The sequence below is a fragment of the Chenopodium quinoa genome, unplaced genomic scaffold, assembly GCF_001683475.1.
Source record: "Chenopodium quinoa cultivar QQ74 unplaced genomic scaffold, ASM168347v1, whole genome shotgun sequence".
Lineage (NCBI taxonomy): Eukaryota > Viridiplantae > Streptophyta > Magnoliopsida > Caryophyllales > Amaranthaceae > Chenopodium > Chenopodium quinoa.
In genome coordinates, this window is record NW_018742418.1 from 335,673 (window position 1) to 407,553 (window position 71,881).

Consider the following 71,881-nt stretch of genomic DNA (forward strand, 5'->3'; position numbering starts at 1 on the left):
GCTATTTACAAACAAAAGTACAAAAAGTACACTATTATACAAATAAGCGATATGATATCGTATATCTAAATATCCTGCATTATCAAAAGGGATTATATAAATATAACCGTATTTAGCATTCAAACCAAGAAGTTTATTCTAAAATCTTATCAACAATTTGGGCATCGCCGGGGCAAATAGGGGTGAAAGTTCGGATTTCGGTTTGGATTATTGGCCAAATCGAATTTAGATTCAATCCAATCCAATCCAATCCAATCCAAACCCAAATAATTCGGTTTTCATAAACGAATCCAATCCAAACCGAAATTTTTTTGGGCTATCGTTTTGGGCCTAAAAATTGGGCCTGTTATTGGACCTTTCTGTTTTGGCCCTTTTGATGGCCTAATTTTGTACTTGTTCCTGAACAAAAGCATAAATTTTTAAAGGAAAAGCTTAATAATTTTATGAATTACAACACAACAATAAGTTAGCAGTCCATAAAAAGTCTTAAGGCGTAATATTTGCCAAATTTAGGAGATAGCATAATAAAAAAAAAGAGTCCAGCCATTAGAATAAAATTTCCGACATAACAAAAGTCTTAAAAATGCAATAAAAGTCCTCATTATACTAATAAATTCAACACGGAAGCTTCAACAACATTGCAACAGGTCCAACATGATGGCAGTAGCTTCAAGGCCTTCAATAACATGTCAGCTTCAACTCTTCAAACCTTTAATCAACATACTTATAATACATCAAACTTAAAATTCAGAACAACACATAAACACCTCATAACAACATATAATACAATAAAGTTAAAATTCAGAACAACATATAAACATATAATCTAACCGAAATTTCCAAACTTAAAATACAGAACAACCAAACTAAAACAATCAAATTCAAACATAATCTAAAAAACAATCAAATTCGAACATAATCTATAAAACAATCAAATTCGAACATAATCAAATTCAGGTATGATGTATAATCATCTAAAAAACAAGTGGCTAACTAACAAGGGCAACACGATTTGGGATTAATTCGAACATAACAACAGACATAAGAACCAACGCGATTGGGGAAAAAACCAGAAGATAAACAGCCAACATCTATCAATGGAATTACCAATGGAATAGATCTGTTACCTTTGAGTGTTGTATGAGAGAGTGAAAATGACGGAGGTGTTGGTGAGGGAGCACGCACAAGGGAGCCGCAAGGTCTGACGCAATGGAGGTCTTCGCACAAGGTGGTGAGGGAGCCGCAAGGTGGTGAGGGAGGTGCTGACGGCGGTGGTGAGAATTTAGGGAGGTGGTGAGCCGCAAGATCTGAACTCAGAAGAAAGGAAAGAGGAAAGGGAAAAGAGGGAGAAAAAAAAAAGGGTTTAGGTTTATATATGAAGGGGAAATGGGCTAGGATATTTGGGCTTTGTATAATTCGGTTTGAAATTTCGGTGGTCGGTTTTTTGAAGCCCCAAACCAAATCCAAATCGGAATATTTCGGTTTTGGATTTTTGAAACCGATCCAAACCGAAATATTTTGGTTTTAAACCGTATTACTTTCACCCCTAGGGCACAAAACTAGTAATTCCTCCGTTAATGGTTATTTGCAACAACCGTACCGTTCACGGAGGCCAATGCAAAACTTTTAGTGGCTGTTTAGGAGTGGGTAATTGGAAAGAGGGGCATGTGATTAAGCCATTTAAAAAGGAGGGAAAGTGGTCCCTTTTTTTTTGGAGAGAGAATCTGCCAGAAAGTGGTCCGTTTTTTTTAGGGGCCAAATTCCCCCCCCCCCCACAAAAAATTTTACCCTCCTTTTTCAAAAAATTCAGTTTGTACTTAAAGTTCCCCCCCTCGAATTTTTCCCTCCCCTTTAAAAAATTCAGACTGTACCCAAATTTTTCCCTCCCTTTGAATTTTTCATTCAAGGTGGGGGTATTAATAGAACCTGCTAGAATTCATTACAACATTCAAAACAAAAGTTCCTACATTTAATAACACCATTGTTTCTTCCCAAAAGTTAGACCTAAACTAACATCCTACAACTAATTAGTCCTAGGTTAGTTGCAACATCTTCATCCGTTTCCTCTGGTTCAGCAACAACACAACACTAAAAAAAAAGCCACCTCACTTCATTACCAGCCCTGAAATCTGGGGAACTCAGCATTATTAGAATAGGCAACATGGCAGAAAATTTAGATGATGATTTTTTCAGCATTGATCAAATGCTAAACGATGAAAGCAATATGGGACACAGTCAGTCAAGCACCATGGAAGGGACTGAATACAATGATAACAACAACATACATGAAGAAGCAATGTAGCAACCCAAAGGCAGAAAACAACTCACTGTTTCCCAAAAAAGAGAACTTGTTGATGCTTTTCTTTTGAAGCTAGAGGGTGGGGAATTGCCAAGAGGGTATTTATCACAGCAAGCAATCAAGTTCAATGTGCACAGGTCAACAATTCAGAGGCTATTCACAGACATAAAATCCCAAATGGCAGTGGGGAATGTGATAGATGTCAGGAGTAAGAAGCTTGGCAAAACTGGACCCAAACCAACAGAGTACACAGATGAGTTTCTGCAATCAGTCCCACTGTAAAAGAGGCAACTGAGAGAAGCTATTTAGCTGCTCTCAAAATCTCACATGTCACCATCCATAAATTAAAGAAAAAAGGGAGATTCAGAACACATACAAGCACAAATCACCCAGCACTGCATCCAACCACAAGATAGCAAGACTGAAATGGGTTTTAAGTCATCTACTGCCTGCTGTAAAGAATGGGGATCCTAAGTTTATGGATATGCAACAAGTAGTACACATTGATGAAAAATGGTTCTACTTGAACCCAGAAACAAGGAGGTTCTACCTCCTGCCAAATGAGCCTAACCTATATAGGTGCCAACAGTCCAAAAGGTTCAAGGTAAAAGGCATGTTCATGGCAGTCATAGGAAAGCCAATATTTGACACCCATGGAGTAGTACTACATGATGGAAAGTATGGAATATTTCCATTTGTGTATGACATCACAACAAAGAAAAAAAGAAAAAATAGGGAGGCTGGTGCTGTGGAAATAAAGGCAACACAGAATGTGAACAAGGAGGCAATTAGGGCAATGCTTCTGAACAATGTACTTTCAGCCATCAAAAGTAAATGGCCGCCCCATCTGTCCAAGGACATATGATTCAGTGGGATAATGCCAGACCACATCAAATTCCTAAGGATGAGGAATTTATTGCTGCCTGTCAGTCAGATGGGTTCACATTTCAGTTCATTTACCACCCAACACAGTCCCCCGACTTAAATGTGCTAGATCTTGGGTTGTTCAATGTCATACAATCCATACAATACCAGTCATTTCCTAAGGACTTAAAGGAACTCATAGAGAAGGTCAAAGAGGCATATGAATTGTTCAACCCAGTGTTGAATAAGCACTGTTGGATAACACTACAATGTTGCATGGAAGAAATATTGAAGCATCTAGGAGGGAATAACTTTACCCTACCACACAAAGGGAAGAAAAGGCTGGAAAGACTTGGCATGCTACCAGAGCAACTAGAGGTGGACAGGAATGTGGTTCAACAAGCTGTTGATTACCTCAACACTATATTCATATCAACAGGTGAAGGCAATGAAGAAGATGAAGGCATGAAAGTTGATGCAGACTGAACACAAGTCAAACACATGAGCAAGGTGACAGTGAGACTGCCACACATAACCAATGAATAGCAAGGAAGCAACTGGAAACCTAGTAGGTAGTGTTTTCCTTTTTTATTTTGATAATTGTATGATTGTCATTGGTTAGGTGTATTTTGTTTACAGTCATGGTTACTATTATTGTAAGGCAGTCTTAACTAACTTTTTTTTGAACATGTACAAGCTTTTGATAGACTTTGTGACATCAATTGTGGTTGGTTTATTTTCAACAAGTGATTACTAAATTAGAGCAATTGTGATACACAGACACATACATCAATCCATCAGAGGGGTTTTTTTTTTTCACAGAAATTGCATAAGTGGTTCCCTCAACAACAACTCACATATGAAGTTGTTGGAGCAATTCCAACTTATGAATTTTATGTATCAATGAGTCCCTTCATCACTTGGATTTTCCACCCACACACAAAATAGTCAGGGACTCTTAGATCACCTAGGGACAGACATCTCATAAGGGGACTCATACAGGGACAGACATGCAGGCCACAAGTTCATCATCATTGACCATATCAAAAATCCCAATGCCTTTAGTATGCCTAATTTGTTCAACCTCAAGGTCAATCAAAACATAACAGAAACCAGGAATAGCCAACCAATTGACAAAACTCACAAATTGACCCACACAACCAACAGAGAAATGAGTACCCACAAATGAACAAATACAACCCCAGAGACAGAAGTACCAACAACTAGACAACAGTATCCAACAACCATAGCACCCAAATTCCCAATCACATGCAACCAATACTATCAACAAGTCTGAAAATGGAAAACAGAGCCTAATTAGGGCAACCAGCAACCAAATGAGGCTAATAATCACAAATCAGTTCAAACAAGCCACCTATTCACCCAACAACAGCCTACAATTACTGTGCATAAGTCTCAACATAGCAAACAAAGCCTAATTAGGGCAACCAGCATGCAAATGAGGCTAATAATCACAAATCAGTTCAAACAAGCCACCTCTTCACCCAATAACAGCCTACAATTACTGTCTATAAGTCTTAACATAGCAAACAGAGCCTTATTAGGGCAACCAGCATGTAAATGAGGCTAATAATCACAAATCAGTTCAAACAAGCCACCTCTTCACCCAATAACAGCCTACAATTACTGTCTATAAGTCTTAACATAGCAAACAGAGCCTTATTAGGGAAACCAGCATGCAAATGAGGCTATTAATCACAAATCAGTTCAAACAAGCCACCTCTTCACCCAACAACAGCCTACGATTACTATCAACAAGTCTCAAAATAGCAAGCAGAGCCTAATTAGGGCAACCAGCATGCAAATCAGGCTAATAATCATAAATTAGTTCAAACAAGCCACCTCTTCACCCAACAACAGTCAACAATTACTAGCAATAAGTCTCAAAATAGCAAACAGACCCTAATTAGGGCACCCAGCAACCAAATCAGGATAACAATCATAACCAGCAGATAAATCACAAACTGAGAGTACCTGAACTTGATGAATCAATAAATTTAAGGGTAAGAAAAGAGTTACGCTGCAGGATTAGTTGGAGCCAGAGTTGGAAGGGTTGTAATCCCCACCGCTTTCAACAGCCTCGTCAACAAGGAACTCAGATCTCTCCCTTTTTTTGCCAGAGAGAACTTGGGTAGAGCTAGATCTACCCTCATCCACCGCCTCTTGAACGGTTTTCGCCGGCGAACAGGCTGCAAAAGGGGGTTCAACATCCTCGCCCTTCAGAACATTGACATCAGTTCCCTTTTTGGTCGAACCCTCACCCTTGTTGCCTAGATCTGCATCCTTAGCCTCACCACGCTCCTTATCAGAGTCGTATGGAGTAAGCTTTGCACCCTCACCAGACGTACGCCTCATATCCAGGTAAGTAGCCATACGCGTTCCAATCAATCTCATCTTCCCAGTACGTCGTTGGCACTTGTAGGTCGCAACAACGCCCAGATCTGGGTTTTTTTCGTTTGGGGAACTCATTTTTATGGGTTTTTGGAGGAACAAAGTAGAAGAACACCCAGATCTACAGAAATTAGGGCTTCAACCAGGAGAGAGAGTGAGGTAAAAGAGGTCGCTTTTGGGAGAAGAGAGAGAGTGAGGTAGGGCAGATCGAAACAACAGAAGAGAAGAGTGTTGGAATCTGGAAGAGATTCCAGAAGTATAGAGGCGTCATTAATGGAGGTGGTTGAAGGATGCAATGAAGAGGGTGGGTGAGGAGATGAAGAGAATCTGATGAATGGATGGATAATGGGATAAATGAGGGTAATATTTGGTGGGAATCGTTAGGTTAGATGTGATGATTATAGGGTTATTTAATTAGAGTAAAACATTAGGTTAGTATCTAATTAGTTTTTAACAAGGGCAGTATGGTAATTTTGTAGATTAAAAAGTTACTAATTAAGGAAATAAAACAATTTGTTGCAAATGATAGGAAGCACCTACTTTTAGTAAATGTTGTAGATAACCGTTAATGGAGGAAGTATATGCTTTGTATATAAACAGGAGATTTTTTTTTTAATTTATATATATATATATATATCTATATATATATATATATATTTCCAATTCATTAACTTGGCTAGAAACTTCATAATTATGTAATTATCTATTATTATGACCATTGAATTACATTTTTCCAGAGATTTCTATATTTTATTTAGGAAAATTTGATTTTAATAATCCAACCTTTACGCGATCTAATTTTATTAATCCGACCTTTTGATTATTCCACAATAATCCAAACTTTGGGGGGTGTTCTATTCTATTAGGCCAAGCAGGTCACTTAACCTACAATAATAAGTCACTTGCCACGTGTCGCATTTTCATTTGTCTAGAAAATAAAAAAAAATTTCCCTTTTTTTCCCCTATCATCTTCATCTTCTTCCTCCCTTCCACACCTTCATGAATGGTTCCCACTTCCGGCCAGACCTCCGCCCACTACACCTCCACTTCCACCTCCTACAACAATGAACCTCACCCTACCAACCACCACCCTAGTCAAAACCCAGAAACACGACACCCTGAATCCAGAAACCCGACCCTCCGTTGAAACTTGACCTCGAACCCAAAAACCCCCACCCACCATCGAAACTATCACAAATCCCCACCCCACTGCCGATTTTTTTCAAATTCTCTCTCCCCCAAATCCTTCTTCTTCTTTCTTTCTCTCTTTGTTTCAATTTCCCTCCATAGTAGGAAATCATACTATGGGGACTTTCTTTACCTAATGAATGCCTCAAATTGAAGGTTCAATTGCTTGAAACATCAAATCATCTTCTTCGGAAGCCCTTGTTTTCGGGTTTTGCTTGAAACATCAAAGAACAAGCCCTTATTTCTGGGTTTTGATTCGAAATTCTGGGTGTTGATTTGGAATTTTGGGTTTTTGTACGGTGAGGCATGGCTGGAGGGGGGGGGGGGGAGGGATGGACGAAACGGCGGAATGAGAGGGGAATGGGGAGAGGTTGGCCGGGAAAGGGAGGTTGGGGGGAGGGAGTGGCCGGGATTTGAAGTGGTTGCCGGACGGGGATTTAGCTGTTGGAATCAATGGGGGAAAGGAAAAGCTGAATTTTTTTTTTAACTTAAAAAAATGAAAAAAAAAACAATACTTGAAGAACAAGTAACAAGTCACCTTGGCCTAATAGAATAGAATACCCCCAAAGCTTGGATTATTGTGGAATAATCAAAAGGTCAGATTAATAAAAAAAGACTGCGCAAATGTTGGATTATTATAATCAAAATTTTCTTTTATTTACTATTATTTCTAAAAACTAAACATGACTCGAGAATTATCTAATTTGTATCGTATTAACATTGTGAGTTGTGACTCTATTCCAACAAAAAAAAAAAAAAAATTTAAACGTATGGATCATTGAAACTATAGCCCATAGTGTTGGGTCAGTCCTAGAATAATGGCAATGGGCTTTTCAATTTGTAGGTGCAATCAATCATAATGAGAAGTCTATACCGAGTGCCTACTGCCGCCCATCTTAATAATTTTGTTCCGTATCAGCTAACTAACAAATTCAAGATTTGGATGGGTCCCACAAGTTGGCCCGCTTTTACTGCAAGCCATCCGTAAGATTTTTGGATGTTGGATTGTTGGGGACTGAGGGGTTGGTTTTTAGAATGGTAGAATCCCTTCGAGAGGAGATTCCGATTACTTGTTCCGAAATACCAAGTATTTGATTTGCGCCTAAGAGCATCATTATTGGTGAACAAAAAAAAAATGGTTCATGGGTCACTATCACCATTTCTCTCTCATCCACATCAACCCAACAAACCATTTACAATATTCACTCTTAACAATGAACACTAAACAATGGTTCATCATCAATACTCCCTACCCCACCTTATTTTATTTTTGTAAATATAATCTATTTAATTCATAATTATAATTTATTAACTCGATGTCAATGTAATTAATTGACGTATTTAATTTTTTAATCGTGATTACTAATTAAGAAATTATCGCGTTTTTTTATCAGCTTTTTTAAAAACTAATTCTTGTGATCAATATTTTTAAACAACAACGCCGCTAATTTTAATTAACATAATTAAAAAAAAGAGGTACAAATCGTGATTACAGTAATACAACTATAATCAAGTACATTTAAAAAAAAAAAGAACTACTACACATCGTTTTGTAAGATGTCCTTAGGGATAACCATTTGTTGTAAACCTAATTGCGTAAGTTCTCGTTGTTACCAAATTTATTCCATATATGTGCGACCAAGTCGTGTTTTAGCTGCAAATGAGTCTGTTGATCCTCAATCTCTGTTCTACGAGTCAAGTATAAGCCGATATCCACAATACGATCAGTACGGTACTCGGTAGTGTCCTCATTAGCGTTGCCTCCAGCATTCATAAACTCATTGGTATTAACGTTATTTTGATACGTCTCTCGTTCATCTTCAACGATCATATTATGTATTATGATGCAGGCGAGCATGATATTGTGGAGTATGTCGGTATCCCACGCCAAAGACGGCTTTTTAATAATGGCAAAACGAGCTTGAAGGACCCCAAATGCGCGTTCAACGTCTTTCCTTGCAGCTTCCTGGTGTTTTGCGAATAAACGATCCTTACGAGCTTGTGGACTCGTAATGGATTTCACAAAAGTAGCCCATCTAGGGTAGATTCCATCAGTAAGATAATACCCATTCGTATAATGATGACCATTGACTACGAAGTTCACAGCAGGTGTTCGACCCTCTAAGACGTCTTCAAACACAGGGGATCGATGAAGCACATTAATATCGTTGCAGCTACCTGGCATCCCAAAGAACGAATGCCATATCCATAGATCTCTGTCCGCAACTGCCTCCAGTACGAGAGTTGCAACTCCTGCTCTTCCTTGATACTGCCCATTCCATGCGTGTGGACAGTTCTTCCACTCCCAGTGCATACAATCAATGCTGCCTATCATGCCAGGAAATCCACGTTCTTCCCCAATACGTAGCAATCTTTCCATATCTGCGATGTTTGGACGGCGTAGGTACTGATCACCGAACTGGTTGATGACACCTTCTGTAAACTTTTGGAGTGTCAATCGTGAAGTAGCCTCACTTATACGGACACACTCATCACAAGCGTCTGAAGCACACCCGTAAGCTAGTTGTCTAACGGCCGCAGTGCACTTTTGAAGTGGAGACAACCCAAGACGACCTGCCGCATCTCGCCTTTGTTGAAACCAAGGGTCATGTTGGGTCACTGCGTTGAGAAGGCGCTCAAACACATGTTTACGCATTCAAAACCGGCGCCGGAACAAGGAACTTGGATAAACTGGGACTTCCGCGAAATAGTCATTGTATAACCGTGCATGACCTTCTTCGCGTCCCCTATCCTTTCGGGGCTCAGTAGATTTGCGTCGGCGTTGCTGAGTGGCAGCTTGAATAATTGGTGGAATATACTCATGCATTACGTGTTGTATCATAAGACACACTTCATTACGTTGTTGAACTCTAAGCTCCCTTCCCTCATCATCCGAGTTAGATGAAGATGAAGAGGAATCGGTTGAGCTTAAGTTGAAACTGTTTGAATTCATTTTCTACGTAAGAAATGTAAGATAGAGTGAGGTTTTCTAATAATAACTGCAAACGATTTATGTGTTTGTGTGTAAAATAAATGAAAGAATGGTGTTTATTTATAGTGAACTAATTTGTAATTCTTCTTCAGAAATAACTGAATATAAAGAGACAAAGATCACATGGGCTATGACAAACACTGGATTAGAACCACACAGAAATTGAATGGAGAAGAAGGGTTTCATATGGGCTAACAAAGGGGAAATTAAGATACTTACATAATTATATATAAAGAGACAAATTGATATAATTGAATAAAGAGACAAAGATCACATGGGCTATGAAAATGGGATAGTGGAAAAGATCCATTTTACTGATTAATTGATAAAGTACAAATAATTGGAAATGAGTACAAGAGGTTGAACTGGAATTGAAAACTTATCACTACTGAAAATGAAGATTACAATGCCTAAGCATCATTAGTGAAACTTTTAATTTTGTTCTGAAGTATTACTATCATTTCGTCTTCCCACTGTTCTCGGTTTACTTTCTGTTCTAGACGAGCTAGTTGCTCCCAGTGGATCCTATGTTGTTCTAGCTTAATTTTCCGTTGTTTCCTTGCCTCCTTGCGCTCCTGTATTTCAAGCCTCTTCATTTCTGCTTCGTTTGACATATTCATCGAATCCCCAAATAGCTGCAATCGGGTGTTGAATGTTTCTAATTCCTTAAATGCTTCACTTGATGGAGCTTTACCCTTCAACCTCGACTTAGCCTTTTTAATTCCTTCAGAACGAGCTACTCTCTCATCACTGACACCCATGCTGGTCGGTGTGGTAGGTGAGGAATTTTCACCCTCATCCCGTGTCCTCTTCCCACTACTTCCGCTCCCTACAGACTCATCCGTCAGTGGAGTTGAATGTGGACGTCCCACCGAAGGCTTGAATGTTTGTTGGTCCAAGAAAGATCGGAATTTGTCCATTCCTCGTAGAAGGTGAATCGTCCGAACGAGTTCTCATGGATTTTGTGGGCCTCTTGGATAACATCATCTTCGTTATAGCCACTTCCCATTCGCTTCCGGGCCTTATCATAGCTTCCGCACCACTTTAACACGGCTTCAGAGATTCGCATCCACCTTCCCTTCAAACTACTAATAGTTCGTAGGGATATTTCAACTGGATTCGATACCCTGGCAGCATCGTATGCGTCCAAGACTCTGTTCCAAAATTGACCCTTCTTTTGATTTGTGCCGATAATTATGTTGGTGTTGGTGTTCATGTAGGCGGATATAAGAGCCGCAGTTTCTGATCGCGACCAACTTCTATTGTTTGAACAACCAACATGAAATTCCGGAGTTGATTGGAGTGGTTGCTGTAACATTTGAGTGAAGTTTTGATGGGGGGAAGGAGTTTCATTTCCCTCACCATCATCCTCGCATTCTTCATTTGCCTCATCTTCTTCATATAAGACATTGCTCGATTCCCAAATATTGGGATTCAGTTGTTGTGACGAAAAATAACCAGATGCAGCACCATATTCACCGTAACCCATTGGTGTCATGGATGGATGTGGGAAATTTGAACTGCTTTGAGAAAAATTAAAATATTGAGGGAAATTTGGTGGATTATATGGGAAACTTGACTGGGGTCTTTGAGGATAAACACTAGAAAAATTATGGGGAATATTTGTGGGTGTTTGTGAAAAATTAGGGGGATTTGGATAGAAATTGGCTTGATTTGGGATAATATTTTGACCCAAATTTTTTTTCTGCTTTCTATTTGTATTGGGGTTGGTATTAGCATCCATAATTATAATTTATAATTGGAAAAAAAAAATTAATATTAATAGTAGTAGTAGTAATAATAATAATAATAATAATAATAATAATAATAATCTTAATAATCTTAATAAACAGAAAAAATAATAATAATAATAATAATGATAATAATAATAATAATAATCTTAACAATCTTAATAAACAGAAATAATAATAATAATAATAATAATAATAATAATAATAATAACGATAATAATAATAATAACAATAATAATAATAATAATAATAATAATAACGATAATAATAATAATAATAGTAACGATAATAATAATATTAATGATAATAAATAAAAATAATAATAACAATAATAATATTAATATTGGTAAAAATAATAATAATATTGGTAATTAGTGAGGGGATTTTTGAAGAGAAAAATATAGTAGAAAAGAAAATGGATTTTTAAAGTTGAAGAAAGTATATCAATATGGGTGTCTATTTATAGAGGGGAAAAAAAGAAAGCCGTTGGTAATTTTTTTTTTTTTTTTTTGGATTTGTATTTTGTAAATTTGCTTTTAGTTGAGTGGAAAAATTGGGTGGGGCCCACAACGAATTTGTTCCTCTGACTGATTGCAGCAACAATCGAACTTGCAATCACTCAAGATGAACAAACTTAGAATTTGCCATTAAGCCAACCATTTTATTGTTCACTCATTGTGAACCATTTAATTGTTCACCCTTAAGGGTGCTCTAAACTCGACCTTGCTATATCACAATATATAACTATTTGATTATTATGAAGTTGTTTGAGAATAGAGACATATTATATGAATTCAAATAGAATTAAAGAAAAAAAAATACTTAAGGATAATTCATCACCTGAATATGACCTGATCTAAATTGAATTGACATAAATCCAATTTAAATGACTCATTTGTCTCCTTAAATCTTGATCAAAGCTTTGTTTTTACTTTTTTTTTTCTTCACATGTTTAGAAGTTAACTTCATTGATATGTGATGATCGTCCCTTAAAGATTAAAGTGTACAATAGTCCTAATTGCTAGCCATGAATTGTGTTTCAACGATTCAAAGTTGTAATCAGTTTGGCTCTCAATCTCTCTCCCTCTTTTTAGGTTTGTTTCATATTTCAACATCTTAAACATAAATAAACTCACTATCCTAAAAATTACTTAATTAATTCCATACACATTTTGAAGGCTAATAAGTATTATGTACTTTGTTAGGTACTTAGCTAATTAAAGCATGTTCCAATCCCCCATCACTCTCAACTATTATCAATCTAACCATCAATTCAGTCACAATTGAAGCAATTTACCATCCAATAATTCAAATATCATCATCATCATCATAGTACATGATGCATAATTAATGTTCACCCATAATCTATATAGGACCAACACCAAATTAAATAACACCACCAAAAAGAGTGGGACAATTAATTATATGTAAATTTAAATGTTATAAAGCAGTTGAACTACTAGCTAGCCAGCCTCTAAATTTAAAGCCACTCCAAAAAAATTGCTTATATAAACTCATTTCATGTGACATTAAGTTTGTATCATTTCATAATATCATATCATATCTTTTTATATTATAATTAGAGAGAAAAAACAATGGCTTCTATTGGAAAGCTTGAGGTAGATGTAGAAGTGAAGAGTAATCCAGAGAAGTTCTGGAACAGCATTAGGGAATCAGACAAGCTCTTTCCTAAGGCATTCCCTGAGTTATACAAGAGCATTGAGGTCCTTGAAGGTGATGGCAAGGATGTCGGATCGGTTCGCCTCGTCAAATTTGCTGAAGGTACACTACAATTTTACCATGATCACAACATATAACATACTTAGCTTATATATACGTGTATATTATGGCTGTCCAATTAGTTAATCGGGTTGGTTTCGGGTTGTACTGTAAATTCGGATTTGGGACATATTGATATTGGGTTTAAATTTTTTTATGCACTAGTTATTAAAGTTGCAAAAAAACGTGTACTTTACTAGCTAAGCTAGTAAAATTACATTCATACACAATGTAGATATAAGATATGTTTCATGTTTATACAACAATAAATGCTATTTAATTAATATGGCACACACATCATGGAATGACTACATGATGTTATGTAACAAAATTTATATCCTCAAATTTGTCTACATTATACTCTAATCATAATTGCTAATCCACCTTACAATATAATTTTATAGGAATTCCCCTGATTACTATGTCAAAGGAGAAGGTCGACGTGGTAGACGAAGCAAAGAAGACAGTAGGATACTCTGTAGTTGAAGGCGACATACTTACCTTCTACAAGAGTTTCAAGGCACAACTCGCAGTCGAACCGAAAGATGAAGGAAGCTTGGTGAAATGGTCATGTGAATTCGAGAAGGCCAAAGATGATGCCCCTGACCCTGAAATCATTTTCAAGGCTTTTGCTGTCAAAACTTTCCAAGACCTCGATGCTTATCTTCTTAAGGCCTGATTAATCTAACAACTCTATATAATGCTTATGCATTTGGTTCATTTGGTACTACTATTATGTGAAGTATTATACAAAGTAGTAAAATGTGCGAAGTTTCAAACTTTCTAGAGAATAAAAGTCCAGTGTAACCTTAATTTGCAATATCAATTAAGCCTTGTTGTAATGCTAGGCTATATGTAAACATCAAGTTTTATTATTGATCCATGTTAGTTGTACGTATTTTTATTTCGCCTTAATTTTGTTAACATAGTAAGAATTTCTACATACACGTACTGCGGTACTGATTAATTCATGGACAATGTTACTAAAGATTTGCTGTATTATATAAAAAAAAAAAAAAAGAAATTGCTGTAAAAGTTTTTGAGACAGGGATCCCATTGTAATTATTATTTGAACCAGGTTAGCAAAAATAAATACTCCGTAATATTATATTAAAAGGAAATAAGAATAGAATTAATTAAAGTAATAAAAAACTACACTTATTATCATTCAACATTACTCAATAGAGTCATAGTCAATAGTCTCAATACAAAGAATTGAATGAAGGGGAACTAACACTATATTAATTAAAGAAATTCATTAAACATATACTCTAGTACTCTAGTACAATGGAGGAATTCTCAGGCTCTAGGAACTTTGGTCCAATAGGACTCTAGGGAAGTGTGGGCCTCACTTTTGTCTTTTTAACAATTAAAAAGCTTTTTAAACAAAGGGAATGTTAAAAACAAAAAAGAAGACAGTATTGTGGATCCTGTGTGTCACAATTTGTCCCAAATGTATTGTTATTTCCGCCAAAATTAATTGATAGCGGGAATTTTCTCATTCTTCCTCCCAATTCACAAAATTTTTAGTTCTCAAAATTTTTTATTTTTTGCAAACAATAAAAATCAGCAAAATAATTAGGTTTCCCATTGAATTCCATTTAATTCATTATTACGAGTTTTGTAAATTAATGAGATATTAGGGACCTAATATCCAGCTCATTTTTGTTGTTACCCAGGTATTACATCAACTACCATTCATATAATTTGGGTTCACTTGTTGGTATTACTTACTGTTTTTGCAACTGTATATGTTAGTATAACTATCTATGTTAATAATACGACTATATTTATTAATATTTACGTTGGTATGGGTTTACTTACTGCTGGTATATCTATCTCTGTTAATAATACCAATAAACAAATTAATGTGTACGTTAGTATGAGTTTACTTAAACGGTTCATTCAATTGGTATGGGTTTACTTACTGTTGGTATATCCATCTCTATTAATAATACCAATAAACAAATTAACATGTACGTTGGTATGGGTCGGGTTTACTTAAATGGTTCATTCAATTGGTATCATCTAATGTTAAACCTTCGTGTATTCTATGCAGCCACGTTGTGCATATCTTGGAATATTTGGAGAATGGAAACCTTTGATTATCCACCCTTTGGCATTTGACTACTTGTAATGGACTGTAATAGTTAATTAAATTCTATGCTTTCGGAATTATTGTGTAAGACTTTTTATGCTCTCTTGATTATGTTATTGTTTAAGACTTATTATGTAAGAATTATTATGTTATTGTGCAAGACTTATTATGTTATTGTATAACATTTGTTATGCTGTCTTGATTTTTATAAGAATTATTGTAATGGTTTACACTAATCATGTTAATAAATTGTACTACCTCGTCCCTGGTGGTATGGTATCAAAACCTATCTGATTGGTATGGTATCATGTCCCTGTTGGTATATATTCCAACTTGCATGGTAGGTAAGACATACCAATGGAAAGTACTGCCCGAATTATAAAAACATTTATCAATGCAGGGTGTAGGTGTACTTTTTCGTTCTGACGTAAATGAATTGATACTCCAGCCGACAATATTCAGGAGGGGGAGTCCATCACTTTTCTCTTTCTCTTCAATTTTAATTTCGACAATTTGCTCCACCAGACAAAGATCTGAACAAGGGGTCCACCACTTAACTTTTTCTCTTCAATAAAAAAGACAAATACAATTATGCCCTTCCCTAGAGCCCTTGTGGACTAAAGTTCCTAGACCCTAAAAAATTCTCAGTACAATGTACGTATAAACACGGATTGAATCTCGTCGACATCATTACTCAGGCTTGAAGCCGTATACATTAAAATAACTAATTTAACTGCGCTGCGGAAGTGGAAATATCAGACATCATAAGATAACCATTATCATTACTATAAGACTGCACGGCCAGCAAATTATCATCAACAAACCCAGACACTTGATCACAATACATCGGACGGTCCATCATAGGAAAACTTTGATTATCAACAAATCCTGACTCTTCTTGATTACAGTAAGTGGGACCCATCGTCGGAAAGCCGCATTGCAGAGGAACACCATCAGTAAATCTCGGCCCTTGATCACCCATCATAAGAAGCGATTGTAGAGGACAATTATCAATAAATCCTGACGGTTGATCGACATCATAGTAACTAGAATTGGAACCCATCATAGGAAGCGATTGTAGAAGAGAATTATCAACAAATCCTGACCGTTGATCCATATTGTAAAACCTTGTATGATCCTCTACGTAAGGCTCCAAAAGTTCCTCAAGCAACCCATCGTAATCTGACTGCGAAAATATGTCATCGAGCAAGAGTGGATTTTTTTGTTGATCAATTTCAACACCCTTAATCACGTCCATTCTACGTGTCACAGAATCTAATTTGTTGTCCAAATTACCAAGTAATTGAATTAGTTGATCTTGCGTAAAATCAGAAAGATTTGTATTTTCAGACCATATATTATACTTCAAATCTTGATCGTCTGCCCTAATTAAATTCTTCTCTTCATTAACATCTCCTAACACATCACTTAAGTTACTTGACCTTTTCTTGTAACTATCATCCTTAGGGCATGCAATGTAACGATTAATTTTCGTATGAGTCAACTCCGAGTTCGTTGCATTTTGGGTTTCTTGGTGTTGTTCTTCTCCGTAGTAGGAAATAACTTCGGGTTCTACGGATTTCGCATTATCTTCTTTAGGAGGAAAGACGATAACACACGTTGGGACATCGCACAAGATCGATAGCTCACGAGCTTTCTTGAACAAAGTTTGTTTTTTAAGACGGAAACATGAGCTTCTTTTACTTTTCTTCTCTATGAAACTGTTTGATGATTTTGCTCTACCCATATTTGCAAATATTTTGATCGGAAATTAAGACGAGAGAATTGGGTATATCTAAATGAAAATAAGGTATTTATAAAAATAAGTGGAAGAAATAGGGTTTTCTATCAGCGTTGCGTGCAAGTCAAGGATCGTATCCTCTTGGCTACAAAAAATTAACTATTTTTTTCTATTTTTTTTTATTTAAAAAAGAAAGCTCTTTACATTTTTACACTTTTAAAAAGAAAACTAGATTTCGAATACTCCCTAAATTCACAGAAGTTCTTCCCCATTTCATGCATAGCTTGTCTTCCAATGTTCGTGTTTGAACATTAATTTATTTAATTAGTTTTATTTATATTAATAACAATAATTATGAAAATTTACAATGAAATGTATATATATAAAAAATAAAGCGCATGTGATAATTTATTTTAACATCCAATGCTTACCATATAAAACTTTAATCGATAGATAATACTTATACAGTACTTTATAATTATTGCGGATATATTTTCGGATATATTAGGAAATATTTGGTAGCATCTTTTTGGTAGTTATTGATATCTTTTGATTGTTTCCTAATCCTATCACTTAAGGGTTAGCTTGTATTATATATGCTTGCAAAGTCATTAATGAGATTAAGCCAATTCATTCATCAATTATTCATGGTATCAAGAGCAGGTTGAATTTTTTTTTTAACCCATAAAAATGGCTGGAGATGATACACCTCCACCGCCACCCCCTCCTACACAAATAGAACCGAATTCACCATTCTACCTTGGGTCTAAGCGAAAATTTGGGTTTTTGGATTGTACCATCACGACACCTATCCCACCGTGCACTCAGTCCGATTGGACGGCTATCAACGCAATGTTGATTTCTTGGATTTCTAATACCATTGATCCAGAGGTGTGTCTTCGCTTTCTAAATGTCGTGAAGCTCGATTGTTTTGGGAGTATCTTAGGAAACGATTTGCTAAAACTAATGGCCCTAGAATTCAACAATTAAAATCATCGCTTGCTAAATGTGAGCAAACTCGTTCTATGCCTGTTTCGGTTTATAATTATGGAAAATTACATGCTTTATGGCAAGAATTAGATCATCATGAGCCATTAATTTCGTGTACTTGTTGTTCGAAGTGTATGGCTAGTCAGTTACATGAGGCTAGGCGAGAATAAAGTAAATTGCATGATTTTTTGATGGGGTTATATACTGATTTTTATGCATCATTGCGCACTAACATATTATCTCAAGATCCTCTCCCAAGCCTAGACTGTGCTTATCAGTTAGTTGTGCAAGACGAACGAGTTCGTACGGCAAAGCAAGAGCATGACCAAAAGCCTGCAGAGGCTCTTGGTTTTGTTGTCCGTACAAGTGCTGTGCATGTGTCAAATGCAAGAAAGTTGGCAACGAGACATCAAGTTGTTGGTCTGAAAAAGTGTGTAATCATTGCAAGAAAAGGGGCCATATTAAGAGCAAGTGTTTTGAGCTTCATGGATGCCCACCTAGCATGGGTGACGGCGGCCAGGGGGGAAGTCCACAGGAGGTCGTGGTCAAGGTTCAGTGCGTGCAAATGCAGTCTTGTATTCGAGTGCTCCTACCACAAGTGCTCCTTCTCAAGGCCAGGTGTTTTCAAGCGAACAATGGAAGGCAATTACGGGTTTGTTTGGTAATACCAATGTCTCCGAAAATCGCTTGAATGGTAAGTTCGATGTTTCTTCTTGAATTATTGACACAGGGGCAACACATCATGTTACCGGAGAAAAAGCTTGGTTGTTTGATGCACAGAATTTTGAATATCCTGTTGGTTTACCTAACGGGGACACTGTGGTGGCTTCTTTAATTGGTTCTGTTCATTTATCGGACAAGATTACTCTCACTGGGGTTCTTTATGCTCCGCATTTGAGTTGTAATTTGCTTTCAGTATCACAACTCTCTGATGATCTTAATTGTATTGTCCAATTTAACCCTTATATGTGTGCTATACAGGACCAAACGAAGGAGCTGGTTGGAATGGGAGCTAGGAAAGACGGTTAGCAATTCGGATTCGGTGAATCATGTTGGCACAGTTGAAGCAACCTCAAGCTTGGAGTTGTGGCATCGTCGAATGAGTCATCCTTCCAAGAAAGTAGTTAAATTTCTTCCTCATGTTAGTAGCAATAAAGATAGTCTTGATAAGGGGTGTGGAGTATGTATGCGTGCTAAACATCCTAGAGATAAATTTCCATTAAGTGATAGTAGGGCTTCTAGGATTTTTGAGAAAATACATTGTGATTTGTGGGGTCCATATCGGCATGTTTAATCATGTGGAGCTCGTTATTTTTTTACTATTGTGGATGATTATTCTCGAGCAGTTTGGATTTATTTGTTGGTTGATAAAACTGAAGTTTTCCGAATGTTTTTGGCATTTGTTGCAATGGTTGATAGGCAATTTTCTCAAACCATTAAAGTTGTGTAAAGTGATAATGGTACTGAATTTAATTGCTTGCTTGATTATTTTAGTGCTACTGGCATTATTTTTCAAACCACTTGTGTGGGAACTCCACAACAAAATGGGAGGGTTGAGAGAAAACACAAACACGTTCTTGAAGTTGGGAGAGCTTTGAGGTTTCAAGCCAAATTGCCTATCTATTTTTGGGGGGAGTGTGTTCTTGCTACTGCTCATCTAATTAATCGAACACCCACTCCCTTGTTACAAAACAAAACACCATTCAAAATTTTGTTCAATAAAACATCCTTATTTGATGCAATTCTTACTTTTGGATGTCTTTGTTTTGCTCATAATCAGAAAAAAAATGGGGACAAATTTACTAGTCGGAATAAAAAATGTGTTTTTGTGGGATACCCCTTTGGAAAGAAGGGGTGTAAATTGTATGATCTTGATTCAAAAGTTTTTTTTGTCTCTCGTGATGTCAAGTTGGTAGAGGGTGTATTTCCTTTTGGTAGCCCGGAAGATGCATGTGAATATAGTGCCCACGGTTTTTGATCAAAATAATGATGTTCATGAGGATTTTTTTGAGTATGAAGTGTTCGATGATAATAAGGTGATTATTGGCGATGAGAATGTGGTTTTAGTGAATGAAGAGCAGGCTGCCCCGAGCATTGAGCATATAGCCCCACACACGGAGCAACCTCCGGGAACAGAAGAACCTACGACTGGCAGATTACTCGCACAACTCCTGCTTCACTCGCGGGAAATCCCGCGGGCGCAGGTTCAACGTCGCAGCAGCAGGGCTTCGTTCTTGCCTCACCTGTACAGCACAACAGGTTTCCTTGAGCAGCACAGCAGCATCACAGATGCCGAGTGCAGCACCAGTACAGTAGCACCTCATTAGGCCTCCACCTAGCAACAACCGAGTGTCGAACCCATGGGTAGGGGATTTCGTGAAAAGGTTTTGTCGGTCAAGCTCCATGATTATATGAAGCATTCCATTTTTGCTAATAGTCCGTCTTCGTCCTCTCTGTCTCCTATCACTCTTTCAGGTACGCCTTATCCTTTAGAACATTATATAAATTGTGACAAGTTTTCTGTAAATTATCCCAAGTTTCTTGCAGCAGTTGTTCAGGAAAAATCTCCAAAATCCTTCAAAGAAGCCATGAAATTTAAAGGTTGGCGACGGTCTATGAAAGAGGAAATAATAGCTCTAGAAGACAACGGGACATGGACCTTAGAGCATCTTCCCCCTGGTAAGAATGAAAACTCTAGGGAGTCAATGGGTGTATAAGACGATTTTTTTTTTCTAATGGTGTCGTTTAGCGCCTCAAGTCTCGTTTAGTTGTCTTTGGAAATAATCAGCAGGAAGGCATAGATTAAAGTGAAACATTTGCTCCAGTTGAAAAAATGACTACAGTTCGGGCATTCCTTGCAATTACAGCTTCTAAAAATTAGGAAATTCAACAGTTTAACGTTCATAATTCCTTTCTACATGGTGATCTGGATGAGGAGGTGTACATGAAATTACCTCCCGGTTTTGAAAGCTCGGATCTAACTTTGGTGTGTCGTTTGAGGAAGTCTTTGTATGGGTTGAAACAGGCTCCGAAATGTTGGTTTGCAAAGTTAGTTACGGCTTTAAAAGGGTATGGTTTTCTCCAATCTTACTCTGATTAATCTCTTTTCACATATACTAACGGTAATATTCAGATTAATGTATTGGTGTATGTCGCGTGTTATTATTTCTGGAAATGAGTCCGCTAGGTCGGTTGTGTTCAAAGCTTATCTCCGTGATTGTTTTAAAATGAAGGACCTTGGTCCTTTGAAGTATTTTTTGGGCATAGAAGTTGCTCGTTGTCCATCTGGTTTGTTTTTGTGTCGACGAAAGTACACTTTGTATATTATTTCGGAAGCTGGTTTGTTGGGGTCTAAGTCATGTGGTTTTCCGATTGAGCAAAATCACAAGCTTAGTCTTGTTGATGGTGAGTTCATGGCTGATCCTGAGTCCTATCGAAGGCTAGTAGGATGGTTGATTTATCTGTTGGTCACACGACCGGATCTGGCTTATTCTGTGCATGTTCTTTGGGTCAAGGTATTTTGTTGAGTGCAGACATTGATCTAACTCTGCAGGGTTGGTGTGATTCAAATTGGGTGGCGTGTCCTCTTAGTCGTCGTTCGTTGATAGGTTGGATTGTGTTTTTAGAACACTCTCGTATATCTTGGAAGACAAAGAAACAGCCTACAGTACGTATCACGGTCTTCTGCCGAGGCTGAGTATAGATCCATGGCAGCCGTTACATGTGAGTTAAAAATGGTTAAAGGCTTTATTGTTAAGTTTAGGAGTGAATCACCCTAAGGCGATCAAGTTGTTTTGTAATAGTCAGTCGGCCCTTCATATTGCTAAAAACCTAGTTTTTCATGAGCGGACAAAGCACATTGAGGTTGACTGTCATTTTATTCGTGATGCTATTAATGACGGCTTAATTTCTCCATCCTATGTTTCCACTTATTCCCAATTAGCGGATATCTTCACAAAAGCGCTTGGAAATAACAGTTTGATTATCTTCTTTTAAAATTGGGCATTTTTTATCCTCATGCTTCAACTTGAGGGGGGGGGGGGGGGGATATTTGATACGAGTCGTTTACCGTATAAAATTAATTAATAATTTACCTAACTTAAACCTTCAAAAATATTAAAAACTAGTAAAAGGGTAAGTAAGGGTCGATCCCACGAGGAGATTAATTAACTCTTAAAACTTAAAGTCTAACTCGAAAGTAAACCATATACATAAAAGAGTATTATTCACACTATGTACATGAGATTAGAGGGGTTTAAATTGAACGAGTAACTAAAACAAACAAGATGAAAAAAAAATACTAATCTATTATTTAGAATAGACGACAAGCAAACCACCAATGGAATATTAATTCGATCATAGGTTAAAACGACATAACTTAGTTCCCAACTTCCTTTCATATAGTCTCCTTCATTATTCAAATTAATACTTAGGTAGTCAAATTACCGCCGCGGTCGATTTGATATATATAGCTCACTAGAAATTAGAATCTTGCCAATATACTTTCTGTTTCGGGGTTTTCTGATGTCCTGCGGGAGAGTTACAATTCCGAGACTGGAACCGGACGCCTGTACCTGCAAAACAAACGGATGCTCCGGATGATTGGAGATCCGCCTCCGACGGTCAAGTTAGTACTTGATTAAGGAGTAATTAATGCGGAAATTAAAGTGATTGGGTCTCTCTAGGTGAGAGTGTTTAATGTGTGTAATCTGCGTTTTTAGCGTAATCTCCCTTAATGGGGATTAAGGGAGGTATTTATAACCTCGGGAAACGTGTCAATCTAGGTTTAGGTTAACCTTGGGCTGATTGGGCTTCCCTCGGAAGTTGGGCCTAGGTGACCGGTTATCCCAGGTGTCATGGGAAGGACACGTGTCGTGTCGTAATTGGTCCATAGTGGACGAATCATTGCTTGACACATGGCAGGCTCCTATTGGCCCATGTGACGGACACATGGCGGAACCTGATTGGTCCACTTGTCAGATGGTGATTGGTGGGGAAAAATCCCCTAATAATTTGCCCCTCACAGGTGGCACGTGACTGGTCACGTGTTACCTGTGACAGGTATCGCCCTGTAACAGGCGACGACCTGCTACAGGTGTCACTCGGCGAGAGGCCGAGAGATTCTCCCGCCAAAATTTTGAATTCTGGAAGTGACCCTTCGCCTTCTCACTTCGCCTATATAAAGGAGTGTTGACTTCGGTTCTCTTACTCTTAATTTTCTCTTTACTTTATTCTTTTTTGAAATGGCACCACGGAAGCACACGACACGACCTAGGTTAGTGATCAGCCGGTCACTGGGGACGGTTGAATCTAGGACTAGGAGTGCCGCCTGCCCTTTTCTGGACCCATCTTTGCCCTTTATACAAAGTCCGACTGTATCTGTGTCTATGCAGAGCATGATGGCCAGAACAAAAAAGACTGCCAGGATCTCAAACTCAGACGGCTCCTCCCACAGGGTGCCGATTAGTGAAACATCTGACCAGGCGCCAGATGTGGAAGTGAAACAAAGCGGCTTGAAAGCCGGCAATTATGAGGGAGGAGTCAAAGTGACCCCTTCCCATTTTACAGTTGACAATTCTACATTCTCTCCTGCTCCTTTTAAAGGAGAGGAGGCGGGCCCCTCCGGGAGAGGGGAAGAGTCGTCCTCTTCGGACTCGTCAGAGGATGATTCCGAGTCTAGCTCTTCTGGCCATGCTTCCCTGGACACAGAAGAGAAAAATAGTCGCCTACAAGAGGCGAGGCTTTCTCACGCAGTTGAGAAGGGGGACGATTGGGCGGAGCCATCCGCCTCTCACCGAGAGCAAAATACCCCCTACTACTGCACAGTACCTCGGGGCCGGATCACGGCCATGCAAGAGAAAGTGGAGAGCTTTATCGCAAACCACACAATGGGCCCCGGCTTTTTAGTGTTCGTGCCGGATCCAGAAGACACAGTCGTATGGCCGGCTGGTACCAGTTATGATGGCGCCTGCTTTGGCTGCTACGAGGCGGCCATCAAGGCTGGGCTGCGCTTCCCACTACTTCCAGTTGTTCAGCGGATCTTGGATGGGTATGAGTTGGGGTTATGGCAGTTAGCCCCGAACTCCTGGGTCAACGTACTCGGCTATGTGGCCGGGTGCGAACTGCACGGGGTGGAGCCGAGCTTCGAGGCTTTCGCCCACATGAACTACCTCAGGTGGACCCCTAAGGCAGGCGGTACCGGCTGGTATCAATTGACGAGCCACAGGGGCTACCTTATGACGAGAGGTAAAGCAAACAAATGGAAGGACTGTCGGAGCACCTTCCTCATCATTGAGAGTTCAGACACAGAGCTGAACAAGCGCTTCAACAGGTGGAACAGGAATCCGCCCCTTCTTGCAGGCGGCCGCAGCATGCCGCCTGTTCCCCCCAAGGCTAAGAAAGAGATCCTAGATAAAGGACTCTTCAAAGTAGAGTCGAAGGTGAACTCTACTTCAGGGGTACGAGAGCAAGTACCCCTGCACTGCGTCCCGAGCTTCAAATGGCTCTACGACGAGTACTTTTTGGCCGCCTGTGGCCTCAGCAGTCGGTGCTCAAGAGGTAGTCGGCCTGTCGAATACTCTGCTGTTCCGTGCATTTCTTGTTATGACTTTTATTAACTTTGCTATTTGTTTTTGCAGCGGACGCCATGAGCAAAATTACCGCCTCCAAGACTGCGGCGGCCATGTTGCGGGCCTCCATCATGCAACAGTCTTCAACCGACTCCCCCAACAAGGGGGCACCCTTGGTGGGCTTCGAACCTTTCACCCTCTTTTTGGAGTTGTGTTTATGCATATACTGACTATTTTCTTATTTTTTAGACGGGCGCTCCAAGAGCTTCTTCTTCCCAACAGCCGGACCCCAAGGCCCGGAGGACGACTGTTCCGAGCTCTCCTGGTTCTGCCAGGAAACATGCGGCGGCTGAGAAACAGCCGACCACTTCTTCTAAAACTCCAGCTGGGCCACCTAGAAGTATGAAATTGTCCTTGTAAATTTTAGACTTGCTCCCTTCTTTACTAGGTCTAATCCGTTTGTTTATGCTTGATGCAGCCGGCCCTCAGGAGCCTGACTTGGTCGAGGTGGCCAAGTCTATGATCAAGGCCGTTCCTCCAGCTGAAAGGGAGGCGGTCAGGGGTGTTGGCACCCTTGACCCAGACGGGATTGCAGGGGTCCTTGCTGAGGTATACTTAGCATATTTTTGAGTATTTGAATTCCAGGACGCCTGTTTTCTTTTTGTTTGGAAACTGACGCCTGTTCCCCTTTTTACTTAGGCCCTGCTCCGAGTGAACGGCCTTCGCAAGCTGCTTGACCGGAAGAACAAAGAGGTAAAGGCTGCAAAAGCTATGGCCGCCTCTGACTGTAATAAGGCAATGTTTCAAATTGCCCAAAATGAAGTTGTGACCATTGATATTCTTTATTATCAGGCGCAGGCTACCGCCGCTATCCGGGCTCAGTTAGAGGCGGCCCAGAAGAGGAATAGCGAGCTGGAGGCGACCATCAACAACCTCAAGGCCGAGCTGAGACCTCTTCGCCAAAAGATGTCCTCATACGAAACCTTGGAGAAATCCTTGGCGAGCGTAAAGGAACGCCTGGTGACCCAGGAGAAGAGTCTTACTCAGGAGCTCTCGGAAAAGGCCGAGCAAGAAAAGAAAGAGCTGGTCCGGGAGATGATGGAAGACTCTGCTCAAATCCATCGCATGACTTGGGGCCGCCTCTTCCCCAATGCCGACTTTGCCTCATGGGAAAAAACGTACCGCCAGTGTTCTGATAGATATAATCAGGAGATCCTGGCGGCTGCTGAGGAAGAGGCGTTGGCGGCTGCTGAGGAAGAGACGTTGGAGGAGGAGGAGCAGCCGGTAGTGGCGCTTGTGTCGCTTGGGGGTAATGCATCAAAGAAGGATGCAGCTGAAGCCGAGTCCAGCAAGAAGAGTGCTGACCAGACGGCAACTGCTAATATTGAAGATCTGCCCCCTTCTTAAGCTTTATGTCTTCTTTCCACGGCCTGCGTGCCGTTTGTTTGTATTTACCCGGCCAGGGGGCCGGGGCTTTGAATATTTTGCCGGTCTTTAATGACCGGCTTCCTTTTAATGAATATTTTTGTTTTGCTTCAAACTTGTTCAAGTATTGAATATTCTGATATCCAATTGTACACTATACCGACTGTTTTACATGGCCGATAGTTGCAGACAGGTACAGATAGTTAGTCACGCCGCCTATGCCCCTGGACGACTGGTCGTCTGTTTCCAGGCTAGACGATCAGTCGGCCATTTATCCAATCGGTATTCGAACCATTTTAAAGACTGGATCCCCTTTAGGCAGGCGGTTCTGTCATATAAAATTAACCAAGTAGGAAAGTGGTTTCCTACTTGTCATGTTTTTAGGCTAGAGACTTTAGGCCGTCTAGGCCGACTGTTCCCCGCCATATTAAATCTAGTGTGAGCCGGTGCTGTATGAACACCTTTTTAGTTTCATACTAAATTTTTAAGGAGTGACCAAGTAAACATGATTGTTACCTAGTCGCCAAGTAACTGAGTAGTAGAGGTATCAAACGGTGGGTACCGGTTGTTCCCCTTTATTCGCCAATGTTTGTTGGCTTTTAACTCATAGGTTGTTAACCTAGCAGGAGTAGTGATTGAGAGCCCCTGTTTGCTAAAAACAGGCGGACGACTCATACCTTTTAGGCTCCATACTAAGTTTGAGAGAGTGACTATGAGTTAACTTTGGTGTTACTCAGTCGCCGTCACTCCAGCTTGAGTAGTAAAGGTACCAGGCGGCGGAGGCCGGCTGAACCTTTTGATTCGCCAATGTTTGTTGGCTATTAACTCAAGAGGTACCCCCTGCATTTATCCCAAGTAATACAGGCGGTCATCTGACTCAGATGTCAACTGCTACCACTGGTTTGGTTAGTGATAGAGTTATCCTTGTCTCAAAAACGGCTACGTGGTTGCCCTTGGGGACAGTCGTATAGGTGCCGTGTAATTAGTTTATAGAGCAATGTTCCACCCAAAAGGGAGCTGCTCTCTGCGACGAATTTCATCCGGAGGGATGCCGCCGGACGCCTGCTATGATGTTGGGACATGTCGTATTAGTTTTGAAGATTGGATCAGTTGGCTTGGCGCCTGGTCTGATCATTCGGCCTGTGGCCTTGGTTAGTTCTTGGTGAACGTAGGTGCTAAGTAAAAGGAGGGTAGCCGCCTGTTTAGGCACAGGGTCGGCCAGGCCCTGATCATTTTTAGTTAAGTATAAGGGGGGTGGCTGTGTGTTTGGAACCAGTCGGCCCTCTTCTATGGAGAGTAGTCGACTATATGTCCAGACGGCGTGCCCCTATGGTGATAGAGTAAAATATTTAATTGAGAGTAGCCGACTGTAAAGGTACAGGCGGCATGCCCCTCTGAAGATAGGGTAAAATACTCAATGGAGAGTAGCCGACTGTAAAGGTACAGGCGGCATGCCCCTCTGAAGATAGAGTAAAATACTCAATGGAGAGTAGCCGACTGTAAATGTATAGGCGGCCTGCCCCTCTTAAGTAAGAATAAAAATTAAACATGGAGAGTAGCCGACTGTTTGTCAGCAGGCATGCCCCTCTTAAGTAAGAATAAAAACTGAGTATGGAGAGTAGCCGACTGTTTGTTAGTAGGCGTGCCCCTCTTAGTACAAAATTGAATATTAAGTATGCAAACTTTTATTAAGTAGCCCTTGACTATTTACATCATTCAAAAGAAATATTTCTTAAGATTATCTACATTCCAAGTTCGAGGCAACGGTTGTCCGTCTGGTGTTCCCAGACGGTAGGTACCGTCCCTGACCTCTTCACGAATTCGGTAGGGTCCTTCCCAGTTGGGAGTTAGTTTGCCAGACTCATTAGCCCTACCAACTGCTTCCATTTTTCTAAGTACAAAGTCCCCCACTTTGAGTGGACGCCTGTGTACTTTTTTGTTGTATGATCTAGTCATTCTCAGGCGGTAAATTTCATGGCGCAAGACAGCATTGCCCCTCCTTTCAGGAAGTGAGTCTAATGCCAGGCGCATGGCTTCCCAGTTTGCCTCTTCGTCATATAGCATTACTCGAAGAGTCGGCTCGTAGTGTTCTATTGGAAGAACAGCTTCCGCACCATAAGTTAGGAGGAATGGAGTTTCTCCAGTCGCCCCTTTTTCAGTCGTCCTAATGGCCCAGAGAACATGTGGTAATTCATCCGCCCATAGGCCGCCTGCTCGTTCAATCTTTTTCTTGAGACCGTCTGAGATGATTTTATTAAAGGCTTCTACCTGGCCGTTTGCTTGTGGACGGCCGACAGATGCAAAGTAGTGTGCAATTCCTTGGTCACCCAACCAGCTTTTGAGAACAGACGTCTCAAATTGGGGACCATTATCAAAAACCATAGACATGGGAACCCCGAACCGAGTGATGACATTTTTCCAAATGAATGAAATTACATCCTTCGTCTTGATTCCCTTTACAGCCTCCGCCTCTACCCATTTAGTGAAGTAGTCGACGGCAACAAGTATGTACCTCCTTCCGCCTGTAGCAGGCGTATATGGACCCAGAATATCCATGCCCCACTTAGCAAACGGTAGTGGGCTATGAATGGTAGTGAGGTCAGTAGCTGGACGGTGAATTAGTTTGCCAAACCTTTGGCACTTGTCACATTTTTTCACCATCACCATCGCATCTGTTTCTAAAGTAGGCCAAAAGTAGCCCTGCCGCCTTGCTCGTTGAGCAAGCGTCCTACCGCCTATATGGGAAGCACAGTAACTAGAGTGAAGATCGTCCAGTATCTCTCGCCCCTTTTCTAGAGTAACACACTTTAAGAAGGGTTGAAGGTACCCCCTTTTGTGAAGTTCTCCCTTTATTATTTCAAAACTGGTTGCTCGTTTTTTCAGTGCTGCCGCCTGTTGATGATCATCCGGCAGGGTACCATTTGTCAGATATGCCCTGATTGGATCCATCCAGGTTGAGCTTCTGTCTAAGATTCCAATAGGTTCTTCCTCAATGCTTCTCCTCTCCATTACTTCCCAAAAAACAGTTCGAGGAGTATCACAGGAGGCGGATGATGCTAATTTTGAAAGTGCATCCGCCTGGTTGTTTTCTGATCTCGGCACTTGGGTCAGATGGAAATCCTCAAGTGAGCCGACTGCTTGTCAGACCGCCTGTAAATACTTGATCATGGCCGGATGGGTTGCTTCGTATTCGCCATTGTACTGACTCACTATCAATTGTGAATCGGAACAGGCGTCTATTTTTCTTGCTCCTGCCGCCTTGCACATGCGGATTCCGGCTAGTAAAGCTTCATATTCTGCCTCATTGTTTGAGGCCTGAAAACTGAAGCGTAAAGCATACTCGTACCTGTCGCCCTCTGGAGACTGACATATGACTCCTGCTCCACAACCATTTGAAGTAGAGCTTCCATCCACATATACCTTCCAGACTTGGTCTGTAACTTGAGAGTCCGGAGGACGAGTCATCTCAACAATAAAGTCAGCAAAGGCTTGCCCCTTCACTGCTTTTCTAGGCTCGAAAGTAACTTCGAGGCTCTGTATTTCTATGGCCCATTTGATCATTCGGCCTGACGACTCCATGATGGTCAGTGGCCGCTTGATAGGTTGGTCTGTATACACGACGACTGCATGTGCCAAAAAGTAGGGCTTCAATTTTTTAACAGCCATGAAGAGTGCAAGACCAAATTTCTCCACTAAGGGATACCTCAACTCGGCATTTTTCAGTACATGACTGACAAAGTAGACCGGGAGCTGACAGCCGTCTCTTTCAGCAAGGAGAACAGCCCTTAACGCATGATCAGAGACGACCAGGTACATGTAGAGTACTTCTTTGGGCAAAGGGCTAACCAGCCTCGGCAAGGAATGCAAGTGAACTTTCAATTTCTGGAAGGCCGCCTCAGCATCCGGCCCCCATTCAAACCTTGCCTTTTTCTTAATTGCCTGGAAAAAGTATAGGCATTTGTCGCCTGATCGGCTTAGAAATCTTCCCAAGGCCGCCAGACAACCTGTTAACTTCTGAACCTCTCGGATGGTACGAGGCGACTGCATGTCAATGACCGCCTGCACCTTCTCAGGGTTCGCCTCTATTCCTCTCTGATTGATAAGGAATCCGAGAAATTTCCCAGACTCAACTCCAAAGACACATTTCTTGGGATTGAGCATGACATGGTGCCGCCTGAGTGTGGCGAAAGTTTCTCGGAGGTCCGACAGATGATCTTTCTGAAGTTTAGACTTGACAATCATATCATCAATATATGCCTCGACATTTCTCCCAATTTGATCAAAGAACACAGTGTTTATCATTCGCTGGAAAGTGGCCGGGGCATTCTTAAGACCAAACGGCATGACCGTGTAACAGTATAACCCCTGATCAGTGACGAAGGCCGTCTTCTCCTGATCTTTCTTCCATAAAGGAATTTGATGGAAACCAGAGTAGGCGTCCATAAAGCTCATCAAAGCATGGCCGGCTGTTGAGTCGACCAGGTTATCAATTTTAGGCAGAGGGTAACTGTCTTTGGGGCACGCCTTGTTTAAGTCTGTGTAGTCTACACACATTCGCCAGGTGCCATTCGGCTTTTTAACAAGCACCACATTTTCAACCCAGTCTGGGAAGTAACATTGCCGAATGAACCCTGCGTCAAGTAATTTTTTAACTTCGGCGGCTGCCGCCTGACTTCTTTCTTCGCCATGGTTCCGCTTCTTCTGCCGTACCGGCTTCTTTTTCGGATCCACGACCAGTTTATGTACCGCCAGATCAGGACTAATGCCTGGCATTTCGTGGACTTCGAATGCAAAGATGTCCTTGTATTCTTTCAATAGTGTGTGAAAGTCGTCACCCAGGACTCTTAGAGCAGCCGTCCCAACTTTGACTATTCGGTCAGGACGCGAGTCGTCTAAGATCAGGTCCGTATGCTCACCAGCCGGCTGAGGGCGGAATTCATCCGACCGCTCCTCTGCCAATGATTGCTATTTTCTGTCTTTTCTTGCGGCCCCTGTCTGGGATGCCTTTCTCTTCTTGCCGCCTGCTTCTTGAACAGGCGCACTCTCCTTGACATTGTCAAGGTCTATTTTTCCACCACTCGACCTAGTGGCCATAACAGTGGGCTTGACATCCGAGAGATAGCACTCTCGGGCCATCCTCTGATCTCCCCTTAGGGACCCTACTGTTCCATTATCCCTCTCAAACTTGAGCAACATAAGAGATGGGATTATAACAGCCTTGGAATTATTCAGGGTTGGTCGTCCCAGAAACATGTTGTAGGCCGAGAGTTCTTCTACTACCAGGAACCAGACTACCATGTGTCGTCCTTCCACTTTTTCGCCCAGGCGGATGGGTAAATCCACTCGTCCCACTGGGTGGACGACTCCTCCTCCAAACCCTACTAAAGGGTGGGATGCCGGATGTATGCAATCAGTCTGATATTTTAGTTTCGACAGACATTTGCTACTGATGAGATCTGAGGAGCTTCCGGTATCTATGAGGATTCGGCCAACTCTCTGGTTGGCCACTTTACATTCAATAACGATAGGGTCGTCATGCGGCCCTCTTACCCCTCCTAGATCTTCTTCAGTGATGACAATCTCAGGAAATGAATATTTGGAGGGCCTTTCTTGGTGAACGGAATTTACATCTAACCGTCTGATATTGTCTTTGTTGCCCCTAATAGTGGGCCCGCCTCCTGAGAAGCCGCCTGCAATGGTGTAGACGACTGCATTATCTGTATCGGAGCTGTCGGCCTGTTGATTCTTTTTGGTCGACTGCTTTTTTGAGGAAGTGTTCCCCGTAGATTTCTTGACATAAGTGTCAAGATCACCTTGCTCAGCCAGGCGGTCCAGATACCGCATGAGAGTGATGCATTCATTGGTGTGATGACCAACATCTTCATGATAATCACAGAATTTTTCTTGGTTCCGATTGTTTGCAGAACCCTTCATGGGGACCGGCTTCTCAATTGAGATCCGTCCCTTGATTTCCTTTAGGATAAATTGGCTATCCTTGTTAAACACGTACTTTGGGGAGTATGGTTTGAATTCTTTTTTCTTTTTCTGGGCCGGCTGTTTAGAGGAATCAGCCGCCCAGACCTCTTTTCTCTTCTCGTCTTTGTTTGACGACTGTTTCTGTCGTCCTTCTCTTTTGTCGGACCTTTTCCCGTCTTACTGTTTTACCGTACTACAAAGATCAGTCGCCTGTATATAGGCTTCCGCTTCAATCAAGGCCTCTTGAAGAGTCGCCACCCTCTTTCGGACCAAATCAAATTTGAAGGTCGACCCGTCTTTGAGACCTCTGAAAAAGTCAGTATAGGCTACTTCATCCGGTAACCCTTGAATCTGTATTCTCATCAGGTTAAACCGCCTGATGTAAGAACGAAGCCCCTCCTTCTCGCCCTGCTGAATTGTTCCTAAATCAAGGGTCGTCTTCTTCGCAGGGATGTTCATGGCGAAGTTGGAGGTGAATAAGTAAGCAAGCGTCTTGAAGTTATTTACACAACCAGTCGGCAGGTTGGCGAACCATTGTTGTGCGATTCCTTTGAGAGTCGCTAGGAAACACTTGCACCAAGTGGGATCATCCAACCCTTGAAGGTACATTAGGTTGGTGAATGCCATCAGATGGTCTTCTGGGTTAGTAGTGCCGTCATAGGCGCCTACTAATACATTTTTCACTTTGGCCGGCTGAGCGGCTTCAGTAATTTTCTTGGAGAAGGCCGACGGCTGTTCACCAAGTCTAAGCAACCGTAGCTGCCAGTCCATAGGTTGGACATTTTTTGCTGCATGTCCACCAAACGGAGGTGGCTGTAAAAAATACTGTTGTTGCGGTACAAACGGTAAGTTTGGTACCGCCTGGTCGCTATGAAAGCCGGACTGACGGGAGGTGCCGCCTGACTGACTCTCATGATACGACTGAGTATGCCTCATCGAGGTATTTCGCAGACTGTCTTGGAAGTTTGAAGTAGAGGCCGACTCTGACAATCGGTCACTCTTCTTCTGCTCCAGCAGTAGCCGAGCGTCTGTGTATGTTTTCTTCGACCCGTCCGCCTGAATATGACGAACAGGTTTCCTATTTCCTGGAGTAGGAAAACGGTATTTTGTGAAATCAAGGGCAGGTGGCTCCCACTTCCTAGATTTAGGATGAGGGGTCGCCTCTCGCCCTTGAACTGGTTTCCTCTTTAGTAAAGTGGAGGGTTTCTTAGCCGACTGCTCCTTGTCTAGAGCAGACGGCTTCTTGTTGATCAACTCTTGAATTTCTCCCTTGAAGTCCCTCATGAAGGTCATGAGTTCGTTCCTTGTGATGGGAGCAGACCCATCAGTCGGCTGCTGCCGAACAGGCGGTGCGCCTGCTGGCTCGCTTCCAGTTTGAAGATGTTCCCGTTCCCTCCTTTCGGTATGACGGGTACGTCGGGCCCTTAGGGTCCCGTCTGAAGCTGTGTGAGCTTCAACTTCAAATTCATTCTCAGTATCGTGGTCCGACTGAACTAGAGGGTCGTCCAGGGGACATCTCTCTTCAGGAGTCGGTACAAACGTGGATTCCATCTCAGAAGTACTCTCCCCACAGATGGCGCCAAGATGTTTCGGGGTTTTCTGATGTCCTGCGGGAGAGTTACAATTTCGAGACTGGAACCGGACACCTATACCTGCAAAACAAACGGATGCTCCGGATGATTGGAGATCCGCCTCCGACGGTGAAGTTAGTACTTGATTAAGGAGTAATTAATGCGGAAATTAAAGTGATTGGGTCTCTCTAGGTGAGAGTGTTTAATGTGTGTAATCTGCGTTTTTAGCGTAATCTCCCTTAATGGGGATTAAGGGAGGTATTTATAACCTCGGGAAACGTGTCAATCTAGGTTTAGGTTAACCTTGGGCTGATTGGGCTTCCCTCGGAAGTTGGGCCTAGGTGACCGGTTATCCCAGGTGTCATGGGAAGGACACGTGTCGTGTCGTAATTGGTCCATAGTGGACGGATCATTGCTTGACACGTGGCAGGCTCCTATTGGCCCATGTGACGGACACATGGCGGAACCTGATTGGTCCACTTGTCAGATGGTGATTGGTGGGGAAAAATCCCCTAATCACTTTCTACCCCAATAAACTTGATTTATTAGACCAACTCACAAATTCAACAAAAACTACGATTGAGCCGCTCAAACTAGTAATATCGAGTCATTCACTCTAAATTATCAATTAACGCCGCATGAAGTAATAATTTAGCATAGTCTAATAACTTCATACTAGTAATCGTGCACTATCACAAGTATTAATAAAATAAACGTTCATATAAAAACAAAGAATCATGTTAATCGATTAAATATCAAACTTGAATATTGAAATACGATTATACTCAGCGTTTAAACGACGAAACATAAATCAGGAAATTAAAGACCAAATTACATCCAATTCACCCAGTAGAAGCAAACAAATTAATCACAAAATTGAAAGATTAAGAATAAATAAATTAAGGAGAACTTATGAACCGAGCCAAGAATCAAACAAACGCCGCTCAATTTCGCCGTCAAATTTGTCCCTTCGCCTTCCAATACTACCCAATCGATCAATCTTGGGCCAATTCGTGCTTTACAAACCTCACAAACTCTCCATATGGATTTGTGGTAAAACATGTGTGTTTCGAGAGAGATAATTGGAAATTTTTATAACAAAAAACAACCTAGGTTTTTTGGGTTTGAAGGGATAAAATTGTGGAGTAGGATAGAGATTCATCTTCTCTATAATTTTGGGTGGAGTTTGTTGAAGATGAACCTGACAGCTTCTTGAGCTCTTGAAATTCTTAGCTTTTCACTCCTGTTAGGATTTCTCCTTCTAATTATTTTTACGTATCTTTTATTTTTATTTGCTTCTTCTATTCTTGGGCTCCACGTGATCTTTGAGCTAGGCCCTATTCACTTCACCTTAAAATAATAATATTCAGTAAAAGTAATTTCAATTTAGTAAAAATAAGTTCAGTTCAGTAAAAATAATTTCAGTTCAGTAAAAATAAGTTCAGTTCAGTAAAAATAATTTCAGTTCAGTAAAAATAAGTTCAGTTCAGTAAAAATAATTTCAGTTCAGTAAAAATAAGTTCAGTTCAGTAAAAATAATTTCAATTTAGTAAAGATCAGTAACTTTAATGAAGAAATATAATAGAAAATCAGTAAAACTAATTTCAGTTTAGTAAAAATAAGTTCAGTTCAATAAATTTAATTTTAGTTCAGTAAAAATAATTTAAGTTTAGCAAAAATAATTTCAGTTCAGTAAAAATAATTTTAGTTCAGCAAAAATAAGGTGAAGTGAACTGAGCCTTAGTGGAACCACCTTGCCTCCATTTCCTAATCAAAATAATGATAAACATATTAAGTATAATAATATAACAAACTTAGTAATAAAATAAAGCTAAGATAAATATGCTACTAAAATTATAAAAGTAAATAAATTCCTAAAATAATAAATAAAAGGCAACAATAAAACTAATATTAGGGACTAAATATATGTTGTATTATGCACTTATCAGTATTGCAGATATATTTTCGGAAATCTTAGAAAATATTTGTTAGCATCTTTTTGGTAGTTATTGATATCTTTTAATTGTTTCCTAATCCTATCACATTTGAGTTAGCTTGTATTATATATGCTTGCAAAGTCATTAATGAGAATTAAGCCAATTCATTCATCAATTCTTCAATAATTCATGGAACATATGGATCAGAGTTGGTGGGTGTGGCCCAAATTTAACAAGCCCATTATTTTGATGGAGTATCTATTCATGTTCTAGAAGCTTCCAAACATGTAGTATGGTTGATATTGCTCTTTAATTCTCTAGATTTTTCTACTAGCTTGTATCATGCAAGCTACTAAAATCATCTGATCTAGAGAATTCTTAATATTGGAAGTAGCTAGAATATGGTTCGTGAATTTTCTTAAACATCATGCATACAAGAATGAAGGAACTTCTATAATATTCTGACCATTTCTTCCATGCTCCATGCTCCATGCTCCATCTACAACTATAAATATAAGTCATGGGCATTCAATCAATGTACACACACAAGAAGTCATACCTATACACAAAGCCTTCCTACCTTACTACCCTCCTTGTATACAATTCACCTTCTCTCTACGAATCCACTATTCCAATTTTTGTACTACTCATTTGTGTGATTTATAGTGATAGTTTTTTTGTACTACTCACCTCCTCAAAGTTTATTATACTCTATCGGATTATTTTGGTGCTAGTCGTTCGTGGATTTTTTTTTATTAATTTTTCCCATGTTAAATATTGTCTGTCCATTTCTTTACTTCTTATCTTGCCTTTATCTATCTCTCAATTATTTTCTCAATCTCTACATCTTTAATTTGCTTTCACTGTGCACTCACCAACCCTAACAGGAGTACTTTTGAATTTGATTGTAGTATATTAAAAACTCGAATATAAATTATTTGCAAAATAAATTAAAAAAAAATATATAAGAATAGTTAATTTATTACTCCCTCCGTTTTGAATAATTTAGTATGAGTGACATATATATCAATAAATAACTTTTACCAATAATATCTTAAACTATATATCAACAAATACAAAAAAAAAAAAAATGTATATTGGTCAGAAAAGTATACATTAATAAAATTATAACAAGTATTCACATAACTATGTTTAATCACAAGGATAAAACACCATTATTAGTCGATGTGACTTTTTTTTAAAAAAAAAAAAAAGTAAAAGTGGTATATACGAATATATTTAAAAGGTCAAAATTGGGCATGCACTTGATAAAATATGGAGGGGCATATACGACGCTTTATATAAAAGTTAATCCAATTCGTTAGCGATAATCAAAATAGTTTATTACGAGATTCTAGACATTTAGGATTTTTTTTAAGTTATCTAATGCGTAGTACTACTGCCCTAGTTAGAAATTCTGGATTCGCCACTGATCTAAGTTAACCCTCTTCCCAAGTTACCCTACTTATACTTCAAAGGTTCTAATAGAATCTTATTAAACAAGAATCTGTAAATTTGAGTTTTGATATCAATTTATATTTATAAACCAATCAGTTTTAGAAATATGATATTAATGGATTAATTTGGCCACGCCTCGAGTCTCTAATTAAATTACTACGTATAATGAACAAAGAGAGTAGCCTAGCCTATTTTTCTCTTACATATCTGTTATAAAATTTAACAATTATTTGTAAACTGTACAAAATAATTCAAATATAAAAATGTGATATATGTTATTATTTTCTTACATTAAAAAAATTCTTGTCCTATATATATGATTATTCATTGAATTTTGTTGATTAAGGATGCTATAATTAATAATCAATAATAATACAAGTGCAAAATAAAGAATTTAAAGGGTTTAGTTGACAGTGAGAGTGAGATTCATGCCCTGAGAACACTCATTAAATAAACCCCCAATAAAATAATGAACTCCAGATTTCGTAAGAGTAATTGAAGAATTTCCATCTGTTGCCGAATATAAAGAATAGGTTGAATCACATTTCTTGAATCTCTTAGCATCCACTTCATCTACACTATATCCTTCTGCATAACGAAAAACTAATACACCAAAAATAACCCAATCAATAATGTTAATTACATGTAGCATATTAATTGTTCAAATAATTGAATAATAAAAAGTAATCCTTCTATTAATTGTGACAAGTAATTATTAAAATTAAGTGACAAGCTAAACGATGCCCTTATTTTACCGGGTAACGCCGACATTTAAATATGAATGGACAAGCATACCCTCGCGTGTATTGCATGTTCTAACTCAACATAACATTCTCTTCTCCCAACAAACCACCATCGACCGAGGGCAAAGTCATTGAATACATTGCCGGAAATAAAGTCTTTTTTTTTTTTTTTTTTTTTTTTTTGTGAAGGCCAAACGCCTAATTTCTTCAAAACTCTAGGGGAGAAACGTCTAGAATTTTCAAAAGTCCCTAGGAGATTCGAAAAGTCTAGGCGTTTTATCCCGTAGAGTTTTCCAGTTTTTTTTTTCGTTTTTTGTTTTTATCATAACTTTTGATCCCATACTCGGATTAAGACAAATGATATATAGTTGGAAAGCTTTGGAAGTCTACTTTTCAACCCAATTTGAATCAAGTTAATATCATTTCTAGATCTTAAGATATGATCGAAATAGTGCAAGGGTGTTGGTTTTTGACCAAACCTAGTATTGTAGCCATATCTTATGATCTAAAAATGATATTGATATGATTCTAATTGGGTTAGAAAATAGAATTCTAGAGATTTCCAACTATATATTATTTGTCTTAATTTAAGTTATGGATCAAAAGTTATGATAAAAACAAGAAAAACGCAAAAAAATTGGAAAATTCTACGGGTGGAAACGCCTAGAATTTTCGAATCTCCTAGGGACTTTTGAAAATTCTAGGCGTTTCTCCCCTAGAGTTTTGAAAAGTTTAGGCGTTTTGCCTCCACAAAAAAAAAGACTTTAATTCTGGCAATGTGTCCGATGACCTTGCCCTCGGTCGGTGGTGGTTTGTTGGGAGGAGAGAATGTACGATTGAGTTAGAGGCCAAAGAAGAAAAATATAGAGTACACACGAGGGTATGTTTGTCCATTTATGTTTAAATGCGGGCGTTACCTGGTAAAATAAGGGCGTCGTTTAACATTCAATAGATTAATTATGACAATGCAAGTAATAATTAAAATAATTTATAGGATTTTTTTTTTTGTCAAAAACTACCTAATAAAATCTAAATTTTGTGAGAAACTACCTAATAATAAAAAAAATGTTGTAAGAAACTATCTAATAAAAAGTAAAATGTTGTAAGATACTACCTTTAGCCGAATTTCCATCGTTGAACTAATGTACAACGTTGACCCACCTCAAAATACTATCGAAACCACTGCGGGGGTTGGTTTCAAGGTGGTAAGGTTATATCCGGGGTGGTTGGAGGATATTCCGAGTTAATGAGGGTAGTTTCGTGCTTTGGGATGGTGGTTTTTAGGGTTAGAGGTGGTGGTTTTGGGGTTGAAGGGTGGTTTCGGCGTAGTGGAGGCAATTTCAAGCAGGTTGTGTTGGTTTTGGGGATGAAAACAGTGGTTTCGAGGGTGCTTTGAAGTGGTTCCTATATAGACGTCTATTGAAACCTATGCTCCCAAATATCTGGCAAATAGTACTTTGTAGGTTGTGTTGGTTTTGGGGATGAAAACAACAATTTCGAGGATGCAAAGAACATATTTACCACCTTTATTAATTAAATATGACGAGGGGAAATCGTAATTAATTGCCTCCTATATAGACGTCTATGGTGGAAATCTGGCAGAGGCAATATTTTACAACATTTTACCTTTTATTACTAGCTAGTTTCTTACAACATTTTACCTTTTATTAGGTAGTTTCTTACAACATTTATTTTATTAGGTAGTTCCTCACAAAATATGGGTTTTATTACTCCTCCATGTTTTAATAAGGGTTACAATTTGACCAAACACGCATGCCAAGACACGACTTTGACCGTTAATTTATCTAATTATATGTTAGTAAAATTATGGAAAAATTGATGTTATGAAAGTATACATTATAACAAATCCAATAATGTATTATACAATAACATTTGTTGTTGTTGTTGTTGTTGTTTTTTTTTTTTTTTTTTTTTTTTATTAGTAAATTAATCAAGTCAAAACCATTATGTGAATAGTGAAAAAAGCTAAATTGTAACACTTATTAAAACACGGAAGGAGTATGTAGTTTCTAAAAAAAAATCTAATTTAAATACCAAAAAGTTGAAAAAGGTTAGGTTACCGATGTTTAATTAAGTATTTAAACTAGGTATAAGGACCGCAATTCGAGTCGACGAGTCAAATTTGGTTGTTTCCCTAAATATTTAACTTTAATTAATTAGTTAATCAGGTAAAATTTTATTGTCCTGCCTGAATAATCACATATTCATAAGTTCATTTATGCATGCGTGTATATCTTTAAACCATTTCACCACGTAAAATGAATAAGCCCAAATCACTTATGCTATAACTATCGATTTTACCGTTCATACTTGCACATAATGTATGATCCTAGCCTAGTGATGAAATTAAAGTACGTAGTATTAGATAGATTAACTTAGCTTGGAGATATAAATTAAGTTTTCCAAATTATGTCAAGTAAAATTAAAGAAAGAATTAAATAAATAATAATTAGAGAAATACTAACCAAGAATATCACCCTTGTAAAAGGTTTTCCCTTTAACCCACTTCGAATAATCATTGCCAGGGCCCCAACCATGGTTGTCTCCAACCATATAAACCTTGACAGTAATTACTTGGGCATATCCCAAGTAAATTAAGATCGTAATATATGAAATTGCAATTGTAGAAATTTGTTTGTTCATCTCTAACAATTTGAATTTATCCGGAGAATAAATTCAATTTTCTTATAATCCAAGGAAAAGTTAGGTTGTCTTATATTCCAAATTTATTTTTAAAACAAGAGTGAACATTTAAAGGGAATGATCATTATATATTTCCATGAAAGAAAATTTATACTCATGACCTACCATTATTAAGTGAGGTAGGTCTAACGTTAGGTTGTTAGAATGAAGTTGATGCCCTTTTAATTGCAATAAGAAAACGTAACATTATCTTTAAACATGCATGTCACTTAATATAAGTGATCTCGATCTTCTTGTTTTTAACATTCTTATGAGAACACGCTAAGTATTATCTAATTATGTCACGAATCACAACTCAAAAAGGATACTATCAATCTCCAAGCTTGTTTATATATAAGAAAAAACTTTGGCCTACATGGATTTTTAACATTTCTTAGGTTACTTACATTCCTAAAATGAAATATGATTGTGCATTTGGGACATTGCAAAAACTGAAAATTCATCACAAGCTTTCCTAATCAAGATTTAAGCTTGATGATCGATTTACCACATATTACTGATTGTTTATGGATCGGAAATTCGGAATAATACATCTTTCAATATTACACCATGTGCCTCAAACTCTCTTTCGGATTAGTGAAAATCACGTGCATGAGATGCACCATTGGATTTTTTATATTTTATTTTTTTCATTTGACTTGAAAATAAAAATAAAAATTACAACAGACGAGTTCTAGAGAAGAGAGAAGCAACTATAAGCAAGCCCTCAACTTAAGAACATACACTTTGCATGCTTCCGAATTACGCACGTACAAAGAGATACATCTCATTAAAACTAGCTCCCACAAAAAATCGGGCAATAATACATCTTAATCTTCATAATATATTTACATTAGCTCATATTCTAAAGAAAATAATTCACATTATTTCACCCGTTACTAAAATCCACAGATCTTCACGAAAACCCGAAGTTCATCTCATCTTCCTCCAAATTCAATTTAGAAAATGGATAAAAATTTCTCCCCCAAGCTTTAATTTTATAACCCTGCAATTAAAATAAATTTACGTGAGTTGTTGTTAGTATTTTCATTAGTCATCCGTTCATTTTATACTTAATATAAAACAAATCATGACTATGTTATTTTATACTACGTATGTATTATAATATTCTTAAAATTTCGAATAAGAACAATAAAAAGAGACAGAGAAATGTACTGAAAGGAATATTATCGTACCTGCGAATTTTTTTCCTAGTTTTATTGGTAGAAAACGAAGGAATACATTTCACACTTGTTCGTCGGCGTCTTGATTTTGCAATAGAGGGGTCTTGATGTCATCAGATGGAGCAGTTTTAGTTGAGTCATCTGCTTGTTTTTTAGCTTCCTCCCTCACTCCCCATAGTACTGTGTAGTACCCAACCCCTACTATTATTGTACCCATCACACTGCATAAAAATAGCGAAAATAATTAATATCGTTAACTCGAATTTTCTCTATTTGAAATTAATCGTTATCATAATAATATAATATAAATTAACAATATGATTAAATACTATACAAGCATAGTATTCATACGTTATTTCTTTGCGTTACATTTCCACCTGCTAATAAAAATATGGCAGATTAGATGGTGATAATGAGACGTTATCAAGTTTAATTATATATAATAACTTGTATCAATTATCCAATTTCTAATTGAAATTATACCATTTCCAAAAAAAAAAATTCGTTCTCCATTTTTTACGTACGTAATTTACTACCTTTCCGCCTTTTCATGATCATGCATGCATGGCTCAATGGATTATCGTAAGGCCAAAAAAATTATAATTAAAAAATATAAAATAAATAAAAACAATATATGCAGGGCTCTATTCGTACGTAATTAGTTGTTGATCCCACAATTTGGCTCATAGTACATATGTAAGCACAATATTCGTCTAAGAAAATCATCAAATATAAGATTAAAAGGATTAATTGGTTATTTATGCAAAACTGCAAATTGCTAGGCTTTCAATTTTTTTTCTTTATCTATGACTTTGACTCTAGTATATGGAAAAACAAATTGGAAGACAAAGACTTAATACATCGGTTAAAATTATTATTTGCACCAACTCTAATTCAATTTTTAACAATTAATACTAGTATATCCAATTTTATATGTGAATTTTTTTTTGCACAATTATTATTTGAAAACACACAATTAGACGAATTTAATTAACAAGCAAGATTTCACATGATAATGTTTTGATATGTAATTGTGAAAAATTATAATTAAAGTTTTCAAAAGTGAACCCATACAAAGTATATTTGATATTTCAAAGTGTAAAAAGGACGGACTTTCAATAGCAACAATAGTAATAATAATGAATTTGATTCTTATATTCACAAAATGATAAAGTCGTGCATGACTCATGGAAGCTTCAATGGTCATATCATTGTAATTTTTATGAATGAGATAAAGAGAGATTGATGAGTACCTTCCATAACAAAGAGTACCAAAAAAGCTTTCGCCAAAAAAGTTAGCCCAAAATATCCCAGCAGGCTTGAACATAGCCACATACATTGGGCCCTTCAAACTCATGCACCATGCTTGGATTCTGCTCCTCACTAACGTCCCAAACAATGCCTGCATTTTTTGACCCCATCTCATGTATTAGTACGGTCGATTCGACCTCTCATAAACCCCGAAAATCCACTATTTATTTCGAATCCTTAAAATGTTCTAAATACATACCCCTTGATAAGCACGAGTAAGACATGAATTTCGTGAGCTAAAAACATTTCGCCTCATATTAAATGTACGTACGTCTAACGGATAAGAAATTAACCAGACTCAAATAGGTTTTTTTTCTTTATGACACGTATAAAAAAACAAAAAAGGTAAGTGCTTACTGTTAAGACGATAATAAGGAGCTCTAAGTCCCAATGTAATTTCCAAGCACTCAAATCTCCATTTGCAATGATGTCCACAAAAAATGTTTGAATGGTCCCAAATACAGTGTAACAAGCTACTATCACCATCATATCTGGAAATCTTGAGAATGTTGATACCTATCATCCAAAATAACCAATCTTTACGTGTTAGATTATTGATTTTCTTTACCATTTTGTAAAAAATAAAAAATAAAAAAGGAGAAATGTTACATGGTTTACTAATAATATACCTGTATCATACTCCAAACTGCAATGAAGAAAGTAGCAAGAGCTAGCAAAGAGGTGCCAAACATCCATTCTTCTGTGGTGGTGATAAACACGAATTGAAACTTAGAGCTACGAAGCATGATAGGACCAATAATTGGTCCTTGTAGGATGGAAGGGCCGAGGTAGACGGCGACCGTGATTGCTCCGATGATAGACACCGCCACCCCGGTGAGCTTGATGCGGGTGCTTTTGCTCTCTATGTTCAACTTAGCCTTCCTGTTTTTGTGTGTAAAATGATAGTTTAGTCAAATTTCAAAAAAAACTTGGTGGGAGTTTTATAGATTTGAGTTTTGGGAGTAATCTTTGTTGCATTTTTAGGGCTACTAGTAAGAGCTAACCAAGTTATTAGATCCCCTAATACCCTAAATAAGAATCTTTTCGAGGCGCATAATTTGATGTAATAATAGTAGTCATTTTCAAAGCATACTTGATTCAATTCATTTTTTTAATTACCTTGCTTTATACTCTTTTTATTCCATAATAACTATAACTTTATAATTATATATTAAAACACAAATGTAAGTGTATAAAAGGTAGTAACGTATTGTTGCTAAGTATATAATATAAAGTTTTTCGCAACTTTTTTTTAATTATTTATACACAGAGACAAAATAGTGCATCAGCAGATATGTTAAGTTTGTCTGTGTCAATTATTATAAATCTGAGTTATTAAAAAATTAAACATTAATCATAATAGTTTGTAACTCATAATAACTTAATTTGAATCAGATTATATACAACTAGAATCATCTAGTTCTAGGATTAGAGCTTAGAATAAAAAAAAAAAAAGGGTTGTTAGAAACGTTATTGTAGGTGCGGTTGGTACTAATTAGACAAAAAGGGGTCCTCTATCAAATAACTTTTCAAATGATTCATTCTACAAAACAAAAGGTGATGTCACAAGGATCAAGAACACAAATTGGAGCCATTAGAATGATAGAGATGACATACTAAGGCCAAATTGTATTAAATTACAAAACCATGAATAAACAGTACATTCTATTGATTCTAGCCTATTGCATGGTGTAGAAAGATTCAGCTCCAAAAAAAAAAAAAAAAAAAAAGAAATAAATAAAAAACCCAATCAAGAGAAAGTGTTACATAAAATCAAATTCCACGATTTCCATCTTTAAGGTGGTCCTCTTAGCCACCATTGATTAGATTTAATAGGACCCATCATATATTCATATGATACGAAGTATTGAATATCAATTATCAAATCTTAAAATTTTATACGATTAAAAATGCTTACGTAAGGGAAAATAGGGGAAAATTATAGTGGGAGGCATTATAAAGGGGTGTCTAAGAAAAATTGACATTTTCATCAAAATATGAAGTAAGAAAATGAAGGGTATGTATACCTTAGAATAAGATTGAGAAAAAATTGAAAGGATGGTAGCAATAGTCCCATTGCACAAACAACTATAGGTGAGCTGTCACGTAGCCCCGTAAATGCAAGATTTTGTGCAATTGTTATCCTGCCATCCACAAACAAATTTACAAGTACGGGTTAGTTTAGTGACAGTATGTGATAAAAATACAGTTATATTATGTGATAATAATACTTTTATTATTTTTTGTCGGAAAAGAGCAGTTGATTTTTGTAAATTTTGATCATGAGTACAACTTTAAGTTACTGAATATCCAAAAAAAAAAAAAAAAAGCCAACTTTTTTTTTTTTTTTTGAGAGACCGTTGATTTAGTGATCAAGTAATTTAATAATGTTATTTTCATAATAAGTTAATTATAGCTTTCAGCGAATTATAATGGAAACCCTGACTACCTAAAAAACAGTAGTTTTATTGATCTACTCTAAGTTGTATGATTGGATGGCATTAAAAATTTAAACAATATAAATGTAACATTCTTTAGCTAGCTAATCAAGTAACTACGTATGTTACTCAAATCACCACTAACTTAACAAAAACAAACATAATTATAAGGCCCACCAAGTTATGATAGTTAGGTACCTAAGATATTGTTCTTGAAGAAACAATAGATTTTATTTTTACTCCTTATTATTTATTTATTTATTGTTATATTGAAGAACAGTACACCAACAAGGACTTTCATATATATGAAGGGCGCCAACATAGACTTAGCTTAGACATTGCCCTACCAGATTCAACTTGCAACATGCAACGATGCAAGCATTTCGAATCTAGTAGGGTGGCGTGTGTGTACGTGTGTGCGCGCACGTGTGCATTCATGAAATAACTCATAAAAGAGAGATAAATGATAAAATCGTATAGCATGAGTGAGAGAATTGAACGAACCCCGTAAGACCAAGGAGGAAGAATCGTGAGAGAAGCTTGACATTGAAAACCTTTTTCATACTGCCCATACAAGAAAAGAAAAAAAAAGAAAGAATTATTAGTTGATCATATGTAAATTATCTTAAATTATTCAAGATGATCATATGTAATAAAATTATCTTGTTAGACCTAGTTAACTTACCTATCTCTATGATAGATGAGACAATAAACGACGAGGAGGATAGAAGAAAGAGCGTTCGAGTAAGCCACAAACACAAATTGGCTCATCCCAATAGCCATGGCCGATTTCGCGGTTATGGTTAAGGCAATGGTACACCCTTCTATCAAAAACATACATAAAAATGGAATCACTTCCCATATCTTATTATTATTCCCTCTTGTTAATTCCATTCTTCTTCTAAAGCACGACGATTTCGATAACCAAGCAAGGAGTAGATACACACACAAAGAATGAAGCTCAAGTATGTATATATGTATGTATGTATGTACTTCTCTCTTACTATGATCAAGCTTGCTAAGCTAGCTCTTGTTAAAAACCTTGATGAATGAAGAAAGTTTCTTCATCCACATTTTATACCACAAAAAAAATAGAGAGAGAAAATAAAAAGTAATAAAATTTAAGGTATAGTTAATTTTTATTTTTTGTTACAAAAATAAGATAAGAAAATTATTATATGGTTACCCTTTCATGAGGGCATGAAGCTACCTAGGGGTTGGGTCGAGAAGTAGCAACTCGGATATACAAGTCGTCAAAAATAGTTAGCTGACTCAGCTAATTATATTTGTTATTCCTTTGACCTTTGCTGAGGTATGTTCCCCTCTAATTTCATTTTATTTTATTGCATGTCACACTTTTATTTGTCTCTTTATAATTACAATTTTATTTTATGTAATTTTATTCTTAATTTTTTTTAATCTTATTATTTGAAATATCTATATGATTTTATTATTAAGGGAGGTCCCAATATATTTGGGTTTGTGGCTAGTGTTAGCTTATAGATATACCCTACCAAATTGGAAAGTAATTTTGAGAGATCTTTTGGGCAACTTCTAAAGGTGCAATTAAGGAAATAGTGTGTTTAAGCCACTAATCTAGTAGGATTATGTCATCTAATTAAGCAAAAATGAATAGCATTTTTGTCCCTAAACGTGGGGTTAAGTATAGTCTTGTATGTTGACGATATTCTTGAATAATATTAACAAGGAAGAATATTTTTTGGATGTAATAATTAAAAATGTTATATATTTTAATTAATTTCAATTTTTAAAATTTCATGTAATTGAACTATGGGTAATGTCAGCTGTTTCAGATTTTGTGAATGAGGGAAGCATATTTGTAAAATGTAATATTCTTATTTATTTATATTATTATTAAAGTTACACCGTCCATCTAATAAGCAAAGTTTAGTTGTATTTCAATCTTATACTTGTATATAATTTGATGCGGAGAAATATATGTGACTCTTAAGTCTTAATAGTCTTGACCTCTTGGGGCAGTTGTAATGGCCATATTAAACTTAATGATTATACTAATGGTTTCTTATATTTTTTTTTGAAAATTAAAATGACATCACATTGTATTTTTCGATCAACTAGCTAGCAAACCCATTAAAAGTTCGAAACAATTGGCGTATATATGTAACACGCTAATGCTTGAATGTGTGGTATAACATCAACTAAAGTGAGTTTATAATTAGGGCAATACTTGCTTTAGGTTAGAGTGTATAGAGAGGCACCCACTTAATCTGAATGTGCCTAATAAATGAAAATTAACTAGATTTCACTTGTTTGATTAGCCACCTTCACAAAATTATTATATTTCCATTTCATAATCTCCGACCCTAGCCTAGCCAAAAAAATATAAAGCTGAGCAAGTATGGCTACATCCAACAAAATTTATGTAAATTGGGCGCACTTACCATTATAGTTGGTGTGGTGTACCCTGCTATGCAAGCTATAGTTAGTCATATACTTTAATTTTTCTACTCCTTTGGCCTCATAATATAGTATGTGTATATTATTTTTATATAGTTTTCAAGATGTACCTTGGACAATCAATATCTTCAATTATATAATATTAATAAAAATTATAAAAAGTTGATATTATAAAACTGCATATTAAAACAAATCTAACAATATCTCACATGACTATGTTTTTTTTGTATATATTGATGAGAATTCTACGTTTTTACAATTTGGCCATAAAAATGAATATAGGTACTCTATTATGAGATGAAAGGCGTATTAATTAGTAAAATCGGTGAATCGTAGGTTCATTTAATCGCATTGTAGGCCATTATATGTATCTTATTGCCATGCCATTTTTTTTTTTTGAGGCATGCATGCCATGACTCTCATAGGGGTTGACATTCAAAGAGTCGGTCTTTAATTCTTTATATTAATTTAACGCATGTCTTCCATTTTAAGATAGTACTGACGTACTATATGATCGAAGTAATATTGTGTCAAATTTGAAACTGGTTGAGAATATATCCTGGGATAGTGGGATTTAAAGTGATCAAAGATAAAATTGCTACGTACTCGTAACTTTTAAGAATGGAGTAAAGCATGCATGCATGCAGGAAATTAGGGACTTAAGTACTTAAAATTTACTTTGAAACACATTACGTATAAACTACTCGTAGCAATAGTGCAATATATACTAATGGTATAACGTTAATAATTGTATAACGATTAGTGTTTTTTTTAGTTTATATTTAATTAGTCTCAATAGAAGTGTCAATTCCGTCGCGTCAGGTCGGGTTGGATCATGTCTAAATTAAAGTTGAGTTATTTTAAATTATTGTGTTCATACTAGTCGAAATCTGAATCGGATTTTTTATCAGGTTAGATCGGATCGATCGAGTCAGGTTTTGACATCTTTAAAAGTCAGGGCTCCGCTCCCTAGTTTAGGAAGAGCCTTCGATTATTATTTACATGATAACAAGAGCGGCCATATATTACTTGTTCTTCTAAAACCCTAACCGTAATATTTTTACGTGCACATCGTCAGTGCCTCCCACCACCATCACCACCACCATCGATATCAGCCTTCCACCGTGGTTTCCTTAGCTTATTTAGTATGTATAAATTAAAGTTGCTATAAGTAGCATTATAGTAGATGAAATTCAATCTCATTATTCATAATGGCAGACATACCCTAGACATCACAACTAGCTTAGATTGTAGATTTGTGGCCGTAAATGAAAAAATTGTATAGATGTGCATGCCACGCATGTTAAATGGGAGAAGTACGTACGTCGAATATTAGTTCCAAACTACTAATGGACCTAAATAACCGGCCTATATATTTCTTAGAAAAAGATTAATGAATGGTTCAAAAATGAAATGATTCACAACTTGGAAATTAAAATGTTTGGTCTTCATTTTAATTTCTTAAAGTTGAACTATAGACAATGTCAGCAATTTCATATTTACGGATGAGGAAAGCTTCATTGAATTTTTATTAATTAATTGATATGGTTATACTTGAATAATCACCGCCAATTTAAATATAAGTTAACTAATATTGGCTCTTTGTTTATTTATTTTAGATAATATGACTCTTAATAACTGTCTTAACCTCTTGGGGTCGTTTAAAATGTTTGCCTGACCTAATGGTTACTTGCTATGTTCTCCTCTATATTTGGCGCTATTTATATTCTATTCTACAATTACATTTTTAATATTTACTTTTTTGGAGGACTATTATTATACTAACTGATATCCATCACCATTAACAAAGCTCAGAATTGTATTCTCGAAGGATGATGTAGACTGTGTGGTGATGCATACACATATATAGAGTAGCATTTAATGTGGTAAGCAATTATTCATGAAATTGTTTGTAATAATAAAAAAAATAAAAATAAAAACTTATTTTGTCTAAATTTATTTTTCTAAACTTGTTTTAAATTATTTGAGCTTATTTTGCCTAAAATAAGTCAAAATATGATTTATTTTTTTTTAAACAAAAAACCAATTAACCTCTTAGGCTCTTAGTTAAATTTACATGCAAAACTAACAATATAGATGTGTATGCATGCATGCATGCATAATTTCTAATGAATAACCAATGTATCACGCTAGATTTATAAGAAACTTTTCTATAAATGAAGTTTTAGGGTGTATAGGCGAAGATAAGATTGCTAGCTTGTGGATGAATGAATGAACCTCGACAATCAAAACCCTACTAACCGACGTTTTATACGAAATTATCATCTATCATAAGCAATAGTACGAAGTATGATATAGAGATGTGATCGTCGAACATATATAATCGAATCATAAGGAATCCAACCTACCTACAAAATGTATGGATTGAAAAAGGAGTGATACCTAGGTTTATGATTCAAAAGATGAAATGATACAAAGTTCAAACTTATAAAGTTAAGGTCTAGCTAGGCAGTGAGAGCTCAATTTCTTCTTTGTGAGAATAGGATATGACATTTATGGTAGTAAAATAACCAAAATAACATCATGAGGAGGAGAATATGAATGAACGTAAACCGCACAAAGTAGTTATTATGGAAGATTAGTCACATAGAACCAAACCGGCCTATATCATGTCGATCATACATGCAAAAAATGATAGATTTGCATAGTTGTTTTTTTATTTTATACGTAAGGATTTAAGTTGGAGAAAAATTTGTGATTCAATTTCAAATGAAAAGTAGGTTTGAATTTAAGCCATCCTACAAATGTGTTTTGGATTCTATTCTTTGTATTATGTCAATTTCAATTATTCTTGTACTCGTAGTATATACTTACTCCGGATTGTAAATTATAAATAATAATATTGTTTATATTTGATAATTTATTTAGTTGTAAATTTTTCAGTCGACATTGTTTTCTTTTAATATAATATAATAGTAGTATGGATATTATTGCGTGAAAAAAAATTCTTAAGGTGGAAATAAGTCTTAAGATCGATTACTTCATGACAATATTAACCTTTGTGTACAAAGAAATTTATAATCATTGTACTTGTACTGTTATTACATTCATTACAATATATGGAGGTATACAGTACAAGGTTACATCAATATAAACTACTCTCTCCGCGTTTAAATAAATGAAACTTTTTTTTATTTTTATTTTTATTTTTATTTTTAATTTTTTTTCACATCCGTGTTTAAATAAATGAAACATTTCCTCTTTTTAGTAACTTATCTCTATTTTTTTAAATACTAGTAATAATCTCTCTACTTTTTAATATTATTCTACTTACTAATGATCCCCACAAAACCCCTTACTTTGTTCTTCTCTTTCCTCAAACTTATACCCCACCACCTATTATTTTAATATATTCAACTAGCCTTTCTAAAACTCATGAAAGTTAAAACATCTCATTTATTTAAGCACAGAGGGAGTAACACTATATTAAATTTCAGAAATATAGGTATAAATGTAGAATTTCTTCCACCATATTTACATGTTCAAGACCATTTACACATTTTTTTATACAAGTGAATAATAACTATATAAATAAACAAAGAATTAAGTGGGACGATGTGAAAAGTAAATAAAATAAATAAATAAATAGCGTATAAAAAAACGGATTAACCCCCTATAACATTGATAGAGTAACCCCTATTATACTGATAGAAGAACTCCTTATGATAATTATTGAGTACCCCTACAAAACTGACATAATAAGCCTTGTAATACTTATTAACCTCTATAACCCTAACTAAGTAACCCTCATAACACCAACCGAGTAACCCCGTGGTGGTTGTCCACACGGTGTGGCCAACCACATATAAAAGTTAGTGATAAATAAATAATTGGGTCACTAATGTGGAACCAAACCAGAGAAAATAATTACTACCTCCGCTTCAGATTACTCGCAACAAACTAGTGTTTTGCGGACTCCTAGAAAAAAGATCTTAAGTATGATTATGGAAAAATAAGGGCATATACTTAATTATTAATCCAACCCAAAACAAAGAAAAAACAAATTCTACCAAAATTAAACTAAATAACCCACCACCACGAGCACCACCTAGCAGCACCGAAACCACCCACCACCACCACTACCACCGTATCACCACTAAGCACCACCGAAACCACCAACCATCACCACCACCACCCAACAGCACCATAACCAACCAGCACCACCACCTAGCACCTCAAAACATCGAGCCCACCACCACCCAGCACCTCAAAACATCGAGCCCACCACCATTTGCGTCAATTATTTCTATGAGCGACGCAAATAAGGCGACGCAAATGAGCATTTTTCTACTGGTGCCACCCCGCCGCAGCAACCCCCACAATGAACCCATGAACCCCCACAAACCTAGCCGCAGCAACCCCCACACACCCAGCCGCAGCAACCCCCACAAACCCAACCACGAACCCACAAACCCTTCTCTATCATCAATTAAAGCTTTAATTGGTCAACTTTAACCATAAAAACTCTAGATCTAGAGTTTTGATGGTTAAATTTGACTATAAAACTTTCAAATTTTGGTTTCATCGGCAATGAGGAAACAACAAGCAAAGGAAGAGAGAGAAAACAAAGGCGGCGACAAGCAAGGGACAACGGCATCGACTTCCGGCAACGGTGGCAGTCGCCATAGAAGGTTGCGGTCGAATTGAGGGGAGAATGAAGGTGGTGGTGGTGGTGGTTGCCATTGAAGATGGTGGTGGTGGTGATCGATGGTACTGGTGGTGGTGGTGGTTGCCATTGAAGGTGCTAGTTGAATGTAGATGATGAATTATGAAGGAAGGGAGAGAAAACTTATGAATGAAGATGTTGAATGTAGGTGGAGGGGAATGAATTTGGTGGTAAGGGTGAAATTAATTAACTTTAGGGTTTAATGTAATGAGATCAGATTTGTAATTTAATTAGGATATTTTAAAAAAAAAGTAAGGGTAATTTTGTCATTTTGCACATAAAAACTTACTTAAAAAGGAAAGAAATCAATTTGTTGTGAGTAATGTGAAACATCCATTTTTGGCAAATGTTGTGAGTAATATGAAGCGGAGGTAGTAGAGAATAAGGTTTATAAAAAGGAAATGAATCAAGTAATATATTAAGATGCTCAAAAATGAAAACGAGGGTTAGTTAAAGGGATAGAGAGAGTCATAAATACGGACTAATGTCATGTTCATTTCACCTTATATAATTATATTTGGAAAACTTAAATCATTTTGATTATAATAAAATCTGTTTCTATTGAACTTAATCTCGAGATCCTTTATTTCATTTCTTCTTGTTCTTTCTTTCTTTCTTTCTTTCTTTCTGTTTTTTACAATAAAATAATCCTTTTCAAGGTGAGCTAATTAGCCAACTGAAATAGTAACGGAAATATATACCCCTGTGAGATGTGACAAAGGCGTCTTCAAGGTAATCTCAAGTCGAGACTTTGTCCAGCATAGTGTGCTTCAAAACATAATAATAAATAATAAATATAATAAGAATAACAAACCGTTAAAGTGTATGATAACATATAAAATCCTATATCTAAGGCAGCAAAATTAAGGATGCCATGACTGACTTAATGCTTCTGTAATGTCATGCAGCAGACACCAACACTTTTCAGAATACTGATTCCATGTATCCAACAAATAGAAGAATAAATAATGTTTATACAAGACTTAATCATATGTCCAATGACAGTATTTAAAGATATATTTACAAATGATCTTACATCGTCAACGCGATAATGCAAAAAGGTTGACAACTAATCCATATACAATAGGTCAAATTACGGGCACTGATCATAGAAAAAAAGAAGCAGTGATTCCTCAGCTCTGCAGGCAGACAGAAGATCCCCGTTTCTCCTGTTGACGGGATCTTTTAAAGCCAAGTGCATAGAGAACTTTCGTGCCTACCATGGAATAGAATACAGCACCAGCAAATGAACACTTCACGCCCATCACATACACTAGTTTGGACTCCTTCCAGCTTTTGACAACCTGATCATACAAACTAAAACCATCAAAGTTTTATTTATTAGATCTGCTTTTACGTTAATCAATCTCTGTAAAGTTGCAAAACCCCGACATCAACCAAGATTTCCATCTTTCCGAATTAAATTGACACATTATCCAAACCTCTTACAATCAAGAATGCCGCAAAATTCACTACAAAATCCTTTCATAATACTTGTACATAGTTATCCCCTTCCAATCCTCTCAGCTCCATATAAGTGGATACATGTTTGAAAATCAAAATTATATACAAGTATATTTCTATTTTAAGAACGTGAATATTATCTGCACAATCTCAACTAGTATACTTGACTTTTATTACTAGATAGAGGAGTACTTTTCTATGACAAGTATGCAAACATATTACAAACAAATTAAATTAATATCGTACAGACTGCAGACAAAGGAATAGACAGGAAAAGTAATATTTTATAGTTTGGAATTTCTAAAGGATAGGAAATTGTCCAAGAGGCGGAAAGGTACGAAAGGCCATTTGGATTCAAATGTCTCATTTTATCTAGCAATTGAGGATAATGCACTATCATCTTGGACTTATTCAAGAAGAAATTTCCACTTCAATGCAGACATTTCTTCTTACCTTTTTGCTTTTATTATCATCTCTTTCTCTATCCTGAGAAAGCTTCAGTAGCTATTTGTGCAAGACGTAAGTTGACATCTGAAAAACCCACAGATGAAATCGATAGAGATACCAGATATAACCCACAGATGAAATCGATAGAGAGACCAGATATAAATCCCTTCACCAGTTTTTTTTTTTTTTTTTTTTTTTTTTTTTTTTTTTTTTTTTGAGGAAATAAATCCCTTCACCAGTATTATACTGTCACTTGTCAAGAATAATCTTATTTAATTCTTGCCAAGAAGAGATCCAATATGATTACTGAGACAATGAATACAATTGGACGTACAAAGAAATCTAAGAAAAACATCAACATTTTCAGCAAAAATTCTAATGCCCTCCGTGTACCATCTTCCTCATTCAATAATTTAAGATAACAAGAGCTATCTTGAGTTTCCCAAAGTGTAAAACAAAATTAAAGGAAACACTCAATAATATTCATCATAATATTAGAAATTCTCAGTCTAAAGACTTCAGCCCTTTTCAAACTCATTTGAACAAATAATTATGCAGCCAGACCGCGTACACCCAAAAGTAATAAAGTATCACTTTAACATCATCCATCAACAATTTCTTTGAATTGAAGTGATAGCAAGTGGAAGTATTTCTTGTTTTCCAAAGTGTAACTAGGACTACTAGGTTAGGTTAGGTACAACTTTAAATTTTCACCACAATTTCATTATCCACAGAATTGACAGGCACCCAAGGCAAAACTTTATTAATTAGTGTCATTAACCAAACTTACTTTGACCTCCATCCAAACAGATCAGCAAACTATCTTAACCTAGTTTCACCAGTTAGCTATAATTAAGGTTGGGTTACACTGACACAGCTCACCGAGATCCAAAGAACATGCGGACCTAATAGATTAAATTTAGCCTGTAGCCTATATCATTGTAATGAACCTGGGACTTACTGGCAATTATGAAAAAGAAACAACCACTCTTCAGCATAATTAAGTTGACTTAGAAGTAGCACCTTGTGATTTAATAAGCACAGCTATGACTGTCCCAATTGCTTTGCCTATCTATGCATGCTGTGTGGCCTTGTAAAGGTGTGGTTATGACTTGTGAGTTTAAGTGAAGACTGAATAGAAAAGAGTAGGTTTAGTACAGTGGTCTATGTAAGAACACTATTCTCCTAAACTTTTACAAAGATCATGGTGCAAATACCGTGTTTGAAAAGACAAATGGCACAACAAGGCAATAGGGGTCCTTGAGTCTAGATGCAAAGAGTGAATGTGAGGCACACTGGTTAAAATTAACGATTCTGTGAAATAACAGGTTGCCTTGGTAAATAAAAGCAACCACTCAATTCTAGAAAATTAAAGTATTAACCAAGAAATACACTGTACAGTGGAGTCCATAGTAAACAGAAAAAGGATTTTAGCATGGAATAAAAGAAGCGAACATAGGCCTTCAAGTTCACACCTTGATGCACCTCATCAACAAATACCTTGCCCAATCTATTCTCAGTCCTTACATAGCTGCAACTTGAGGCTTCAATGTGGAAGCGCAACTTTTCTATGGCAGAAACACAGGTGTCGCATGATAATTAAAGATTATAAGCAACAACACAGACCACACTTCCCACTCAGTTTGAAGGCTCACTTTTTTATTTCCAACAAGAGAAAAATCCAACCACCAAAGGCCAGGCAACAATAAGAAACTCGCTGAAGAGGAAATTTACCTTTTTTAAGCAGCAGCATTCACCGTCTCTTCAGCATAATTTTCCAGCAGTGGCATCTTTTGGGTGGGAAACCCTAAGCTACTGAAGTGACCAGCATGAATTTTCTTCTCTTCTTTAGACTTTCCCCACATAACAGAGTAGAAGCCAAGAACTATTATTATCACCCCGAGCAAACTGCAGAAAATCAGGCATCAAAATTTTTAATCTCCAAGAAAAATAGTCATAGCTATAAACTTTCAAGAGCATAGACATTAGACAGGGCCTGATTGCTCCTTCATATTGAGAAACAAAATTACTGGAATGGAATGTGCAACTTTCTAATATTGTCTTTATCTCATATAAGAGCATACAAATACCTTATAACTAATCCATCTTAGCAAAATATATACTTGTACTTTTTATTCTTGGTTTGAATTTTCTAATTGTTATATAATTGTTCCATCTGACTGAAAATTATTCAAGTATCTCTCCATGGTAATGATACAACTTAGACAAGGTATAAATTCCGCTTTATCGATTTCCATGATCCTGCAGCAAATCTACTCAATTAAGATAGTCCTTAATACAACCCCTGTCAAACGTAAAGTTCCAAACTTTTTATTTTTATTTTTAAAAGATGTCCTACCTAAAGTTCCTAATATTAATTGCTCTACACAATCTCTCAAACATCCATATTATGTTCAACAAAATTTTTGTTTTATCATTTTTTGCATTATTGTCTTTTGCGTCTAATCAAAGAGGAATATTTATAAGAGGGAGCACCATTCCAACCAAGTCATTACCTCGATGCAGGTGTTACCTAATTCAAGTACAAGATTTAGTATTGGTAGGCAATTCTCGCTACCTAAGTACACACTAATTCACCTTTTACGATTCACACTTCATAGTTCCCCGGGGGGGGGGGGGGGTGTTTTTCTATGCCTTTAGCATAAAAGCCAAAAAATTGTCAAAATTATAACACTATCATCAGTAGCAATGACTTCCTTAGTAAGAAAAAAAGATACCTTCCAAGATATAATGTATCCCCAAAGAAAACAACACCTGCAATTGCAGCTATGGCAATTCCCAAAGGCTTAAACATGCAAACAAAAACAGGCCCCTTCCTTCGCAGGCACCATGAGCAAAGGCCAACTTGGAGGGCAGAACCAAATATTGCCTACACAAACGGATATTTCAGCAAGGAAACCTATTAAGGCTTACAACAGTTATATTAAATCAATATAAGAATTTCCTCTGACCTTGAGGTTCTGTATTTTCATTAAAAAAGATGCTTTACTTTGTATAATTAGCTGAACTGCCTAGTCAATCTAGCAAACATGGGACTCAAATATAACAAAAGATAGAAAGCAACCCCACAAAGCCAAAGATGGTATTGAGTTAAAAGACAATACCTAAACAAAAAGAGCAGAGTGACTAGTAAATATGCATACCGAGTAAAGAATTGCAAGCAGCCTCAATGTAGGCTTCAGACTCCAAGCACTTAGGTCCCTTTCTACAATAAGTGTCACGATTCCAGATTGGATAGCAACAAAGAAGCAATAAAAGAACACAACAATGAGTTCTGCTGGATACTTTTTGAGAATTATTGCCTGGAAGTAAACATTAGAAAAAAGATATCAGCTCATCCTACTATTGTTGGCAACTTGGCATTATGGAGGAGTTCTAGAACATACTTGTATGATGACCCAGCTTGACGCCATGACACAATCAATGGCAAGAAAGAAACCACCAAGAATCCAGTTCATTTGATCTCCACGAAGACTAAGTTGATGAGTGTGCAAAGTTGCGAGCCTTTTCAGCAGTGGTGGACCTTCATAAAGAGTCACAACAAATGCTCCAGCAATCGAGACTATGGTTCCTACCAATTTTGCTAGACAAGTTATATTTCTTGTGTTTAGCATTTCCATCCTGAAATTACAAGTAAAAATTGTATTTTTACAAACCAACAACAAGCCTTAGTCCCAAAATGATTTGGGGTCGGCTAACATGAATCGTCATAAAGAACCATCTGGGCAAAAAAAAAAAAAAAAAAAAAAAAAAAAGAGAGAGAGAGAGCATGGCAAAATAATAAGATGTGTAAGTTTTATGCTGGCCGCCACAGGCCTACCGCAACTCTCCTCTTTTATCTGGGCTTGAGAACTGTAATGAATGCCACAAAGTGACACTCACCTCATTTATACATAATTTCTTTGAAACCCATTAAAATGTTTAACAATAACAGAACCAAAATTTTCCACGAAGAATACTTAACTAATAGCAGTGAAGGTAACATTATTAGGTACCTATGAAACATACAAAGGCCACCACTTTATAGTCTATATGCTTCAGCTGAGGTGTATTTCAAGTCTTTGTTGGTAAGTAAAAATGAGAATTGACAAACATGTGGATTCCAAATTCTACAGTATAAGTAATTTCAAAACGAACTTTCAATTTGGGGAAAACAGTGTTTTACAGTTTGACATAAAGACATTGACTTTGGAAAGCAACTCCTCATAAATTTAGGGTCTCATTTTTTCACTAATGATGCTCACATGTAATGGTTCACTATGCAACATGAGCATCCGTAGTTGATGGCCATGATGCGTATCGCACTCTGAAGTTATCACTAAAGAAAAATTAGCTTATGTTTGGCAAAATGGGATTGGTATATAAATTTCCAGAATACGAAAGGCAAGAGATAGTTTTGCAAATATTATTGCATATAGACATATAGTTATCCAAGAAAAAAGAATAGCACTGCCTAGATGTAAACTATGACGATTTTTACAATCTACACAGCTAAATTCTATTCCATATTTACCCCAAATAAAACTTCAAACATAACTTACAACATTTAGCAAAATACCAACATGCTTACGCAGGATTGCACTTAGAGTCCGACGTGCTTACCACAAGAGGACTATTGCTTAATTACAAATATCTTCATAATTGAAAGGACAAATCCATGCTAAATTTAATTACACTAGAATTTCACTATTAACAAATTAATTAAAAGGAAAATAATACGCAAATACATGAATAAACAAAAAGGAAAAAAAAAAAAAAATCATACCTAAAGATGATTGCAAGCAAAAATGTAAGCCCGGGAACAAGGTTCAGCATGGCCGCCCCAAGAGTAGGAGAGCTATAATTGATGCCAGTATACCCAAATAACTGAGCCAAACACCTAAATCACAAACAATCAAGAATCAACCCATTACACATAGTCCAAAAGGGTACCAGACACAATACAATAACCCTATAAAATCTATAAATGAAGTCAATTACACAAAATTCAAAAAGGGTATTCGAAAAACCAATTAAATTATTTTATAATTCGAGAAGATTAACAAAAATCCATCGCACAAAATTGAAAAGAGTAACAGAAAATCCAAATTCAGTAACACTATAATTAAGAAGAAGAATACAACTCATCACCCAAAATTCAAAAGGGTACCAGAAAAACCAATTCAATTATGCTATTACACAACCCATTACACAAATTTCAAAAGGGTACCAGGAAAACCTAATTTAATTATCTTATAGTTTAAGATGATTAACACAACCCATTGCATTAATTTTAAAAAGGTACCAGAAAACCCAATTCAATAAAAATATATACTTGTATTAAAAAAAATAAACGCAATTCATAACATAAAATTGAAAAGGGTATTGTGTCAAAAAAAAAAAATAAAAATAAAAATTGAAAAGGGTATCAGAATAACAGCAAGTCTAACCCAGAAAGAGCTAGCAGAAAAAACCATCCGAGGAGAGAGAAACTGAGCGGGGGAAGATTTGATCTGCAATTAAACACAAAAAATGAGTGAATTTCAGGTAAAAATTGCAGAAAATTGATGAATTTGGAAGGAAGATAGAGAAAAGGAAGGAGACCTGTGAAGGAAGAGAGAGAAAGGAAGGAGGATGAGGGACGCAATAGCATTGGAGTAGGAGACGAAGACGAAAGTAGTCATACCAGTATTCATAGCTTGTTTGCTGATAATCATGAGTCCAACTTGGCAAAATTCCGCCATTAACATTCCTATGTAAGGAGCTGCTTCACTCTCCATCTCTTCTTTCTTCTTTCTCTATCTGTATTTTGGACTCGCACTTCTGAATTCTGAGTCTTCTGATTTCTGAGGAAGATGTATAAAATTAGTACACTGTAGTAGACAGATCAAAGTATGGACGACTTGGACATATGTTTTGTTATCAAAAGTCGTTGCCCTCGTTGGAGATGCGATGGGTTTGGACCGATTTGGTAATGTCATACAGAGCTTGAGCATGGTCGAGCCATTTTCGTGTTGACCCGGTCAATGCCCAACTCTGATAAAGTCATAAAGTCAATTGATAATCTCTTTCAATAAAATTAGAATTAGAATTTAACAAGTACATAGACTAAATCCAAAGGTCTTTGTATCTAAAAGCTTGGTTTTAATTTTTTTTTTTTTTTTTTTTAACTAATTCATAGATTGTGAGCTATTATAAAAAGTTTAATTCTAATATATCCGAAGTACTTCAAAATGTTTTGGACGAAATAAACCATTAGATTTGTGATATTTAGATTCAACGAATACTAGTACGAAGTATTATATACAAACATGAATACGGTGAAATACGTTTTGGCCTTTTGGGCTTTTAATTTCATGTGTAGGGAGAGTTGTATATGTAGTGTTTTACATCACTAATTAGAAAAATATTCACTTAGCTTTATTATCATTTTAACTACTAGTTACAATCAACAACACTAGTTACCAATCATTGAATGGAATAATTCAATAATTAGATAAACTTGTGAAATTTTTTGCATCCATGCTTCTATTCGCAACATAGGGACCTTATGAGATCACATCTCTTCGGTGTTATATATCCATCATTTACATTCTCCCCACAATAACAAAACAGGTGTCAAGTTAAATCTAAATACCAAAAGAAAATGAGCAGACTGATCTCTAAACATGCTTACCGAGTAAACAATTGCAAGCAGCCTAAACGTAGGCTTCAGACTCCAAACACTTAGATCCCTTTCCATAGTAAGTGTCACAATTCCAGATTGGATAGCAACAAAGAAGCAGTAAAAGAACACAACAATGAGCTTTGCTGGATACTTTTTGAAAATTACTGCCTAGAAGTAAACATTAGCAATAAATATCAGCTCATCCTACATTTCTACTGATTGCTTTCACTAAGAGAGATTTCTAGAACATACTTGTATGATAACCCAGCCTGATTCCATGACACATCGAATGCCAAGAAAGAAACCACCAAGAATCCACTTCATTTGATCACCATTATGACTAAGTTGATGAGTGCGCAAAGGTGCGAGCCTATTCAGAAGTGGTGGACCTTCATAAAGAGTAACAACAAATGCTCCAGCAATCGAGACCATGGTTCCACCAATTTTGCTAGACAAGTCAGGCCCTGTTCTTTTGAGCTTCTAGGCAGAGTAGAGCAGGGATCAACAGAGCAAAGCAGAGCAGATTTCAGCAGAGCAAAGCAGAGCAGATTATTATTATTGTTATTGTTATTAAATATTAATTATTATTTTTATTATTAATTATTATTATTAAATATTAAATATTTTTATTATTATTAAATATTAAATATTCTTATTATTACCTTAAAATATTAGTTATTATTATTAAATATTTATTATTATTATTAAATATTAATTATTATTATTATCTTTAAATATTAGTTATTATTATTAAATAATAATTATTATTATTATTAAATATAAATATTAATTATTATTATTAATTATTATTATTAAATATTAAATATTAATTATTATTATTATTATTATTATTATTATTATTATCTTCAAATATTATTATTATTATAAATATTAATTATTAATATTAAATATTAAATATAATTATTATTAATTTTTTTTAAGCAAAGCAGAGCAGATTTCAGCAGAGCTGCTCAAAAGAACAAGGCCTTAAACTTCTTGTATTTAGCATTTCCATCCTAAATTACAAGTAAACAATGTATTATAGTCCTTAGGAAAATTTGTTAGAAAGGTCCTTTTAAGTAGGCCTTTTAAGCAACAACAGCTCGCACTAAGGATCATCGAGCTGAGTAACCCTATCCATAAGCGCAATGGTCTTGGTCACCATCTGCATCACAAGTTCACCACTAAAATCGGAATCGTAACTAGCGGGACCACCAAGCAACTTAACACCATGCGAAGGTCGAGCAATTTTAGGCGGAAAGACACCCACAATCCTGCTTCGAGGGTCTTCTGAAGGCCAGAAAACTTTAGTTTTTTCCACGTGAGATGTAACCCAAAACGAGGCCCTTCTTCCATAATCAGCTGCAGAACCTTTCCCATCACCAAAGTGTCACCAATAATAGTGCCGTCATCCATATACCACACATGAAGACATACCTTAAAAGCATCTCTGATTTTACATACCAAGGGTTGTAAAACCAAAGAAAAAAGTAAAGGACCAAAGGGATCACCCTGTTGCACCTCCTGAGACGACCATAAGGTGTGGTCCCCATAATACAATCTGGCTGGATTAGAATAGCAAAATTCAACTCATCACGAAATGCCCGGACAACGACGACGAACTTCACGTAACATGACTGTACGATCAACTAGATTGAAGACATTTTGAAAATCCACCAACAACATTGAAAGACCAACATCGGAACCACGATCCTCAATCAATCGATTCACAGCATGAAGAATTGTCTCACCACCTGAAGAAACCCCAACACCAAATCAAAGACCATCAAAGTAACTTCCCAAAGAATGACCAGCCATAACAGCACCGACCTTTGAAACCAGACGCCACCACCGGGCTTGACAAGTGGTGTAAGAGGAGCACTAACAATATACTCTCCTAGCTCCATAGGACATCTTTCAGCTAGAAAGAGATTAACTACCCTGAAAATAGAGTCAACCAACTCATCTGAGACAGCCACGAGCACCACTCAAGCAATCCATAAGGTGTTGATTATAACAAAAACCTACAAAGTCAAATGATTTACAAGAAATTAGTGGGGAGCCGAGATACAATCTGGGTCCTCACCCCTCTAGCTATAGCGAACCCAATCTTGTTGAAGATGTGAGCAGCCGCACGAGCACCAATATCCTAAGTCTTAGCGAACGCCTGAAACCGTTTCAGCAACGCAACAACATCCTTCTCTAATTCCCCCAATGAAGAAAAGGAGAAAGGAAGAAAACCATAGCCAATAGCCCTACAACGCGCCCCATACTTGTCTTGCTTCCGCTGAGCCGCAACCGACACAACACGACCAGGAACGAAGTCAGATAACCCAGATTGTGTCAATGGAGAAGACCCCGTCAAGTCAAAACATACATCTAGGCCTCTATCCCAAGAATTAAGCAACACATCTGCTGGTCGAAGAGCCCCGTCATCTCCTCCGGTCAACCCAACGTTGACCTCCTTCCTTACAGAAATTCCAGTGCGGAAACAAATATCAACAAGGGTATCACGAACAATGTTGTGTCGATGTTTAATACCCACCATCCCAGCACAAGACACTGCATGATCCCCAAAAATATCCCCGTCAAAAACCCTTGAGCAAGCAGAACAAGGTGTCGAAACGGAGAACAAGGGAACACCCAACCGGTAGCAAAGGACACAACGGTAAGTCTTACCATTCATAGTCTGACCCAAACCTGATATCGGGACCGCTCGCAACCAGGCAGAAGTGTGATCCCCCTGCTGGGACTTCCATAAGGCAACCTGACCCTGAGATAAGGAGAAAGTGGATTCTACAGATGTAGTGACCTTCGTGAAATATATATCTGCCAATTTTTTCATGAGTTTGGGAGCAGCGATCTCACTAGGGTTAAGCAAAAGATCAGTCTCCACAGTCCTATTAAAAAGACTAAGAGCGCCATCGAAGGCCGGACCTGGACCAACAATACCAGAATTGCGAAGAAGTGAAGCCTGAAGACCAGAAGACTGCAAACGCGACGCAAGGAAAGCACAGTGTCGAACATCACCCGCTGAATAGACACCCAATCCACCATAAGAAAAAGGTAAGGTGGCAAGTCGCCATTGCCAATCACCAAAACCTGGCCCCGAAGCAATTACAATGCTCTCCAAAGAACCCCGAAGGGCCACATCAAAAGAAATCTAGGCCGCTTTAAAAAGACGAGGAGGACAAGTGCGCATAGAAAAGTAGAGTTTTGAAACCCCAGTACACGCACGAAGCAGTAACAACTCACATTGGGGATCCTCAAGCTTAGCAACAGCATCCATGAGCACAATGGTCTTCGACACTCTCTGCGAAACAAGCTCACCACAGAAAGAGGCATCCACACTGAAGGGACCACCAAGCAACTTAACACCATGAACAGGACGAGCAATATCTAGAGGAAAGACACCGGCTAGACGGCTACGTGGGTCCTCCGTGGGCCAGAAAACTTTCGTTTTCTCAACGTTAACACGGAGACCGAGACGAGGTCCCTCCACCAAAATCAACTCCATAACCTTCCCTACCACCAAAGTGTCACCAATAATAGTGCCATCATCCAAATACCAAGCCTGCAAACATAAGTCGAAAGAATCCCTAATTCGACAAACCAACGGATGGAGCACTAAAGCAAAAGGCAAAGGGCCAAGAGGATCACCCTGCTGCACACCTTGACATGACCTTAAGGTATGCTCCCCATAAAACAGCCTGGCTGGAGAAGAGTAACAGAATTCAACCCAACGCGAGAGAGCTGGACAACGGAGACGGACCTCACGCAGTAAAGCCGTACGATCAACCAAATTAAAGGCATTCTGGAAATCCACCATCAACATAGAGAGGCCTACATCACCACCACGAGCCTCAACCAAACGATTAACAGCATGAAGAATAGCCTCACCACCCGCCGACACCCCAACACCAAACTGAAGACCTCCTAAATAGTTTCCCTGACGCGGACCAATTAAAGCAGCCCCAACCTTTGAAACTAGACGCCGCCAAACAGTACCCACAACAATAGGCCGAATACCACCACCGGGCTTAACAAGTGGCGTGAGAGGAGCACTAGCAATATACTCCCCCAACTCAGCAGGATATTTCCCTGCGAGAAAGAGATTAACCACCTGCGTAATAGAGCCCACCAAATCATCTGAAATAGCAACTGCAACACCACTCAAGCAATCCAGAAGGTGTTGAGCACGCAAGCCATCTCTACCGCATGACGTACCACGCGGAAAACCCCTAATCTGGTCCAAAACAACAGCAGATGTAGCAATAAGGGGCTGATCAACAGGGATATCCGGTAAGATAGGAGCCGGAAAGGATGGGTGCTTAGCTTGTAAATCAGCAAGAGTAGCATCATTGTAAGGGGCAAGACCAGAAGACGAAAGAACCCTAACCGCAGCAGTGTAATGCCCGTCATAAATCTTTCTCTTACATTGCTTAATATTACACTCAGACAAATCATGCTCATCATCAGCTTCTAACAAAGGAGGAGACACATCTGCCAACATATCCCGCACAAGATGCACAGAACCACTAGGCTCACACCAAGAATGAATAGCAGCGGTGATACTCTCTTCTTGCCGTTGCCGCCTAACACTCGAAGAACACTCACGACTACTCCTCGGGGTAAAGGTTTTAAGAACACAAAGAGGCAACACAAGCAGTTGAACCCAACAAGAGACGTCATCAGGCTTGCAAATCACCTTATCAAGCGCACCTTTGAGAACCCGAGAAAAACCCAAACGACACTTATGAGGAATAGATTTCACCGAACAGAACCGCTTAGATAGCAAACTATCTAGGAGAGCAACATCGAACGCCAAAAAAGGCTGACGAGGCACACTAAGAACAAGATCAGATACCTCAGAAGAAAGATCCTGCGGTTTAGGAAAACTATAAAGAATAAACCGAACAACACCATCCCCCGAATCAGGGGGGTCCACAATATCATCCGAACCATGACTATGCTGACACTTCACACGAAAAGTATGAGTCTTGAAACACTCCCCACAAAGCCAAATGCCCATACGCCGAAAAGTTGACTCCGCCTATAAGAAAATAGCCAAATTAGAAGCAAGAGAGCTTCGAGTCATGTCTCGCGCATCCGCACAACAATGGCGGTCACGGAGATGAGTGATCAAAGAAGATTTAGTGAGCCCATTACCCCTTCCATCTTGACACCCATTAAGACCCACGAACGGGCAATGAAAGAGAACACTAGTAGGCATAACATCCACCACAACCTGCCACAAGAGAACCGCAATACAATGCAACGCAAATTGCACCAAGAATGACCCAAAAACTGCACCCAAAAAGCACTGGAAACCGCCTTGCAACTACAGCCAAAAAGAACACACAAGAACCAAACTGAAACAGCCCGGAAAACCACCTGAAAACAGCCTGGAAAACCACCTGAAAACAGCCACCAGAAACTGCTATGAAATCGCAACTGGTATGGCAGCAAAACAACCCAATGAAACCGCCTAAAAACTGCACCTAATCAACCCTAAATCTAACCAAAAACGAAGCCAAAAAGCCCTGATAACTGCACCTTAATGCTGCCTGAAAAAACGGCCCTAATCGCAGCTTGAATCGCCGGAAAAGGGAAGCCTTCGCCGGACCTATTAACGGCTGGAAAAAGAACGCAGAACCAGTCTGAAAACCTACGCGGAACGAGCCTGAATGATGCCCAGAAACTGCCCTCGAATTGCCCTGAAATTGCCTAAACGTCGACGGAAAAACGACAGGTAATTGATGGGACCCTGCGTCGAAGATTGCCGGAATAAGGACGAAGAAGCCACCTGAAAACTGCACTTAAAAAACCTCACCAATGAAGCCCGAAACAGTCTGAATTTCGTCGGAAAACTGCACCAAATGAAGCGTGGAAACCGCCGGAAAATAGCCTGACCTGACTGCCGCCGGAAATCCTTCCCGACCTGACCCTAAAGGACTAAAAAGGCGCCGGAAAATCTGCCGGAAACCCACCCTACGCCCAGCCCTAAACGCCCTAACGAGAGGTTTTTTTTTTCTTCTTCTTCTTCTTATTATTATTATTATTATTATTATTATTATTGTTGTTGTTGTTGTTGTTGTTGTTGTTGTTGTTGTTGTTGTTGTTGTTGTTGTTATTGTTGTTGTTGTTGTTATTGTTGTTGTTGTTGTTGTTATTGTTATTGTTATTATTATTATTATTATTATTATTATTATTGTTGTTGTTGTTGTTGTTGTTGTTATTATTATTATTATTATTATTGTTATTATTATTGTTATTGTTACTACTACTACTACTACTATTATTATTAGTGTAATATATCATATTTTGGTATTTTTAAAATATCATGGACTATAATATATAATGCTATTAAGCAATCAATTCATAAAATAAGATATATACTACTTTAAGTATGATTTTGAAAGAAGAGGATAGAGTAGAGAGTTTAGAGGGAGGAAAATATAACATATATAAAAAATAATCATAAATTCTTATATGCGTGTTGCCAACCATCACGGGGGTTACTCGTTTATTAGTGTTATAGGGGTTACTTGATCATTGTTACAGGAGTTACTTTGTCAGTATTACAGGAGTTACTTGTTCCATGTTATAATGGTTACTTGGTCAATGGGGTTATACAGTTAGTATTATAGGAGTTAATTTGTTCTTTTACAAGTGGCACATGGTATGCCTAGCTGCACACAAGACACGCTGTAAATTAATCAGGTACAAAAATATGATAGAAAACCTGATAATGTGGTTGATTGGAAACAATTACACTGAGTAAAAAAAGATAAAACTTTTGTTTAAAAAAAAACATAAAACCTAGATAAATAGGTTGAACACTGTAATTTTTTTTGAAATCTATCTTTTTCGCTTTTATTAACATCTACCTAAAAACTACCTCCACCTCTAACAGCTACTTAAATCAATACTTCACCAAACAGTAATAGTTTTTCTAGGTAGTGTTTAGATTAATCTTATGTATAGAGCACAAATGTTGGTTAAAGCGCTGCATATGAATAGTGTCAAAGTCAAACTATAGACAAATAAATAAAAACAAAGGGATGGAGTACTCCATACATTGAGACAAGTCTAACTAGTACTCTTATAAGTATATAACTATACTTTTTTTTTTTGGTTTTTGTTTTTGTTTTTTGAAGCAAACCAGTATGGGATTATATTAAAACAATATCCGCCAAAGATGTGAGGCTTTGGGGAAAAGGACCAGTACAAACATATTCATCACAGTCCCTAGTATCCCACCTAACAACCAAGTGAACTAGAGAATTATCCGCTCACTTTACATGAGAACACTTCAAAGAAACAAAAGAAGAAGAAAAATAATAATATCATCTAAAATGAGGAACAAAGGAGTGAACCCAGCAACCCTATTGTTAACTCCAGAGACAACCACACTAGCATCACTTTCTAGTAGAACCTTTACATACCCTAACCTTTGCGCCAGTAACAACCCGAACTTGCAAGCAGCAGCTTCCGCAACATCCACACTCCATCTAGCACCAACTCTCCTCACTGCAGCAGCCACAACAACTTCCTCATCGTCCCTCAGGACCACACCCAGCTGAGCAACCACACCAATATGGGCATCACCATTGATCTTAATTATACTAGGAGGTGGGGAGCGCCATGAGACCATGCTAGGGGCCTGACCACACACCGAATTCTTGAAGACCATCTTAGCATATTCATTATAATCAGAGACCAATTTACTAAATCCCGTCGCAATACTCATAGGATCAATAGTAGCACTCTCGAAAATTAGCTTGTTTCTACAATGACACGTAGCCTAGATTAGTGTGGTAATTTCATGAAGCTCACCTTTAGAAGCATTGGCAGCAAGCCAAACCAGACGGCTTCCAAAGCTATCAGACGGGGCATGGGTTAATAACGAGTTAAAATTGCTGCTCGCCCATATCTCTTTTGCAGCTTTGCAATCAATCACAGCGTGGATAATAGTCTCATTCGAGCCACCACAAATAGCACACAGCTTGTCATTGATAATGTGACGATGGAAAAGGCTCTCACGAACTGCTAGAAAACCCTTACAAGCTCTACATAGGAAGTGACATAGTTTTGGAGGGGCATCAAGATTCCATACTGTAGGGTTTCGTAGTGACCCGACACTACGCGGAAGGAAACCCACCAAGACCCGCCCCTTAATTAAAGCAATTAAACAAGCATGATAAACTTAATCAAACAAGATTAAGGATAAGAATTATACCTTTGACGCGTGCTTCGCTCCCAAGGAGCTCTTACTTCAAAATCTCGAAAAGACGAGATCTCCGACGGATCGTACCCTCGACCCGACCCGAGCGTCCCAAGTCTTGAAGGTTAGTCAAGACTCGGACAAAATAACTATGAGTTTTACGAATCAAAGGTTTACTCTTTTCTAGAGTTGCCTTTTTAATTCCACTCAAGGTTATTTCAAATCCCAATACCAAGCTTGGTATTTATAGGGAAATGATCCCTTGATATTTCATCCTCCACCAATGTGGGAGAATGAATTTTTCTAATTAATTTATTTCTAAAATAAATCAATAAACAAATGCAATCACAATTCAACAAGTGTCAAGGAGGGAGAGAGTGTTAGGTGAGGACCATGGAGTGGTGGGGGGGGGACTAATGCCTTGCTCCCCAAGGCTTTCCCAAAGCCTTGGTCCCCACTCTCCTCAAAAACCGCCTCACCCTAGCATGCTGCCCAGCTGCCAGCTAGCGTGCCAGCTGGCTGTGCCAGCTAGCCTAGCATGCTAGCACAAGCCCAGCAGCATCGCTGATGCTCGCTGGTGCGTGCTGGCGCTGGTGCTGGCTGGTGCGTGCTGGCGCTGGCGCTGCTGCCAGCATCCCTCGCATCCTTGCTACTCGCATGGCCCAGCATGCGTGCTGCTAGCGAGCCACGCATGCTGGCCTCTTGCCACGCACCGCACTCCTACACCATGCGCACCACACATCTCTCTCGCACACAATGCCTAGCATGCGTGCTGCTAGCGAGCCACGCATGCTTGGCTTGACGTTGTTTGCTAGCTTCCCAGCCCTTCGCACATACTCTCGCACTCCCTCACGCATCAGCCTCGGCACTGCGCACTATGCACGCACATGCCTCGCCCAGGCACCACGCACCATGCATGTGCCACTGCCTAGCACTAGCTGTGCTTGGTGCGTGTGGTCCTGCCATGCGCCCAGCACTATGCTAGGGATGATATGGCATTAGGCCATCCTAGGGCACGCATGGTGCGCCTAGTGATGCTGCCTGGGTTGCGATGGCGCCCAACCATCCTAGGCCACGCATGGTGCGCCTAGTGATGCGTATAGGCCCTGCGATTGGGCTGCTGGCTTGCGATGGTTCCTAGCATCATGCTAGGGCTGCGATAGCGCCTAGGCATGATGCTAGGGCTGTGCTGGCGCGCCTGGTGCTAGCGACAGCCGGCCATGGTGCCTAGCCATTATGCTAAGGCTGCCATGGCGCGCCTAGTGACTATGATGAGCTAGCCTAGCCTAGCTATGGCTACGCTCATGCTTGTCGATTGTGATTTTGCGACGCTCGGTCTCGACGCCCTAGGCTCGACTTCCGACGTCTGTATTCGTAAAACTCTGTCGACTCATTAAATCCTTTCGGATTAATTCGACGTCTCGGATCGGAGATTCGATTGGGTTCGACCCGAAGGGTTCAGTTAAGATTAAGCTGTAATATCAATTGTACCTCGATATTACTGATCGGAAGCGGCCTCCACCTAGGCATTCCGATCACTTGACCTTACTGAAGAATTACCTCTGTAATAATTCTGAACCCTCTATCGGAATAATACACTTGTTGGAAGGACACCATTCCTTTCAATCTCCCACTTGTCCTTCTGGACAAGTGTGCATATTGTGTATAGCTCATTTCCTTTGTCTCTTAATGTTTCTTCGTGAACTATAAGGTAAGATTCTTTGTCATCCTTATTACGTTCAGAAGTGTTTCTCGATCTCCGAGTTCGATTGTCAAATAAGCAGATGATTTCTAAAATCCATCTGAGCATGGCCATGCATTTTACAGTCTCACTCTTCGACCGGCCTTTTAAACAACAAAACATTTTCCCTATTGTCAGTAGGGGGACAATCCCAGTCTTGTATTGTAAGTTCTTCTTACTAAGAGGACATAGACTCCCGAGTGTTCCCGTTATGATCCCCAGTTACGGCAGACGTTAGGAAACATCAAAGAGCCTAGTACTCAAACAAGAAAACTTCACAGTACTCATGGTCTGAGGAAATAAGTTCCGATAGCCATAATGAGAAATGTACTTATGACAAAATTTAATTTTCTTAAAGTACTCTCATAGGTCTTATCCAGTACAGTTCTAAACTGTACCTGTGCAAATGATTTATGACTGTCACGTCCTCGCAGCACAAGAAACGGTGTTGTAAATCATACTACACACTAATCTATTGCGGTCATCAATCGTCTATCTGTTAGATGACCTCGATAGGGATACTTTTCGATTTAATATTCAATGTTCACTTAACAGGTGTTTCTTTATCCAAGACATGGTCTTGATACCCTGTTTTGAATATTTCCGTAAATCTAATGGACTCATTATTTAATTCTAAACCACAATTAAATAGTAATGGAGTGAATGATAATTTTGCACAAAAATTAATTACTCCATTAATGAATGGTTTTAGTACAGTGTCTTACATTAAATCAACCCTGTTTAATTAAAACACTTGTACAGGGAATATCAAAGCCAGTC

The 71,881-nt window shown here is 37.8% G+C and overlaps 7 protein-coding genes and 1 long non-coding RNA gene across 10 annotated transcripts; 1 reads left to right on the plus strand and 7 right to left on the minus strand.

Annotated features, from left to right (window-relative positions):
* Positions 1–412: 412 nt before the first annotated feature.
* Positions 413–1,369, minus strand: LOC110708189. The gene is made up of 2 exons (XR_002508651.1): positions 1,128–1,369; positions 413–709 (listed from the first exon to the last, which is right to left on the minus strand). It is a non-coding gene; the product is annotated as an uncharacterized LOC110708189 (long non-coding RNA).
* A 6,982-nt stretch (positions 1,370–8,351) lies between these two features.
* Positions 8,352–9,419, minus strand: LOC110707541 (putative nuclease HARBI1). Its single transcript, XM_021885565.1, has one exon. The coding sequence runs from the start codon at positions 9,417–9,419 to the stop codon at positions 8,352–8,354; it is 1,068 nt and encodes a 355-aa protein (XP_021741257.1).
* Positions 9,420–10,599: 1,180 nt separating this feature from the next.
* LOC110707552 (glutathione S-transferase T3-like) lies at positions 10,600–11,244 on the minus strand. The gene has a single exon (XM_021885571.1). It carries the CDS (start codon positions 11,242–11,244, stop codon positions 10,600–10,602), a length of 645 nt encoding a protein of 214 aa, XP_021741263.1.
* A 1,754-nt stretch (positions 11,245–12,998) lies between these two features.
* Positions 12,999–14,183, plus strand: LOC110707009 (MLP-like protein 423). Its single transcript, XM_021885029.1, has 2 exons — positions 12,999–13,288; positions 13,690–14,183. Exons 1-2 carry the CDS (start codon positions 13,102–13,104, stop codon positions 13,962–13,964), a joined length of 462 nt encoding a protein of 153 aa, XP_021740721.1. The 5' UTR covers positions 12,999–13,101; the 3' UTR covers positions 13,965–14,183.
* A 1,924-nt stretch (positions 14,184–16,107) lies between these two features.
* Positions 16,108–17,130, minus strand: LOC110707559 (agamous-like MADS-box protein AGL81). Its single transcript, XM_021885580.1, has one exon. It carries the CDS (start codon positions 17,128–17,130, stop codon positions 16,108–16,110), a length of 1,023 nt encoding a protein of 340 aa, XP_021741272.1.
* A 20,191-nt stretch (positions 17,131–37,321) lies between these two features.
* Positions 37,322–40,633, minus strand: LOC110707019 (blue copper protein-like). Its single transcript, XM_021885040.1, has 2 exons — positions 40,280–40,633; positions 37,322–37,653 (listed from the first exon to the last, which is right to left on the minus strand). Exons 1-2 carry the CDS (start codon positions 40,455–40,457, stop codon positions 37,454–37,456), a joined length of 378 nt encoding a protein of 125 aa, XP_021740732.1. The 5' UTR covers positions 40,458–40,633; the 3' UTR covers positions 37,322–37,453.
* A 436-nt stretch (positions 40,634–41,069) lies between these two features.
* Positions 41,070–46,519, minus strand: LOC110708193 (WAT1-related protein At1g70260-like). Its single transcript, XM_021886282.1, has 8 exons — positions 46,115–46,519; positions 45,934–45,993; positions 45,019–45,135; positions 43,621–43,873; positions 43,349–43,507; positions 42,934–43,082; positions 41,693–41,901; positions 41,070–41,502 (listed from the first exon to the last, which is right to left on the minus strand). Exons 1-7 carry the CDS (start codon positions 46,321–46,323, stop codon positions 41,742–41,744), a joined length of 1,107 nt encoding a protein of 368 aa, XP_021741974.1. The 5' UTR covers positions 46,324–46,519; the 3' UTR covers positions 41,070–41,502; positions 41,693–41,741.
* Positions 46,520–53,511: 6,992 nt separating this feature from the next.
* Positions 53,512–60,337, minus strand: LOC110708201 (WAT1-related protein At3g28050-like). 3 transcript variants are annotated; one of them, XM_021886293.1, is made up of 8 exons: positions 60,071–60,337; positions 59,917–59,979; positions 59,253–59,366; positions 57,874–58,108; positions 57,631–57,789; positions 57,205–57,356; positions 56,201–56,374; positions 53,512–53,872 (listed from the first exon to the last, which is right to left on the minus strand). In XM_021886293.1, exons 1-7 carry the CDS (start codon positions 60,244–60,246, stop codon positions 56,206–56,208), a joined length of 1,068 nt encoding a protein of 355 aa, XP_021741985.1. In that variant the 5' UTR covers positions 60,247–60,337; the 3' UTR covers positions 53,512–53,872; positions 56,201–56,205. The 3 variants fall into 3 exon arrangements, with proteins under 3 accessions (XP_021741985.1, XP_021741983.1, XP_021741990.1); XM_021886291.1 differs by having other exon boundaries at positions 53,512–53,859; positions 60,071–60,335; XM_021886298.1 differs by lacking the exon at positions 53,512–53,872 and adding an exon at positions 53,882–54,550.
* Between the last annotated feature and the right edge of the window lie 11,544 nt (positions 60,338–71,881).

Coding starts and splice junctions, on each gene's coding strand:
- LOC110707541 (XM_021885565.1), bottom strand. CDS start 9,419: ATGCGTAAACATGTGTTTGAGCGCCTTCTCAACGCAGTGACCCAACAT.
- LOC110707552 (XM_021885571.1), bottom strand. CDS start 11,244: ATGGGTTACGGTGAATATGGTGCTGCATCTGGTTATTTTTCGTCACAA.
- LOC110707009 (XM_021885029.1), top strand. CDS start 13,102: ATGGCTTCTATTGGAAAGCTTGAGGTAGATGTAGAAGTGAAGAGTAAT. Junction 13,289..13,689: donor CCTCGTCAAATTTGCTGAAG/GTACACTACAAT, acceptor ATAATTTTATAG/GAATTCCCCTGATTACTATG.
- LOC110707559 (XM_021885580.1), bottom strand. CDS start 17,130: ATGGGTAGAGCAAAATCATCAAACAGTTTCATAGAGAAGAAAAGTAAA.
- LOC110707019 (XM_021885040.1), bottom strand. CDS start 40,457: ATGAACAAACAAATTTCTACAATTGCAATTTCATATATTACGATCTTA. Junction 37,654..40,279: donor TTACAAGGGTGATATTCTTG/GTTAGTATTTCT, acceptor TTGGTGTATTAG/TTTTTCGTTATGCAGAAGGA.
- LOC110708193 (XM_021886282.1), bottom strand. CDS start 46,323: ATGGAATTAACAAGAGGGAATAATAATAAGATATGGGAAGTGATTCCA. Junction 45,994..46,114: donor CTCATCTATCATAGAGATAG/GTAAGTTAACTA, acceptor TTGTATGGGCAG/TATGAAAAAGGTTTTCAATG. Junction 45,136..45,933: donor TTCCTCCTTGGTCTTACGGG/GTTCGTTCAATT, acceptor TGTGGATGGCAG/GATAACAATTGCACAAAATC.
- LOC110708201 (XM_021886293.1), bottom strand. CDS start 60,246: ATGGAGAGTGAAGCAGCTCCTTACATAGGAATGTTAATGGCGGAATTT. Junction 58,109..59,252: donor TTGCTTGCAATCATCTTTAG/GTATGATTTTTT, acceptor TTGTAATTTCAG/GATGGAAATGCTAAACACAA. Junction 57,357..57,630: donor TGCTTGCAATTCTTTACTCG/GTATGCATATTT, acceptor CCGTTTGTGTAG/GCAATATTTGGTTCTGCCCT.